The sequence below is a fragment of the Trachypithecus francoisi genome, unplaced genomic scaffold (genome assembly GCF_009764315.1).
Source record: "Trachypithecus francoisi isolate TF-2019V2 unplaced genomic scaffold, Tfra_2.0 Lachesis_group13, whole genome shotgun sequence".
NCBI lineage: Eukaryota > Metazoa > Chordata > Mammalia > Primates > Cercopithecidae > Trachypithecus > Trachypithecus francoisi.
In genome coordinates, this window is record NW_022681458.1 from 70,655,575 (window position 1) to 70,721,847 (window position 66,273).

Genomic DNA, 66,273 nt, shown 5'->3' on the forward strand with positions numbered 1-66,273 from the left:
AAAGCCCCATGTTTTCTAAAAGGCCTAGAGAACATGTATCGGGTGCCTCTCCTCTTTTCCTCCATGTTAGTCATTTTGGAGAATTACTGGAAGATGGCAGTTTCAGCCAAAAGGCAATAGCAGAGCTTTCTATCTGGTGTGTTCTGAGTGGGCTTCAGAGATTTTAAACACTCAGCCCTGAAGAGGCCAAGGCAGATGGGTGAGAAGTGGACATGGGGCTGCAGGAGGCCCCGGCCAATTGCCTCTAGTCATAAGCATTCTGATGTCTCTTTTTTGTTGTTTTTGAGAATGGTCTCACTCTGTCACCCAGGCTAGAGTACAGTGGTGCGAACATGGCTTACTGCAGCCTCAACCTTCCGTGCTCAAGCGATCCTCCCACCTTGGCCTCCCAAAGTGCTGGGATTACTGGCATGCATCACCATGCCCAACCCTATTTCCATGTCGTTACCCTACTGTGCCATTGAAGTATTTTGCCATTGAGGCACTGGAGAGACAAAATAACCTCCAGTTAAGAATCGCTACTCTAGGGCCTGAAGTCCAGCCTTTAAACTTCTGCTTGACGCCCAGAGTCCTGGTATCTGCTGACAAAACTTCCTAATACCAAACACAAGGCAATTTCTCCAAATATAGCTTCTTCCTGACATTCCCATTGTCATGCCCCGCTGTCCTGGGCAGATGCTGCTGTAATTCTCACAGCCTCTTTCTCATGCCAACAGCTTGGCCGGACTGTCGATTGTTCTTTAGGGAGGTATCATTTTCTCTGACTTGAGAAAGTGACCCTTCATCTCCCATAACAAGATTTCCCATGGGGATGTGTGGGGCTGGTTTTGGTCTTTGGATCTGGCCTGTTGAGATCCAGTGTGTTCTTCCAAGAGCGGCTGTGTCATGAGATATGACACTGAGAATGTGTTTGTTTTCCTTGAGAAAGTAATCTTCCCAGTGGTTTTATGTGAGAGAGCCTGTCCTTTTCCTATGTAAGAGGACATGGAGTTTTCCAAAGGGGATAAATTGCCCCATTTGACTGTGCAACAAGTCAGTTGGGAATGAGCAGCAGAACCACAGAATTGCAGCATTAATAGATGCCAGCAGTACAAAGGTGATGAGCTTAATAACAGAGCCTTAGAGAGGGGGAGAGAGTGACTGATTGACTGAAAGCTTAGAGCAGAGAACAGAAGGAGGGAAAAAACATTGTGTAATGCTTTTCACAGAGAATGTGTCTAAGAACCACAGGGTGGGGAGCAAGAGGGAAAGTATAGAACAAATTGTACCTTGCACTATCCTAAACCTGGCCGAGTTAATTACAGTTCGATAGGGGGTGCCAAGAGGGCCCAGAACCTGAGACAGATATGACATTGGGTGGAAATCCATTCAAGCATGTAAGAAATCATATCCAATGGCTTTAACATGTGAGAAGATTATTCCTCTCTCACGGGAAAACATGGTGGCTTTCTTTTGCTAGGTAGTCAAGGGTTTAGGTCTTAGTCTTAGTCTTCTCTCTTGTTCTGTGATGTGTTGGGTGTTGCCTTTATCTTCATGAACAAGATGACCCACTCCCATCCCCATATTCCTGCTAGCAGAAAAAGAGAAAGAAGAGAATCATATCCCTTCATCTTAATGTCATAACCCAGAAGTTATACACATTATTTTGACTCACATTCCATTGGCCAAAACCTAGTCATCTGGCTAATATGGTCACACCTAGCTGCAAAGGAATCTAGAGATTCTGGGAAGCTGTGTGCCCAGATAAAAGCAGGGGTTTCCTCTGATGAATTTCTCTACCACCACTAACCTGAGTGCTTCTTGTCCTCAATCTTCTTCCTTTTCCTCCAAATTCAATTTCCTAAAAGCCCAGAGAACATATCTGGCAGACCCATCCTCAGAAGAAAGAAGATGAAAAAGAGGAGGCAAAGATGGGATCCTCTTTAACAACAAGGGGTTGCTAAATAGTTAGATTTTGTTACCACTAAAAGAAAGGGGACATTAAGTGTCATCAGGAAAGCCAAGTGATACTTGGGGTCCTCTCCTGGGGTCCCCACTTCTACCAGAAGAGTGACCAGCTAGTCATTGTGATGAAACTCTACAGAAAATTCAGAGGCAATGCTGTGGGCTCTTGGCCAGTGAGGGGCACAGGCTTGTTGAGTTGGGACCTGAAGTACATCCAGTGTTCTAAGACAATCATCCCTAGGAACACTCATCTTCCAAAAGGGGTGAAATTTTATTTATGGAAGTCAGCACTTCTCTGGGGCTGAAAGAGTTAGAGACCCAGTGGGGAAATGTCTTTGGCCGCATTGGAAGAGATGCTTCATTATACCCAGAGACTCTCGATTCTGCGGGCTATGGTCTGTCAGCTGGAAGATCACAGCAGTCTAGCGTTTACCTGGGGGTCTGTGTTTGCCAAACATCACAAGATTTTTTTCTTTTTTTAAGAGATGGGGTTCTTGCTTGTTGCCCAGGCTGACCTTGAACTCTGGGGCTCAAGTGATCCTCCCGCCTCAACCTTGAGAGTAGCTAGGACTACAGGCACATGCCACTACTCCTCGCTAATCACAAGATTTTAAAAGCAGTAAAGACAGAAATGGACTTAGGAAGGAACTATTTAAATAAAAAACATTTTAACACAGTGTATATAATTTTGTAAGATTATATATCTTATTTTACATGTAAATAAACTTTTATTTTAGTTTTACATTTTTAGAAAAATTGAAAAGATAGTGCACATAGTTCCAATATGTATCTTCTATTTTTAAATGAAGGCATTTCAATTCTGAACATTTTAATAGGAAATAAAGTTTAGGAACAAAAACTAATCAGTAATAGAAAATTTTAATAGGTACCATTTTCTGTTCCACTTCCTGAACATGAGATTTTTAGAAAATCACTTAATGTATTTGAATCTCAGTTTTCTCACTTATAAAACAGAGATAAAACTAGTGTTTCACAGAGTTGCTATGGTGACAATGTAATAAAGTACATGTGAAATGTCTGTATATGGACACAATGTAAATTCTGAAACACTGATCAAATCTTAGTTCTGGTAATGATTCTGCAGTACCCTCTAGTATTTTAGCTGATTGGGCACAGTATGTGAGTTGACAAACCGGGTTTAATGTGCTTAATTAGTTTGTTGTAGGGTGGGCTGCCATCTTACTAATGAGGGGTTGCTAAACTGATGCTGGGGAAAAAAAAAGCTTGAAACTACCAAACAATTAAATTTCCACTTGTAAAACAAGTGGAGTGATTTTGCTATGAAAATAAATATAAAATTTTAGATGATTTAATAGCTTTCCCCAAGGAAAACATATTTTATATGATTCAGAAAGGATATAAAGAAGAAATCATTCTTGGCTGGGGATAGTGGCTCATGCCTGTAATCCCAGCACTTTGGAAGGGTGAGACGGGCAGATTGTCTGAGCACAGGAGTCTGAGGCAAGCCTGGGAGACATGGCAAAACCCCATCTCTACCAAAAATAGAAAAACTAGCTCGGCATGGTGATGCATGCATGTAGTCCCAGCTACTCAGGAGGCTTAGGCAGGAGGATCATTTGAACCTGGAAGGTGGAGGTTGCAGTGAGCTGAGATGCACTATGGCCTGAGTGACAAATCAAGATTCTGTCTGAAAAAGGAAAGGAGAGGAGAGGGGAGAGGAGAGGAGAGGAGGAAAAAGAAAAGAAAAGAAGTAGTTATTAAGAGTGTCTCAGATTGACTAGGCCTACTTCCTAGGATAAGGGGCAGTAAAATTGGACAAGATTTGTGTCTGGAAATGAGGTATAGAATTTTACAAGACAGAAGAAATGAGAATTTCCCTAATTTGCTGAGGCATCTGGAGGTGTATGTCATAGATTTTTAATAATGATTGTATCTGGATAATGAGATACAGGAGTAATCTTTATTTTCTACTTTTCAATGTGTCCAAATTTTCTACAATGTACATGCATTTTTCTTTCTTTTCTTTTTTCTTTTTTCTTTTTCTTTTTTTAGACTTAGTCTTGCTCTGTCACCGAGGCTGGAGTGCAATGGCCTAATCTTGGCTCACTGTAACCTCCACCTTCCAGGTTCAAGCAATTCTCCTGCCTCAGCCTCCTGACCAGCTGAGACTACAGGCACCTGCCACCATGCCTGGCTAATTTTTTGTATTTTTGCTAGAGACGGGGTTTCACCATGTTGGCCAGGTTGGTCTTGAACTCCTGACCTCAGGTGATCCACCCACCTGGGCCTCCCAAAGTGCTGGGATTACAGGCGTGAGCCACCGCGCCTGAAACAGTTTTCTTTGGTAATATTTATACTATTCAGCCTTAAAAAAAAAGAAAAGAAAAGAAAAGAAATCTGTTTATTTTTGACATTGATGATCCTGGAGGACATTATGTTAAGTGAAATAACTAGGCACAGAAAGGCAAGTACTGCATAATCTCACTCCTAAGTGGACTCTTAAAAAGTCAAAGTCATAGAAGCAGAGAGTAGTTGGTGGTTACCAGAGGCTGGGAAGGAGTGGGAATTTGGGGAGATGTTGGTCAAAGGATACAAAATATCGGTTAGATAGGAGGAATAAGTTCAAGAGATCTATTGTGCAACATGGTGACCATAGTTGTTTTTTGTTTGTTTGTTTGTTTGTTTTTTGAGACGGAGTCTCGCTCTGTGGCCCAGGCTGGACTGCAGTGGCCGGATCTCAGCTCACTGCAAGCTCCGCCTCCTGGGTTTTTTACGCCATTCTCCTGCCTCAGCCTCCCGAGTAGCTGGGACTACAGGCGCCCACCACCTCGCCCAGCTAGTTTTTTGTATCTTTTAGTAGAGACGGGGTTTCACCATGTTAGCCAGGATGGTCTCGATCTCCTGACCTTGTGATCCGCCCGTCTCGGCCTCCCAAAGTGCTGGGATTACAGGGTTGAGCCACCGCGCCCGGCCGGTGACCATAGTTAATAACAATTTTTGTTTGTTTGTTGTTTGTTTGTTTTTTGAGACGGAGTCTCGCTCTGTGGCCCAGGCTGGACTGCAGTGGCCGGATCTCAGCTCACTGCAAGCTCCGCCTCCTGGGTTTTTTACGCCATTCTCCTGCCTCAGCCTCCCGAGTAGCTGGGACTACAGGCGCCCACCACCTCGCCCAGCTAGTTTTTTGTATCTTTTAGTAGAGACGGGGTTTCACCATGTTAGCCAGGATGGTCTCGATCTCCTGACCTTGTGATCCGCCCGTCTCGGCCTCCCAAAGTGCTGGGATTACAGGGTTGAGCCACCGCGCCCGGCCGGTGACCATAGTTAATAACAATTTTTGTTTGTTTGTTTGTTTGTTTTTGAGACAGAGTCTCACTCTGTCACCAGGCTAGGGTACAGTGGCACGATCTCGGCTTACTGCAACCTCTGCCTCCCGGGCTTAAGCAATTCTCCTGCCTCAGTCTCCTGAGTAGCTGGGATTACAGGCGTGTGCCACCATGCCTGGCTAATTTTTGTATTTTTAGTAGAGATGGGGTTTCACCATGTTGGCCAGGCTGGTCTCGAACTCCTGACCTCAGGTAATCTGCCCACCTCTGCCTCCCAATGTACTGGGATTACAGGCATGAGCCACTCCGCCCGGCCAATGTGTTGTATTCTTAAACATTGCTAAGACAGTAGGTTTTGAGTGTTCTTACCACCAAAAAATATGTGAAGTAATACATATGTTAATTTGCTTGATTTAGCGATTCTGCAATGTATACATATTTCAAAAATAACAGGTTACACATAATAAATATACACAATTTTTATCAATTTAAATTTTTAAGAATTTAAAAGTTTCACTTTTTACACCATATACAAAAGTCAAGTCGAGATGGATTAAAGCAGACATGTGCAGTGGCTCATGCCTCTAATCCCAACACTTTGGGAGGCTGAGGCGGGTGGATCACTTGAGGCCAGGAGTTCAAGACCAGCCTGACCAACATGGGGAAACCCTGTCTCTACTAAAAATGCCAAAAATTAGCTGGGCATGGTGGTGCAAACCTGTAATCTCAGCTACTTAGGAGGCTGAGGCATGAGAATCGCTTGAACCCAGGAAGTGGAGGTTGCAGTGAGCCATTGCACTCCAGCCTCAGTGACAGAGCAAGACTCTGCCTCAAAACAAAACAAACAGGCCGGGCGTGGTGGCTCACGCTTGTAATCCCAGCACTTTGGGAGGCCGAGGTGGGCGGATCATGAGGTCAGGAGATTGAGAGCATCCTGGCTAACACGGTGAAACTCCATCTCTACTAAAAATACAAAAAATTAGCCAGGCATGGTGGCAGGCGCCTGTAGTCCCAGCTACTCGGGAGGCTGAGGCAGGAGAATGGTGTCAACCCAGGAGGCGGAACTTGCAGTGAGCCGAGATTGTGCCACTGCACTCTAGCCTGGGCGACAGAGCGAGACTCCGCCTCAAAAAAAAACCAACCAAACAAACAAAAACACACACACAAAAAGAGATGTATTAAAGACTTAAATGTAAAACCCAAAACTATAAAAACCTTGGAAGACAACCTAAGCAATACCATTCTAGACACAGGAACTGGCAAAGATTTCATCATGAAGATGCCAAAAGCCATTGCAACAAAAGCAAAAATTGACAAATGGGGTCTAATTAAACTTAAGAGCTTCTGCACAGCAAAGAGTAAACGAAGTAAACAGACAACCTACAGAATGGGAGAACATTTTTGCAATCTATGAATCTGACAACAGTCTACTTTGAATCTAGCCTAATAGAACAGTCTAATAGCATCCAGCATCTATAAGAAACTTAAATTTACAAGAAAAAAACAACCCCATAAAAAAGTGGGCAAAAGACATGAACAGATACTTCTCAAAATAAGACATACATGTGGCCAACAAGCATAAGAAAAAAAACTCAACGTCACTGATTATTAAAGAAATGCAGATCAAAACCACAATGAAATACCATCTCACACCAGTCAGAAAGGCTGTTATTAAAAAGCCAAAAAAATAACAGATGCTAGTGAGGTTGCAGAGAAAAGGAACACTGACATACAGTTGGTGTTAGTTCGGCCATTGTGGAAAGCAATGTGGCAATTCCTGAAGAGCTAAAAACAGAACTGCCATTCAACCCAGCAATCCCATTACTGGGTATATTCCCAGAGGAATATAAATTATTCTACCATAAAGACACAGCACACGAATATTCATTGCAGCACCCTTCACAATAGCAAAGACATGGAATAAAAAGAAAAAGACATGGAATCAACCTAAATGCTCATCAATGACAGATTGGATAAAGAAAATGTGGTACATATACACCATGGAATACTAGGCAGCCATAAAAAGGAACGAGATCATGTCTTTTGTAGAAACATGGATGGAACTGGAAGCCATTATCCTTAGCAAATTAACGCAGGAACAGAAAACCAAATACCACATGTTCTCACTTATAAGTGGGAGCTAAATGATGAGAACTCATGGACACAAAGAGGGGAATAGCAGACCTTGGGCCTACTTGAAAATGGGAGGAGGGAGAGGAGCAGAAAAAATAACTATGGGGTACTAGGCCTAGCAGCTGGGTGATGAAATAATCTGTACAACAGACCTTGTGACATGAGCTTACCTAGATAACAAAGCTACTCATGCCCCAAATCTAAAATGAAAGTTAAAAAAAGAACCCAAGTTATTTAAATGCCAAGTGTCAATATTCCAAATATTAAAAACTGAGCAGTATTTATCTTAATCTGGCCAAAAAAAAAAAAAGTCGTGTTTCCCAAAACATTCCACCAATTACGGGCATGTTCATTATACTTCAGATAAGCCACCCATGAAAGAGAAACAATTCCTATAATGAATGGATGAAAGAATATTTCTGCTTTGATGTTCACTTCTGAAATCTTTGATATATCAATTTCAGCTATAAAATCTTAGAATTTCTCTTTTGTATAATTACTAATGTTAAAAGAAAAGCTGCCTGTAGTCACCTGGAAATTAGAGAGGACTAAAAATAAAGGAAAATTTTTTTCTTTCAAAAACAAGGTTCAAATGAACTGACTTGAATAAACACATATTAAACATAGATATTCGATTCGATCCTGCCCCTTTATTTGTGGAAGTCATTTCGTTTATACAGTTGGGAAGCTCGAAGATGAAACACAGGTGTACTCAGCCAAATGTGATAGAACCGTGGCCCGTGCTCCTCAGGTGTGGTCCACTGACCAGCGTCTCAGCGTGCCCTGGGAGCTGGTTAAACAGTGCAGAATCTCAGGCCCCACTCCGGAGAGGCGGGGGCTGAATCTGCATTTTTGACCAGATCCACCAGTGATTTGTATGCACATCAAAATTTGAGAACCCCTGTTTAGTGAATGTTTGGCTAATTTTGAACCACCCTGCATGATAGTATTGGCTAGGACAGCCAGCTGTTCTGGAGGCACTGCTGAAATGAGGAGGTAGTTCATTGATGAGCACCTTCAAGAAGCTCAGCTTCCTGTCGCTGACTCATCTAGAATTCTGCCCAAACTGGTCAGGAGTAAATACTAAAAGTGAGGTAATGGCTGGCTGTGGTGGCTCATGCCTGTAATCCTAGCACTTTTGGCGGCTGAGGCAGGTGCATCACTTGAGCCCAGGAGTTCAGAACAGCCTGGGCAACATGGCAAAACCCTGTCTCTACTAAAAATACAAAAAAAAAAAAAAATTAGCATGGTAGCAAGGGCCTGTAGTCCCAGCTACTTGGGAGCCTGAGGTGGGAGCATCACCTGAGCTTGGGAAGTCGTGGCTGCAGTGAGCTGAGATTATGTCACTGCACTCCAGCCTGGGCTACGAGAGGGAGAACCTGTCTCAAAAAAAGAAAAAAAGAAAAAAGAAAAAAAAGTAATTGTTCAAAGAAATTATCAGGACTGCATGCAAAGAGTGTATTGAAGGAACTTCTAATGTTTTTATCACAGAATAATTGAAAACAACTTAATATTAAATAAGAGATTAAAGAAATTGTGTATCCAATAGCTGCAAAATATCTATTAAAAACTGTGTCATAAGGCTGGCGTGGTGGTTCACTCCTGTAATTCCAGCACTTTGGGAGGCTGAGGTGGGCAGATCACTTGAGGTCAGGAGTTTGAGACCAGCCTGGCCAACATGGTGAAACCCTATCTCTACTGAAAATACAAAAATTAGCCAGCCATGATGGCAGGTACCTGTAATCCCAGCACCTCAGGAGACGGAAGCAGGAGAATCATTTGAGCCCAGGAGGCAGAAGTTGCAGTGAGCCGAGATAGCACCACTGCACTCCAGCCTGGGCAACAGAGTGAGACTGTCTGTAAATAAATTAAAAAACTGTGTCATAGGAAAAAGTATTGGCATGGGGAAATGTCCACATTGTGTTCCTGAGTGAACAATGCCGGCCATAAGACATGCAGGGTTCCATTTTCATTGTAGAAATACATATTTATGCACAAGGAAAAAAAACCTGCAAGGACACACGCCAAAGTGTTAACAGCAGCTACAGATTTGGAGTGCTTTTGTCTGAAGTGTTTGAACCAAAGAGGCTCCGTCTTGAATAGGGGCTGAGTAAAGTGAGGCTGAGACCTACTGGGCTGCATTCCTAGGAGGTTAAGGCATTCTTAGTCACAGGATGAGATAGGAAGTCACCACAAGATTCAAAAAGACCCTGCTGATAAACAGGTTGTGGCAAAGAAGCTGGCTAAAACCCACCAAAACCAAGAGGGTGATGAAAGTGACCTCTGGTCATCCTCACTGCTCATTATATGCTAATTATGATGCATTAGCATGCTAAGAGACACTCCTACCAGCCCCATGACAGTTTATAAATGCCATGGCAATGTCAGGAAGTTACCCTATATGGTCTAAAACGGGGAGGAACCCTCACTGCAGCGAATTGCCCATCCCTTTCCTGAAAAACTCATTAATAATCTACCCCTTGTTTAGCATATAATCAAGAAGTAACTATTAATGTAAGTATACTTAGCTGAGCAGCCCACACCACTGCTCTGCTATGGAGTAGTCATTCTTCTGTTTCATTTTTTGTTTTTCTTTTCTTTTTCATTTTCATTTTTAGGGATTAGGGTCTCACTATGTTGCCCAGGCTGGTTTTGAACTCCTGGGCTCAAGCCATCTTCCTGCCTCGGCCTCCCAGCAGGTGTGAGCCACTGCATCCAGCCCTTTTGTTTCCTTACTTTCTTAATAAACTTGCTCTCACTCTACTCTATGAACTCACCCCAAATTATTTCTTGCACAAGGTCCGACAACCCTCTCTTGAGGTCTGGATTGGGACCCCTTTCAGGTAACACTTTTGTTTTGATTGTGCTTTTCACACTTTCTGCATTAAGTGTGTATTTCTTTTGTATAAAGTCAGTCATAAAAAGAAAAGTAATCAAGACACAGCCCTGTATTTCTAGCCACGTAGTTTTTTTCCAATTAGTAACTCATTTCTACTGACTGATGACAGCCAATTCAACAATGACACTAACTTCCCTGTCAATGCTGACTGCATGTTACCATTGCCGGGGAACCTTCAACCCACCAACCAAACACCACTGAAACGATGGATGCTTCTCTTCTGCCGGCCAGCAAAAAAAAAAAAAAACCTGTGAGCACTGGGACATTTAAAAACCTTCCCAGTGTTGACAACCGCTGTTCAGTAATGTTTGGAAGGATATTCATAGTTCATTCATTTTTGAAAATCATTCCTGCCGGGCACGGTGGCTCAAGCCTGTAATCCCAGCACTTTGGGAGGCTGAGGCAGGCAGATCACCTGAAGTCAGGAGTTCGAGACCAGCCTGACCAACGTGTAGAAACCCCGTCTCTACTAAAAATACAAAATTAGCCGGGCGTGGTGGGGCACGCCTGTAATCCCAGCTACTCGAGAGGCTGAGGCAGGAGACTCGCTTGAAACCCGGGAGGCGGAGGTTGCAGTGAACTGAGATCGTGCCATTGCACTCCAGCCTGGGCAACAAGAGCAAAACTCCGTCAGAAAAAAAGGAAGGAAGGAAGGAAGGAAGGAAGGAAGGAAGGAGGAAGGAAGGAAGAAGGAAGGAAGGAAGGAAGGAAGGAAGGAAGGAAGAAGGAAGGAAGGGAGGGAGGGAGGGAGGGAATCATTCCTACAATATGTGTCTTAATTACTAAAGGAAAAAAAATGTTTCTCATGATACTCCTGACACCAAATGCATGGGGTTTTTTTCCCCTCATACTGACAAATTTTCCAACTCTCTAACAACTTTGTATCTTATCATTGAATTCAATTCTGACACTAACTACTGGGAGTTCACACAGACCCCACAGGTGGAGTACCCAGTTCCACAAAACTGCCCACTTACAACTTCAGATGCCAATTGCAAGTCATGGGTCCCTGGGTGACTCATGCTTCTCTCTGACTTGGCTACAAACCAGACTTCCATGTCCCACTTAGGTTCCATCTTTTACTCTAGCCCCTCAGAGCGAGGGAAGTGAAATCAGCTGGTGACCATTGAGCAAGCACTGGAGACAACAACTCCTTATCTGAGGAACTTAGAAGGGAGCAAAGACACCTGGTGACCATCAAACAGGCAAAACTCCTTATCTGGGGGAATTTAGAAGTAATTAAACTTCCCTAGTATCTAAAGTCAGCTTCTGGTTCCAGGCCTTTTTCCAACTTAAAATGTATAAGTAACTAGAATTTCTATACATCTCCAGAATGCCATGCCGAAACTCAGTGTGCAACCCTTGTTGACATTAAGGCACCAAAATGTCTACAAATGTAATCATTTATCATGACCTACAAGGCTAATATGGCCCAAATTACCCTTCAGCTCCTGCCTTAAGGTCCATAAATACCCCTAAGGAAAAAAAAAAAACAGTGTGTGGTGCGCGCAGTCCTCTTGCTGAGCTTCCCCACTGCACTCTTCTGCAGTGTTCTTTCTTTCTTTCTTCTTTTTTGAGACGGAGTTTCGCTCTTGTTGCCCAGGCTGGAGTGTAATGGCGCGATCTTAGCTCACCGCAACCTCCACCTCCTGGGTTCAAGTGATTCTCCTACCTCAGCCTCGCAAGTAGCCGGGATTACAGGCATGCACCACCATGCCCAGCTAATTTTTTTGTTATTTTTTGTAGAGATGGTGTTTCTCCATTTGTCGGGCTGGTCTCGAACTCCTGACCTCAGGTGATCTGCCCGCTTCAGCCTCCCAAAGTTCTGGGATTACAGGTGTGAGCCACCGCACCCGGTCTTCTTTCTTTTTTCAAACCTATCTCTTGTCAGTAAAGTCTTCCAACCAAACGGGAGTCAACCACTTTCTGATGCTGGGGCTCTGACACCTCGCCGGCACACGGAACATAGGGAAACACTTAGCTATTGCCAGATTATTATAAAGGATATAGTGAAGAAAACCAATGAACAGTCAGATGAAGAGGTACCTAGGGCGTGGTCGGGAAGAACCCTGAACACAGGAGCTTCTGTCCCTGTAGAGTCTGGGGTGCAGCACCCCTCCTGGCACATGGATATATTCAGCCCCGAAGCTCTCCAAACCCCATCATTTAGAGTGGTTATGGAGGCTCCACTACATAGGCATGATTGATTAAATCATTGGCCATCTGTGACTGAACTCAATGGCCACCTCCTCTCTTTCCTTCCCAGAGGTCTGGGAGTGGGACTGAAAGTTCCAACCCTCTAATCACATGGTGGGTTCCTCTGGCAACCAGCCCCATCTTCTAAAGTGGACTCAGGTGTGGTGGACTCAGGTATGGTTGAAATGCTTATTATAAAAAACAAAAGACACTCCTCTCACCCCATCACTTGGAAAATTCCAAGAGTTTTAGAAGCTCTGTGCCAGGAACTGGAGATAGAACAAAGACATATTTCTCATATCACAGTTACGAAACTCTATGACTATGTATTTTTGGTAGTCTATAAAAGTCCTCTCATCATCATTTATTCAACATTTATTGAGAATCTAGATTATTCCATTTGAGTCTCACAGCAACCCGTAGGTCGGTAAGAGTGATATAATTAAGTTCGTTATACAGAAGAGACATCCTAGATTCCACAAAATGAGGCAGAAAATTAGGCAGCATCTGCTGAGAAAATTCTGAAGGCCACCATCTAATCATCCTTCAGAAGTCAGGCTGTCAAGGGTTCAGAGCTTCCAAATCTGGCACAGAAAGACACAGCCTTGATGTGCCATTTCTAAGCTGATTCTGAATTTTAGCAATAATGCCCTACAAGAAGAGATGGATGGATCCAGTTGTAATTTACCTGCTGTCAAATGATTCTGTCCTTTATAAAATGCTAATTATTTGGAAGACTTTCTCTTTGAATATTGTAGATATAGATTTTCAGTGTACCTTTCCTATATAATTGTCATTATTTTGTAAATGTTGACATACCTAGCACACTTTTGGAAACAGGCATTTTTTATAAGATTTTATTTTTTTATTTTATTTTTTTTTTTTTTTTTTTTTGAGGCGGAGTCTCGCTCTGTCGCCCAGGCTGGAGTGCAGTGACCGGATCTTGGCTCACTACAAGCTCCGCCTCCCGGGTTTACGCCATTCTCCTGCCTCAGCCTCCGGAGTAGCTGGGACTACAGGCGTCCGCCACCTCGCCCGGCTAGGTTTTTTTTGCATTTTTTTAGTAGAGACGGGGTTTCACCGTGTTAGCCAGGATGGTCTCGATCTCCTGACCTCGTGATCCGCCCGTCTCGGCCTCCCAAAGTGCTGGGATTACAGGCTTGAGCCACCGCGCCCGGCCAAGATTTTATTTTTTAGAGCAGTTTTATGTTTACAGCAAAATTGAGTAGAAGGTACAGAGATTTCCCATATCCCCACCCCTGCCCTGCGTATGCACTGCGTCCCCCGTTATCAACATTCCCCAGAGGGTACATTTGTTACCTTATCACCCAAAGTCCACAATTTACCTTAGTCCCAAGTGCTGGGATTATAGGTGTTCACTCTTTATGGTGTACATTCTATGCTTTTGGACAAATGTATAACTACATAGAACTCATGCTATAATACAGAGTATTTTCACTGCCTTAAAAATCCTCCGTGCTCCACCTATTCATCTCCCTCCTCCCCAACCCCTGGCAAACCGCTGATCTTTTTAGAGTCCTCATGGTTTGGCCTGGGCATGTTTTTAAAGTAATGAAGCATTTCACCACCGAGTGTCCAAAAAAGAAAGAAAAAAAAAGGAAAGAGAAGGCTGCTTATACTAGATATCGAATTATGGTTGTATGATTGGCATGAATAATTTTTAATTGAAAATAATCACAATGTTTGTCTAAATCCCACCGCTCAAGGAAACAACCAGATCTGGTTTTAAAACCAAGACCGCCCTGTTGGTGATGAGGAAGTCAACTGCGCAGCCTCAGTCGCCCGTGGAGGCCCCGGGCGGGCGGCCGTGACGTTGCTGCCACCTCGTGTATATTGTAGGTAGTGCAGCCAGCGAGGAGGCCTCAGCCATGCCGAGGTAACAAGCGCTGGACAGTCCACTCTGATGGTCTTCAGCTTAGCTCATGTACTACCTAGGTAGACCAGGGGCCCGTGCAGTTTATTATGGGTTTGTGGTGTTTATTAATCCACAGAAGTATTGTTTTTGATAGACAACCTAAGATTAAAGCCAATAAAAGACTCTGAGGATATGGACTCGATAATTTTGTTGGCTTGAGAATAAAGAAAAAGTCAGTAAATGGTACCTGGATCCTCCAGTAATTACTCCATCTTATAAACTACTGTTTTCTCTTATTCCAGCCCACAGTCTGTCACTCTAGAAAGTGTGATATATTAATTTTTAGCTAAGCAATTTCCACAGGGAGTAATCAGAGTTGGCACTGTACAGGTGTTTTTGCAATGAAAAGGTTACTTTTGGAATTATTTATAAGCAACATCAGAACACTGAATATTAACAAAGTGAATTTCACCCGGTTATTAAGTATCAGGAGATACATATGCACCAGATCATCCCGCTTTGACCTTGAATGGTTGTATGTTTATCCAAGAAAGAAGCTCCCCCACCTTCAAGGTGCTATTAACCTTCCTTTTTATCCTTTCTCATTTCTTCCCTTTTAAATTTTATTATAATGAAATAGTTAAGTCCTACACAAAGGTGTAAACCTGTGATACTGATCCTACTTGACTCTGCCGCTCAGCTTGGGAAACACATTATTATCCAAACAGGTGAGGTCTTTGTGCCCCCTCGGCTGTATTCTCTTCCTTCTCTTTACAGTTTCCACTTCTCTAAATTTGGTGTTCATCATTCCCATTTGTTTCATTATGCTTTTGTCAATACATATGTATTCCTAAATGGTACAACGTATGGGTTTCACATTTCTGAAATGCTATTGAGATGGCATCCTTGTTTTCTGTAACTTGGACTTTTTTCATTCAGTATTAGGATTGTGAGACCCATGCATCATATTAATTTCCCAGAGTTGTCATAGCAAACAACCACAAACTGGGTGACTTAATAAAATGAAAATATATTCTCTCAGAGTTCTGGAGGCCAGAACTCAAATCAAGGGGTGGACTGGGCTGGGCTCCCTCTGGGGCTCTAAGGGAGAATGTGTTCCTTCCTTCTTCCAGCTTCTGGTGGCCCCAGGCATTCCTTGGCTTGTGAATCTCTGTTTCTGTCTTCACATAGCTCCTGCTCTCTGTTGTGTCTTCCTGTCTTAGAAGGACACTTGTCATTGGATTTAGGGCCTACCTGATCCAGAATGATCTCATCTTCAGGTCATTAATTACATCTGCCAAGCCCCCAGGAAATACACGGTGGAGTTAGGTGTCCAACCCATGCATTTTGACCAACTCCTCCAACCATTGGGTGACATTGCCTCTAAGCTCAGAGAGTTGCAATTTCTGCGTACACAAATAATGGGCATTTAATGTGGCACTGGATCCAATACTCAGTTTATCTAGGTGAGGACTAACTAGTATTGGGGGGTTACAGGGCAAGGAATTGGGCATCAGTTGGGAAAGCAGGCAATCTGAGTCCTAGAGTTAATTCTCTGTTGATCCCTAAGCTCCAAAAAGTAGGATGCTGCTTCATCCCTGCCCCTCTTCCAAGCCACTTTACCTGATTTGACAGGAAGGAAGGTCAGCGAAAAGAACTAACCTGGTTTGGACTGGGAATGCACAATAAAAATTTAAAAATATATGCATCTATTTGGATTGCTAGAGTAAAAATATTACAGAAAATTAGGGCAATGGAAGAAAAGATCATTCCCCCACCACCACTCCTCTAATCCCTCTATCTTCTCTTCTGTGCACACTTAGAGTTGTAATCATTTGATTCTAGCGTTATAACTGTGGAGTCAAATGTGGCTCCCACTTGGACGCTAACCTGTCAGGTTGACTTCTGGTTAGCCCCAGTCCCGTGAATGCCTCCTGATTCCTACTTTATTTGCTGTCCTTAGCGTAAGAACATGTCAACTTTGCTGTTATCACACGAATTATAGGATATGACACACAGCCTTCTTGCCTGTTCTAGAGAGTTGCCTTTCATTGTCTTGCTGGAGCACATATACCTTTTCCCCATGGTACATCAACCCTAGGTCTGGGGAGTAACAGTGCAGAGATATACCTGTCTTGCTGCTGCCCAAGACCACACTTCTGTCTGTAAGTTCCACAATAAAATGTGCTTTACCGACACACTGGATTTGTCGGCTACCTTCTTTGGTTTCTCGGCTCTTCAGCATTTGGGAGCAGCTTTGCCTATCTGACCATTTCGCAGAACAACAGCCTATAATATATTACCATTTTTCTTCTTGCTACATAGCTTTCATGATTGATTTTCTACAATAAGACAAGTACTGATATACAACATGGTGACTAGGACAGCCAAGGAGTGCCCACCGGGGTGGAGTCTCCGGAATTTCACTCCTTTCTCGGGCGGGGAGGAGCCTGGCCTCTCCTGTTCCAGGGTGGAACCTGGAATTCAATCTGTGATTCTGGAAAACTAGCTAGCAGGACTCTCACTCTGCTGGGAGTCCCTGTTCCCCACCCCCGCCCCCACTTTTTGCCTAATAAATTCCATTTTCCTCATCCTGCAAATTGTCTGTGAGCCTAATCTCTCATGGCCATGTGAGAAGAACCCAGCTTTCAGCTGAACTAAGGAGAAAGTCCTACAACTCCAGTTAATGATATGGTATTGTGTACTTAAAACTTGCTAAGGGAGTAGATCTTAAGCGTTCCCACTAAACACACACACAAATGGTAGGCTTTGTAGGTGATGAATGTGTTAACTAACTTGATCGTGGTAATCATTTCACAATGTACAGTATATTGGTCATCATATTGTACACTTTAAATATATATAATTTTGGCCAGGCATGGTGGCACAAACCTGTAACCCCAACACTTTGGGAGGCTGAGGCAGGAGGATTGTTTGCATCCAGGAGGTCAAGGCTGTAGCGAGCTATGATTGTGCCACTGCACTCTCCCCTGGGCAACAGATCAAGACCCTGTTTCAAAAAAAAAAAAAAAAAAGAAAGAAAGAAAGAGAGAAAGAGAGAGAGAGAAACAGAAAGAAAGAAAAAAAGAAAGAAGAAAGAAAGAAAGAAGGAAGGAAGGAAGGAAGGAAGGAAGGAGAGAGAGAAAGAAAGAAGAAAGAAAAGAAAGAAAGAGTTTTATATGTCAATTATGCCTCAATAAAGCTGGAAAAATAAAATGACAGGTATTCTAATCTTCACTTTATAGCTACAGAAACTACAGCTCAGGAGCCTGGCTTGCTGAAGGTCCCACAGTTAGTAAGTGATAAGCTGGGGACCGTGAAGCTATTGTAATTCAGAATATATAAAATGTTGCAACAGCTGCAAGATTTTATTTCAATATGTGGATTTTTTCTTTCTTTCTTTCTTTGGAGACAGGATCTTGCTGTTACCTAGGCTGAAGTGCAGTAGCATGATCATGGCTGACTGCAACCTCAACCACCTCGGCTCAGCGATCCTCCCACCTCAACCTCCCAAGTGGCTGGAACCACAGGTATGTGCCACTGCACCCTGCTAATTTTTTAATTTTTACAGAGATGGGATCTCACTGTGTTGCTGAGGCTGTTTTTGAACTCTTGGTCTCAAAACGATCCCATCTCAGTTTCCTGAAGTGCTGGGATTATAAGTATGAGCCACTGTACCTTACTGATATGTGGATATTCTAAGTAGGCATTTGCATATCAATATCTGGTTACCTGTTGCTGCATAACAAATCACTTTAAACTTTGTTCCTTAACACAACGACTGCATTTATTTTGCTCGTGAATTTGTAATTTGGGCAGGTCTTGAGAAGGACAGTTTGTCTTTGCTTCTCTTGGCATCAGCAGGGGTGACTTGAGGCTGCTGGCTGGACTCATCCAATATCTCACTCACCCACAGGTCAGCCAGTTGGTGCTGGGAGCTCAGCAGGGCCTATGGCCACAGCACCTCCACACGACCTTTCCATGGGGCTCCTTGGCATTTTCACACAGTGGTGGCTGGGTTCCAAAGGTGAACATCCCCAGAGAGAAGAGAAGAAGGCAAAAGCTGTGTCCCCTTTGGCGACCTCCTCGGAGAAATCTTACAGATTCACTTCTGCCATGTTCTATTGGGTAAAAGTAAGCCGCTGAGGCCAGCCACGATTCAAGGGAAGGGGAATTAGGTTCTACTTTTTGCTGAGAAGAGTATCATAGAATTTGTGGACATATTTTAAAACCATCACAATTTGCCCGTTGGACATACATTACCTACATTTTCCCCTACTTGCAAAATAGACTCAATCCCCCGCCCTAAACCCCTTAAACATTGTATCTCCTGTAGCATGAGGCTGGGGCTCAAGGTCCATGATCTTAACATGTAAATCAGGTGCAGGAGTGGCTGAGGCTCCTTGGGCGCTGTTCCTGGAGTACAGCTCCTGCAGTGCAGTTCCTCTCCACCTGAAGACTTGTGAATCAAAAGACAAGCTGCCTCTCTGCCTGCTGCACCCAATATATTGTACAATAGTGGGGCAAGCACAGGATAATCGCTGTAGAGGCTTCTGTTCAAAAAGGAGGGAAAGGGGAGGCATACAACAGCCACTGGCGCACAGCGATTCTGAAATCCAGCTGAGCGTATGTTGCCAGTTCCCTACTGGGGCTTGGTCCTACACCTGGAAATTGTCCACCTTGCTTTTGGCTCCACCCACGGCGCTCACAGTCCCACCTTCTGAGCCATTCTTTCTTTTCCATTAAAAGTGGTCCATGTTGGGCCAGGCACAATGGCTCACATCTGTAATACCAGCACTTTGGGAGGCTGAGGCGGGTAGATCACCTGAGGTCTGGAGTTTGAGACCAGCCTAACCAACATGGAGAAACCCCATCTTTACTAAAAATACAAAATTAGCCAGGCATGGTGGTGCGCACCTGTAGTCCCAGCTACTCGGGAGGCTAGGCAGGAGAATCTCTCATGACCTTGGGAGGTGGAGGTTGCAGTGAGCCAAGATCATGCCATTCCACTCCAGCCTGGGCGACAAGAGCAAAACTCCATCTCAAAAAAAAAAAAAAGTAGCCCATGTTTGCAGCTGAGTGACAGTCTTTTTAGACTGCTTCCTGCTCTTGGAAGCCTGGAATCCAAAGGCCTGAATGTCCCTTTCAGTCCAAGCTAATTCTAATTCTTTTTTTAAAAAAATTATATTCTTCTTGTTAATCAATTTATAACTAACTCCATTAGGCAAAATCCATAGCAATAAATCTCCTTTAGTCCTTCTCTCCCTTCTCTTAAAGCTGCAGTCCGATAACTCCCTTGAGATCTGTAGGCCTTTCAAGCCAACAATGGTGTGTTGAAAACAAATAAAGAAGGAAAAAACAAACAAAAAAGCTGCTAGGCCTTTTGTCTGCTTGAAAGGGCCTATGAAACAACACCTTATAGACTTTCTGAGGTCTCAGCAAAGAGTTTTATAGTCACACCCAAAAATAAACTCACTTTATTTTTGGACCATGTTTTTCTTTTTCTTTTTCTTTTTTTTTTTTTCTGAGACGGAGTCTCCCTCTGTCGCATAGGCTGGAGTGCGGTGGTGCAACCTCGCCTCACTGCAAACTCCGCCTCCCGGGTTCAAGCGATTCTCCTGCCTCGGCCACCCTGGTAGCTGGGACTACAGGCGCATGCCAACATGCCCAGCTAATTTTTGTTAGTAGAAACAGGGTTTCTCCATGTTGGCCAGGCTGGTCTCCTGACCTCAGGTAATCCACCTGCCTCAGCCTCCCAAAGTGCTGGGATTACAGGCATGAGCCACCCCACCAGGCCCTCAAATTGTAGATTCATGAAGAAATAGATGTTGTTACTGTTTTAAGTTATTAAATTTTGGGGTGGTTTGTTATGCAGCAATAGATAACTGGAACAGAGTTTGGTAGCACAGCAAAAACTGTTAACATGTGGCAATGGCTTCAGGACTGGGTGGCAGGCAGAATTTGGAAAGGTCTTCAAGAGACTGTTAGTGGAAACCTCATGGTTCTTGTAGAAGTTATTGGTTAGGGCTTATGGGAAAGTGAGGAAAATGTTACTGGGAGCTGTCATACAGCAGCAAAAAGTTTAGCAACACTGTCACCTGTGGTAACATGGAGAATAGAAAATATACCAAGTTAACTTAACCATCTATCTAAGGAGATTTTTGGGAAAAGTGTTGAAGAAGCTGCCTGGTCTTTCTCACTGAGTATAGTAAAATTCAAGAGAAAGAGAGAAGTGAAAGAGAACTGTGAAACATAGAGGAGCCAGGAATTGCTGGGTTTGAAAATAAAAGTTTCTCCTTTCTAGCTTCTTCATATGGCAAAATGAAATGGCTTCCCGGTGAAGATTGAACCCAGGAGGCAGTGGTTGCAGTGAGGTGAGATTGCGCCACTGCATTCCAGCTTGGGTGACAGAGCAAGACTCTGTCTCAAAAAAAAAAAAAAATTTGGGAAGAACTTGAAGGGGACAGTTTATCTCTGCTTTACTCAGTGTCAGCTGGGGTGGTTCAAAGATTGGGGGCTAGAATAAACTCAAAACTCACTCACTCACTCACTGTCTGGAGGCTGATGTTGGCTGTTAGCTGGGAGCTCATGCAGAACTGTTGTCCAAATATCGACTTGTGACTTTTCCATGTTGATATGGTTTGGCTGTGTGTCCCCACCCAAATCTCATGTCAAATTGTAATCCCTATGTGTGGAGGGAGAGACCTGTCATCCCCACATGTTGAGAGAGGGAGGTGATTGGATTATAGTGTTAGTTTCCCCCATGCTGCTCTCGTGATAGTGAGTGAGTTCTCATGAGATCTGATGGTTTTATAAGGGGCTTTTCTCCCCTTTGCTTGGCACTGCTCTCTCCTGCTGCCATGTGAGGAAGGACACATTTGCTTCCTCTTCCACCATGATTGCAAGTTTCCTGAGGCCTCCCCAGCCATGTGAACTGTGAGTCTATTAAAATTCTTTCCTTTATAAATTACCCACTCTCAAATATTTCTTTATAGCATGTGAAAATGGGTTAATACACATGTAGTGTTTGGTTTCCCCATCAAATGACAAGGTGGTTGGGTTCCCGGATTAAACCTTGCAAGAGAGAGAGAGAAAGAGAGCTAGGAAACCTTGTCCCTGAAGTCACATAGTATTGTCTGCTGCTGCCTTCTTGCTTTTTGTTTGTTTGTTTGTTTGGTTTAGAGATAGGGTCTTGCTCTGTTTGCTCTGTTGCGTAGGCTAGAGTGCAGTGGCAGATCATAACTCAGGGCAGTCTTGAATTCCTGGGCTCAAGCGATCCTCCCACCTAAGCCTCCTGAGTAGCTGGGACTACAGGTGTGTACCACCATGCCTGGTTAATCTTTATTTTATTTGTAGAGATGGGGTCTTGCTATGTTGTCCAATCTGGTCTTGAACTCCTGGCTTCAACTTTGGCCTCCCAAAGTTCTGGGATTACAGACATGAGCAACTGCACTAGTCTTGCCTTTGATTCTTTATAAGTGAGTCACTAAGCCTGGCCCGTGTTTAAGGAGAGGAGAATAAGGTTCCATCTTTTGATGCGAAAGAGTGTCAGACAATTTGAGGACCTATTTTAAAACCAGCAATGTTAGTATATCTTTAGCTCCATTTTATAGATGCATAAGCTATAATTCAGAGAACTTGCTGAAGTTCTCGCAATTAGTAAGGGATAAGGCTTGGGACCGTAAAGTGACTGTACTTTACATATTTAATTACATCATATATAATGTACAATCTGTAAGGCATTGTAATGCTATGACATGTTATTTACTGTCTCAATTGAGCTTTCATAGCTTCTTGACACAAAGAAGAGAGCCCATCAGGCATATGGGTTATGAATCAATACACTTTATTATTTTTTGTATAATAAAACATGAGTTTGTTTTGTTCATAAGTGTTCATTTATCAGATCAATCTATCATAATGGCTGGAAACATCTTCTGTCCTGATTTCAGAGCATCTAACTAGGTTCTATATTCCTATTAACCCTCTATCTAACTTAACATACAACGTACCTTTACCTTGCTAGCCCTGTCTTTGGCTAAGACAGCTGAGCTGAGGGGAGCTCTTTGACATTGCATGACATTGAGCTCTCACAAAGAGAGAATGTCCTCACCAACTTTTGCTCAAAGGTATTTTTGGTTTTATAGTTACATTTCTGGTTAGTGATCAGTTTTGCTAATTGAATACATCATATTTCTTTTTGTTAGATGGCATTTATCGGTATCTGTGTGTGTATGTGTTCAAATGTGAGTGCATATCCTCATGGGAGCATGTTTCCAACTAGTTTGTTTTCTAGTTGTTTGTTACTAACAGACCTTTAAATTTTCTTAATGAGCACTTTCTTGTACAATGAGGAAAAACAATTAACTGCACAAAATTTTTGTGTGATGGCAAAAGACAATCAAATTATAATATATCAAAAACAAAATAGAGCAAACCATTGCACCTAGCAATGTATGGAAATACCTTCTGAGAGGCATACAAATAACTTTTCCGGACACCATGGTCTTTTTTATGGTTATGTTTAGTTTGCATCATTTTTTTCATGGAAACAAAACCAGTCTCTATCGATTTTGGCTCATAGTCCCCATATTTCTTAAAACCTGTGACCTTAACCATTATGTACAGTATTAGATCTTCAAAGGTGTTTTGCTCGACCTCTCCTTCTCTTGCAATAGTAGCGAACACATAAACACTATTTGGTACAAATTATTGTTGCCAGAAAAGAATAATGAATTGTACATTGTGGTGAATAAGGTATTTAAATCACCATGTTTGGGAATTTACCACCATGATCTGTAATTTCTTTCATTGCTTTTTGCTCAGGGTTTCATTCCTCCTCCCTGCCCTCCAAGCTAATCTGGACCAAGCGGATTCTGTTCTGACCCACGTCTAACTCTACTCAGTCTATTCCTCACCCCATTTTGCCTCTTTTTTTTTTTTTTTTTTTGACATAGAGTTTCACACTGTCGCCCAGGCTTAAGAGCAGTGGCACCATATCAGCTCACAGCAACCTTCGCTTCCCACCTCCAGGGTTTAAGCGATTCTCCTGCCTCAGCTTCCCGAGTAGGTGAAATTACAGGTGTGTGCCACCACGCCCAGCTATTTTTTTTGTATTTTTAATAGAGACTGGGTTTTGTTATGTTGGCCAGGCTGGTCTCGAACTCCTGGCCTCAAGTGATCCACCCACCTCAGCCTCCCAAAGTGCTGGGATTATATTCATGAACCACTGCGTCCAGTCCCATTTTTGCCTCTTTTGTCACTTTCACAAAGCCTACTGTCTCTCTTTTTTGGAACCCTCGTTACCTAGATTACAAAGGTTTATTCCACTTGTAAGCCATGACAATTGTAGGTAATTCTGTGCTGAAGGATGGAAATGGTGTATGAATTAAACTGGCTGCAATAGTCTATAAAATAACAGACTCATAGCATTCAGCACGAGCCCCAGGCAGTGCCTATGAGCAGTGCACACAGGAAAGCCTCAATCACTAACTGGTGAGTGAATATAAAAGGACCTGTTTTTTTGTAGCAGATGGAGAGATGAAGCGACTTGCCCGAGATTACACCCCTGGACCATGATAGAGTTCCTACAAGAATCCAGATCTTTCTGCTTTGTCCGATTCTCATAAGTATATACTGCCCAGCTTCCAGTGATTGCATTACCTTTGGAAGACTTGTAAATGTTTATGTCTCTGCAATCTGGAGACTAACGATGCTACAAAGCAAATAGTCCCTCAGGTCATTCCGGTATCTGACCAAGTTAGGCTCTTGGCAAACGCTTTAGTTCCTCTTTCCTGGTGTTAGGAAAGCATTTATTTTACTTACAAATATGTTATCTTCAATTTCTTGATAAATTAGACTAAGCAAACATTTGGATGATGTCAATGAGGCAGACGGGGTTCTGATAATACATGTTTTTCTTAGTATAAAAGTAGCAGTCAATTATAGAAAATACAGAGGAAACATAAAGAAGAAAATGAAAAATGCCCATTATCCTACCATGTCTCAATGATAACCATTTTTTAAAATGATTTTATTTTATTTTACTTTATTTTTTGAGACAGTCTCGCTCTGTCACCCAGGCTGGAGTGCAGTGGCACAACCTTGGCTCACTGCAACCACCACCTCCCAAGTTCAAGCGATTCTCCTGCCTCAGCCTCCCGAGTAGCTGAGATTACAGGCCCATGCCACCACATCTGTCTTTTTTCTTCTTTGTATTTTTAGTAGAGACAGCGTTTCACCATGTTGGCCAGGCTGGTCTCTAACCTTAGGTGATCCACCCACCTTGGCCTCCCAAAGTGCTGGGATTACAGGCATGAGCCACTACACCAGGCCAAAGATAACCATTATTAACTAATTAACTATTTGGTATATTATGCTTCCAGTTATTTGAGAGTGTACGCACATTCACATTTACAAACCCTTTTATATTCCATTTATTTCACTTAATATTTTATGAACATATTTTCATATTGCTAATTATTCACTTGAACAATATAATTTTTGATGACTTAGTTTTTGTATAGTATAATTTTGTATTTGGCCATTCTTTATTAGACATTGTTTCCAAATACAAGAAATCTTTAAGATGATTTGCCATACACATACAATCACTACAGTGGTGATTCTCAGTCTCTACTTGCACTCCATTCGCAATCCAGTGCTCTGATAAATGAGACAGAGAGAGAGAGACAGGTTGAGAGAGAGAGAATAATGGAGGAAGGCTAGGTAAGGAGAGGCCTGAATCCTAATCATCTCTCCACACTCTTCCACGTCCTTGAGTTTTATTTGCACTTTTGCTTGTTCTTGGGGTGAATTAGCTCACAATTAAGGCTGTCACTGCTCCTCTTGCCTCGCACTCTTTCACTTCCTTCATGTGCATGTTCCAGGTGAGTTCACTGGGCCAGAACCTCCTACAATCTGCTCAAGACCTAGAGGTTTGAAGGGGAATGTGAGTGCTGATACAGACAGGAAGCCAGGTTGTGGGTTGGGGAGGACAAAGATGCTTCCCACCCTCCTCCTTCATCACAGGTGGCTACTCTAGGGAAGGGAGACCTGCCTGCCTGTGTGTGCCAGGGCTGAGCTAGGGCCTGGCCCCCTGGAGTTCTACAGTCCCTCTGGCCCCTGAGCCACAAGAGAGGGACTTGTTCAGGAAATCTCATCAAAATCTAAACTTTAAGAGGAATCTCAGAACTTATCCATTTCAACATTCACCCAATGCTTATATTTCTCTTTTTCACCTTCATTCCACAAGAGAGAAATTTGTGACATGTCTCAGTCTAGCCTTAATGTGATAAGATTCATATATATAGATATGAGAATATAGAAAACATTTATTTGGACTAGACTTCAGACTAAATTTCTACCGTAACATTAACCAAACTGAGGGATTGCTTATGTACAGTTCTGACCCTGAGTCTGACAACCAGATGTTCTTCCAGTTGAAACAGAAAAACTCATACTATTCCACTCAGCCTAGAAATTTCCTAGTTATGTACCAATAGATAAACCAACCAGATTGCCAACTGTGTTTGAAAGTCAATCAGAAAGCTCCTCCTTCCAAAATTCTCACCCTAATAGAACACTCACCAGCCAAATCCTTCATAAGCCTTCTTCCTTTCACTCTAAACCTCACTCGCCTACCATGTCCCTCGAGCTGCTACCAGAAGGAAAGTGATGGTAGCTAACTCACTCTAGTCAGATCTGAAAAAACAGGTTTCAGATAATTCTACAGACATTGTGTTTCTGACAAAACAAAAATGTATTCTTACGGATTGGTGATATAAATGAGCACTGCCCTGTGGGCTACGTCTGACATGAACAAAGGTCGGCAGACATGTGCTCCGGGACTGCTCCCGTGTCCAGCATCCTCACCCACCCAAATTGGCCTGTCCTTAGAATGGCTGGCCTTATGGGTTGTGCCTCTGTGGTGAGTGAGGGGAACCCTTTTCAGTTTATGCTCCGCACTCCTCTATTCTAGCTCCCTGAAGCCTAGTATCCTATGAAGATGTATTCTCTTGGCTCCAAGACACTTCTTCATGCAGCCGATAATCATGGAAGAAAGTCCACATTCCTTTAAGAAGAGATGTGGACCCAGGGGAATAAATGGTAAGGAGTTGTTTGAAATGCTTGTTCCGAGGTGCTGTAAAGAAATAGCACTTGTACATAAATTTAATTTATTTAGTAAGGCCATTTTTACTTCCTGCAGAAAGGGTACACTCGCCAGAAGTTTTGCCACGAGAGTACACTGAACAAATGAGACAGGGTCATTTATAACCTGACGCATTCACCCTAGTGCTGTGTCCGGTTTCCACTGGCTGGAACAGGACCTCACATTCTGTATTTTTCCCGACTGGCTAGCAACTTAGAACTTTTTAAAAGAGGCAAAGGTAGAGGAGAACAAAGGAAGGAAGAAGTAACTTGTGGAATGCTGAGAAAGGTAAAAACACTTTTAAAGAGGAAGAGGAACAGGCTATGACTTCATGCTTGCTTGGACCAGTATAAACATACCAGGGCAAATACTTAGGCTAACCTGTGGAAGCTAAGAACATAAAGTGCATTGACTTCTTTATGACGGCTAGCAGATATTTAAGAATGTTAGCACAGGTCTTTGAATGCATTTTGCTTTTAAGAGAAGTTACTATTTATTCCTAATTAGATGGGGAGGAAAGTCTTTGAAAAGGAACCTCTATTTTACTTTTTACAGAGTCGTCCTAGATCTTGTCTAAGAAGGCTACCTACAAGGGCAAACACTGTCTTAAAGCAGAAAAGCCGTAGGTATCACCAGATGTCTAGGCGCTGGCTAAGGACAGAGGAAGTGAGCCCCTTGGAGAAACGTGCCTTCTGCCCAACAGGCCCAGGCCTAGGGCAGCAGTGGCCTCTCCTTTGCTCCGTTATTGGATTGGCAACCAGCCTGTCTCCCTAGCCTTTACATTTTCAACGTAGAGGCAGACACTTGTTCATGACGCTCCCCAAGTTCCTAGGGCACATGTCAAGCTCCCCAAACAATCCCAGGAAGCTTCCCTGAGATCAAGGTGCCCTCCCCGCCCCCATTTTGCCATACCATACACCTTAACATGAATGACTTTCCATGAGGGAAAAATAGTAGGCTTAGGGCACTGAGAAACTAAGGAGGGAAGAGACTAAGAAAAAATGTCAGTGATCTAGGAAGGGAGATTAAATTCAGCCCAGAGCGAATCCCGCAGTTCTTACCATCCAGCCACAGCGCTCTCACTGGTTCCACCGTCCAAAGCTACTCTCTCTTTTCCCCCTACTTCCAATTCTCTTGCTATGACAGTCTGCTTATCTTTTTGATTAACCTTCCATAAACATTCAACAAATACCTGTCTGGCCCTATCACAAATCCCAACTCGCCAGTACTTGTAGAAATCAATGGAGAAGAAGCAATGAGCCATAAATACCATGTGATAAGATGGGCTAGAAGCAGGAACCAAGTTCTTTAAATGCTCTGAGGAGAAACACTCCACCCATACAGTGGAGTGGTGGGAGCAGGGGCAAAGGAGATGAAGCAGGAGCCGAGAAGCTCTAAAATCTGAGTTTTAGAGGAGATGCTGAATTTCGCAAGGTGGAGAAAGTTGGGTAGGATATTTGAGTATGTTTTACCAGATCCTGACCATATTGTAGCTATGACAAGGCAGAAATCTTCAGCCTAGCAGAGAACCACCACTTAGAATAATTTGCTATTCCCATAGACTATATTAATAGTATACTAGAATACTATATAGTATCCTGTACAATAGTGCTTCACGTACCATATGTACTTTATGAACTAATGACCATTATTAACTCACATAATCTTTTCCTTCTTTTGTCCCCTCGGCTTTCCTCTTCTATTTCACCCTTCTTTTCTGAAAGGGAACATAATTTCTGTACTAAAGAGGACATCATCTGGGACAAGATCTATGTGCTTTCCTTAAGTGGATACTAGATGATATAATGCAATTAATTTATTCCTAGAAGATATCTTATCATGTCTGCAACTTACCTTAAAAACTGTGTGGGAGGGAAGAGATGGAAAGAAAGAGAAATCAAATGTAGCAAATGCAAAATGTAAATAATTGTTAAATATATTAGACAGTATGTGTCTTTATTATACTATTTTTCAATTGTTCTACAGTTTCAAATTTAAAAATAGAAAGTTGGGAAAAAATGAATAGCTTGCTCACTTGGGACAAAAGACTGAACTGGTCAGTAGTAGATGCAAAAAATGCCTTTGCCTTTACATGATGCTTTTGGCTTCATGTATCTATTTTTTGCATGAATTTGTTTTGTCCGTATTTCCATCTCAAAGTGTCAAGCTGCCAGAAGACAATCTTACATGCAGAATTTTTCTCTCATCCAATAACCCAAACCTCGATGCTTAACATTTTTAAGTGGAAATCACAAGTACTTAATATACTCTCACCATACTTACCTTACAATGAGGGTCAAACTCTTGCCTTTAATTGCAAGGTATTTAAAGCAGCTATGATTTCCACAGCACTTAATTAGGCAAACATTAAATTTAAGTGGATAAAAAGCAAAGTCTGTAACTTGGCAAACAGTTGGAAGGGCATCTTGAGTAAAGCTGTTCTTTGACCAACTTTTCCCAAAGCAGAGCAAAGTAGTAATTCTGTAGCTGTTCCATTAAAGACAAAAATAAAAACTCCTTGATCAAGTAAGGAAAATATCATAACTATAAATACTGTATATTATATTCCCTATCTTGGAAAATCACGTTACATATTAGCAATTAAAAGTGTCACAAAGTTCTGGCCTCCAGTAATGGAGGCATTAGCTTCTATTGGTACAAGCTTCCCACAGATAACAACTAAAAATTCTGGGCAAAACATTTTTTTAAAAAACTACCTGAAGAGGCTGGGCTTAGTGGCTCATGCCTGTAATTCCAGCATTTTGGGAGGCCAAGGCAGGTGAATCAGTTCAGCTCAGGAGTTCAAGACCAGCCTGGCCAACATTGTGAAACCCATCTCTACTAAAAATACAAAGATTAGCCCGGCGTGGTGGCATGTGCCTGTAATCCCAGTTACCTGGGAGGCTGAGGTGGGAGAATGGCTTGAACCCAGGAGGCAGAGGTTGCAGTGAGCTGAGATCGTGCCACAGCACTCTAGCCTAGGTGACAGAGTGAGATTCTGTCTCAAAAAACAAATAAATAAATAAACTAATTTTATACAATTTAACACCCATTCATGATTAAAAATTTTAAACTCAGCAAATTAAAAGTCCCCAACCCGATGAAGGCCATAATGACATATTTAGTGATAAAATATTGAATGTTTTCCTTCTATGATAGTAAACAAACCAAGAATGGCCAGCCACACCAGTTTACTGATGTTGCAATATTTTGAAATGTGTCAGAAATTTAAGATGATAAGGAAGAGAATCTAAAAAAAAAATTTTAAGAGGAAATATTTGAATAAAGAGATGGATAGATAACTAGATATGGGAATAAACAAAAATAACAAATTATTAAGAATAGACTATAGGGTAGTAGTTATGTAGTGCAACTGTAAATTAAATTGAATGAACTTATATATGTAAAATTGTATGGTAATCTGCTTGAGCCATAGAGTCGTAAGTGTTGAAAGTACTTGCCAATTAAGATATCTGAAATGAAATACAATTCTTCTGAAATTAATATAAGTTAGTGACAAAATATGACGTAACTTATAAAAATTCAATGCATACATAATATTATAGCTGTATGGGATAATAGGACATATAGTATTATGGTGTTACTACAGCAACATGACATAAAATACCATGGAAACAAAAAGTAAGTGAAAAAGAGCTAAATGAGTGACCATATTAAGAGTGGATGAGTTTTGGCACTACTTGAATGCTAATGAAACTTCTTTCTTATTTGGGAAAAAAAAAACAGTTCACCTATTATAAATTATGTACCATTATAATTTATGTACTATAAACACAGAGTTCTGTAATAACTGACAGTTTTAATAGACCCTTCTTTCATGATTTTCCAACTGAAACTGCATCTGTGTGGGCTGCCTACATCTCTGGCACCTTTTCTACACTACAGAATGTGGCTCCAGTTCAGATCTTGTATGGAAGAGAACACCATGATGATTTTCAAACAATCCTCTGATACTTGTAGCAATGTAAAAGGCATGGTACCAATATACATTTTAATGAAAAATCGGACAGCATTTTCTATTGTAAACTAAAAATAAAGTCTTAACCCCACCCCTCACCCCCCACTGACTACACTCCCCTTTGGCCAAAAGGACCCCAAAAAAGTCTTAAAAACTGCATTCCCAGCTACAATCAGAAGGGAGGTCAGACACCCTTCATGATAGCCCCTCCCTTTTGGAGTTTAGGTACAATAGACCGGCATTAATGTTAAAATAGAGATCATACGACTAACAAGATGGACTCTTTATGCCAATAAAATACCAAATTATATACAGGACTTAAGGTCATGTCAGATAAGGGTTAAGTCACACACCCTTACAGTTCACTCCGATTCTGTGTATTGGTTAATGGAGCTCCTTATCTTAAAATATTCCTTTCTGTTGACTCCTTTTTTTTTTTTTTTTTTTTTTTTTGAGACAGGGTCTTGCTCTGCCACTTAGGCTAGAGTGCAGTGGCATGATCATGGCTCACTGCAGCCTTGACTTCCTGGGCTTAAGTGATCCTCCCATCCCAGCCTCCAGCCTCCTGAGTAGCTGGAACAACAGGCACATGCCACCACACCTAGATAACTTAATTTTTTTTTTTTTTTCCAGAGATGGGGTCTTACTTTGTTTCCCAAGCTGGTCTTAAACTCCTGGGCTCAAGTGATCTTCACACCTCGGCCTCCCAAAGTACTAGGATTACAGGCATGAGACATTGCACCCAGCCAACTCCAAATTTTTAGACAGAGCTCTATTCCTTTAACCAATTGCAAATTAAAGAGTCTGTGAATCCACCTATAAACTAAGCTTCTGTTTCAAGTTATCCCACCTTTATGGGGCAAACCAATGCATACCTTCCATGCATTGATTTATGCCTTTCCCTGTAACTTCTGCCTCCCTAAAATACATAAAACCAAACTGTAATTCCAACTGCTGGGGCACACTTTCTCAGGACCTCTTGAGACTGTGTTCCCCAGGTCCTTGTCACTTGTGTTGGCTCAGAATAAACCTCTTTAAAATATTTTACAGGCTACTCTCTGCCTAGGGGGCAGCACTGCTCTACAAGGATCAGTCTTGGTGCTGTAACACTGCCTCTTCAGTAAAGCTGTTTTCTTCCACCTCTGGCTTGCCCTTGAATCCTTTCCTGGGCAAAGCCAGAAACCTACACTGGCTAAGCTCCACGTTGGGGCTCCCCTGCCCTGCATCAGTTTCTCTAATCTCTTACTGCTCAGGAATCAGGTGGCCAGAGGTCACAAAATTTGTGACTTCCCCAGTTGCTCCTATAGATAACATCACCATTGTAGAACCTAAGATTGGTCAGGTAGTGAAGAGCTGACCCCACCCGGACTTGTGACTCATGACTTAATTGGTCCTGTGGCCTCCCTCCAGCGGGGGACTCTGCATGAGGATCATTTTCTACACACCTATGATTGAATCCCCAACCAATCAGCAGCATCCATTCCCTTGTTCTCTGCCCACCAAACTATCATTGGAAAACCCTAACCTCTGAGCCTTCAGGAAGAGTGATTTGAGTGATAACTGCCGTCCTTCTGCTTGGCTGCTTTGCATTAATTAAATTCTTTACTGTGAAAAATTTTATCTATATAAAATATGAATATTATATATAATTATATAATATTAATATTAAATAATATTATAAAATATGTATTATATATTACAGAGTCTGGTTTTTCAGTTAACATAATCAAGAAACTGAAAAAAGACTACCTCTGCTGAAAAACAAACAAACAGACCAAAAACCATGGCAAAGAAACTTTCACAACAATGCCTACCCCTGCTACCCCGGACAAATAGATCGCACACAAAGAGCTTCCAAAATAACTTTTATTACTATATAAAAAGAAGTCAAGAAAAAATAGATGCATATTTTTCCTACAAAATTATAAAATATTCAGGATAGTTAATATTTTTCCATAAATGCACTAAGATAAAAAGATAGAAATCTTTTCCACTTAAGGTTTTCAAGTACCTCGTAGGAATTAAAGAATAATAATTTTCTTTCTTCTACATTTTCCTGAAGACATAGCAGTTACAGTTTTCTGCTGGAGTTATCTAAAAAAGGACATACCAAGATAAATTTTCTATCATATTGAATAAAATTAGCATAAAGCTTTACTTCTGTCTTTGTGCTTTTAGATTGGCAACTGTGGTCAATCAGTGCTGCACTGGAATTTCCAACTCAGCAGGGGAAAGAATCTAATTAAAAATGACACACATTCTGTATTTTGTCCTTTAGAACCCAGAAATCGCTTGTGAGTATCCCTTTAAAAGTGCAATTGCCTTCTTTGTCATTTATTTGTAGAGTCTGAGATGTTGTTTCTAAACAGCACAGCTTACATGAAACCATGCAAGTAAAGGAAAGAAAGTGCTTTAGAGGGCAGGTTCCATCTGACACAAGCAGCACAGGAAGCCGTACACTTTTGATGACATTAATTCAAAAAGTATATTCATTTGAGTTTCTCAATAAGCGCTTTGAGAGAAAAGGCTTTAATGTTGATTCAGATGAGTGTTAAAATAAAGCTTTCCTTTCTGAAATTAGATTATGGGGTAAACCAAGCCAGACTATCTCTGGAGATGACAGAAGTCATAATTATTTTGAGAAATTTCCATCACTGTTTTGGAATTGATACCTAAGGCTTTCTTCTCCCCTATTATTTGTGGGATTTTTAATGAGATATTTTTCTGGGGAGATGCTTAGGTAGGAAATATCAGCTTTTGAAAGATAAAGGTACAATCATCATTAGAATCAAAAGCCCATTAAAGAAGAGTCTCAAACAGAAAGGTTTTCTAGATATATTTCATATGCATTGTTTTCATAAAGATAGAAAGAAAAGAAATTCCTATAACATCTGTAAGATTATCCTCACATTAGCGCACATGAAAGATAAAGGGTTGAGATGAGGGGTGCTTAAATACTTTGCAACAGAGCTATTCTAGTGTCAAAGCCATAATTAACTTTTCACTGATAACCTGTTTCTTAGCCTATGTAAAAAGGAATGGCTGCCTCAATTCTGGCAGCTTAGTCACTATCTAATCCCTTCCTCCTAAAACCCTGGAATTTTGGTACCTCTATGTAATGGAACATCCAACTTATCAAATGATGTGTGACTATGCAACTACTCCTTCTGTGGCACCAAGACTGTATCATGCTCTACCCATACTGAATTTAATTGTGCTACCACTTGATGCCAAGCAGATGGCTGGGTACTGGGGATCCTTCTGGCTCTATTACCAATTTTGGAAATAGAATTTAGTAGAGAAGCAGAGAACAGTGTTGCAGCAAGGGGATCTTGAATGGTTTTTCATGAAGTTTAAGGGACGTGATGGAGTGTGGCTTGTATTCAGTCTTTGGAAGTAATTACCAGTTACCTAAAAAGAAATCCACTAAGCACCAAAATGTTTAGTGTATTTGGTGTAAAGTTTCTACCCACATTAAAATGCTTCAGTTTAAAATTGAAGGGAAGGCAAAAAAATCAACCAAAAAATGAAAAGTATCATTTCAGCATAAGCACTACTCTAGGCTTTAATTTGTCAGCCCAGAGCCCACACAGAGATGATACTCCATGAATGAAAAATCACCTCCAAGTCTCAATTCACTACTGAGGACCCAAAGCTCAAAATATCCCCTAAAATTCCATAAAAATCAGGAAAGACCCTAGCTATTGCCCCAGGGAAGGGCAGACCATGAGACAGGTCTCTTTTAGCTCCAAACTGAAAGTTGTTCAGCAGCTAAAATCCTGAAGAAAAAAAAAATTGCAATTAATTAACTTGAAAGCCACAGATGTGCTTGTCCAAATCTTTGTGTTACCAAGACACAATTTTAAGATCAAACAGGTATCAAGGTAGGCCATGGCTTGTTGGCAGCGGCAGGGGCCCTATGGCCTATTTCCAGGTATGGGTGGCCCCTTTTCCTTGGTTATCTGGGGAATCTGCCTCAGCAGACAGCAAAAGGTAAAAAGCATCCCCTTAACTCCACCCTACTCCAGCAATTGAGGTTTATTCAGGGGTAGGTCAAAGTAGTACAAGACAAAAATAGCATAGTGAAATGGTTAGAATCCAGACTGAGGTGCCAGACTGCCTGCATTTGAGTCTCAGTCCCACCATGTATGAGCCGTGTGACCTTGGGGTGAGTTACTAGCCTCCCCAGACTTCAAATCTCTCACCTGTAAAATGGGAATGGTAACAATACCTACTTCATCCTGTCTGTCTAGGGACTGAATGAGTTAATATTTGTAAAGTGCTTAGAGGAGTGTTTGGAGCATAGTAAGTGCCGTGTGAGTACTTTCAAAAATAAAAATAAGAACTTGGGAAAAAGTGCTCTCTGAGGTTTGTAGGGCAGTGTATGCTACTTAAGTGCTGAAGCATATTTTCATTCTAAGAGGTTTAGCATCTGGATCATAAAGTACACCAACCCTAGGGAAGTCTTGGGGCTAAGCTCAGTTTTGGAAATTCTTCCAAGTCTGACCAGAGAAGATCTCTTCAACCACCTGCTCTAATCTATCAATACCCTAACATAAGCCCTAGTCTCCAGGAACAATTTGAGCCCAAACCAGCTGGGGAGGGAGCAGAAGGCAGGCATGGGGAGAAAGGAACCAGGTGCTTTCCTAAATTTTTTTTATATACTCCCATCATGGTATCTGTGTAGCGTCATGATCTAAACCCTGTCCCAGATATTCATGATCTGATTTTAAACCTTGAGGACTGCTTTCCTTGAGTTGTGAAATCATTGGCTCCCAGAATTAACAGGAAATGACTGCATGACAACAGGCCAGGGATGCTGCCAGTTTATCCAGTTACCCACTAGTGGACACATATTGAGCATCTATTCTGCACAAGGCACGGTGCTAATGCTGTGGTCCTCAACAAGATAAAGGTAATGTAACCACAATTTGTATCTGCTATTACTTATATTAATCACATCCTTTCCAGTTCAGGTCAGTTCACAGGCCTCAATCAATACAAATTATTTCAAGAAATCATCCTTTGTGATTAAAGTAAATATTGATACTACATAGCCCAATAATCATATGGCTAATAAGAGAAGCTAAAGTGTAGAGCTAGTTTTGAAACGTGAAATTATATGGCTCTATCTCTACAGCATTTTACATGGTAGATCTCTGCCCAGCCTCATCCAGGGCTAAGTTTCTTTTCCTTGCTGCTACTTCATTGTTTAACTCTGAATCTGATTTGTCCATGTTGTTGCCAGAGTAGGCTGGCATGGAACCTCTTGCTCCCTGTTCAGTGCCTCCATCTGGCTGAAGAATGGTAGAATTTGGCTCCTTAGGACGTTTCCATTGCGGTCTGGTGACTATCCAAAAAATGAGGGCCCCGAACACCAGGATCAGAAGGCCAAGCGTATTTACGAAAACACCTTCTGGTGGGAAGGTACTGTATGCAGGATTTCTCCTACGAAATAAGAGATGTATCCAATTACAAACAGGATGATACAGCAACATGCAAAACAGTCTTGAATTTATCTGCTCAAATGCACACTAGTACAGTTTCAATGTAAACTCTCAAAGCTTGCTATTAAAGAGAAATATAAATTATGCTACAATTCACTCAGGAATATATAATGAAATTGTTTTAAAAATAATAAATACGAGGCCGGGCGCAGTGGCTCAAGCCTGTAATCCCAGCACTTTGGGAGGCCGAGACGGGTGGATCACGAGGTCAGGAGATCGAGACCATCCTGGCTAACACCATGAAACCCCGTCTCTACTAAAAAAAAAATACAAAAAACTAGCCGGGCAAGGTGGTGGGCGCCTGTAGTCTCAGCTACTCGGGAGGCTGAGGCAGGAGAATGGCGTAAACCTGGGAGGCGGAGCTTGCAGTGAGCCGAGATCCGGCCACTGCACTCCAGCCTGGGCGACAGAGCGAGACTCCATCTCAAAAAAAAAAAATTAATAATAATAATAATAAATACGAAAATAACATAGCATCTGTAACACTTGTTTTGAGGCAGGTAGGGTCTGGAGGTGGCAACCTCGAGTCAATTCACACGGACTTCCTAGAACTAAACCAAAAGGAAAACCCCAACTTTCCACATCTAAGCAGCAAAACGACTGGATGCTACTCCCTTTGCAAACCGCGCTTTTCTGCATGGCAGATGGAAAATTGAAAGTATCTCTGATTGGTTGCTTTCTACAAACAATCAGACGTTTGCCTAGGAATGTAACTTTGTAATTTCACTTCAGCCTCTAACTGGTTGCTTTCTGCAACCAATGAAACTCACTGCGGGCTACCACTTCATTTACATGGGGTGAACACCAGGTGGCCAATGGGAAACCTCTAGGGGCTATTTGGACCCAAGAAGATTCTGTATCAGGGCCCTTCAGTGGCTGCTCAGGCCACTCACACCCTGTGGAGTGTATTTTCATTTTCAGTAACTCTCTGCTTTTGTTGCTTCATTCTTTACTTGCTTTGTTTGTGTGTTTTGTCCTCTTCTTTGTTCAAAACGCCAAAAACCTGGACACCCTCCACCAGTATCACTTAAAATTTTAAAAAAGGATAAAACAAAAATGTATGTACACTATAATTACAATTAATATAAAAACATGCATATCAACAAGATTGAAAGGGAATGTATAATTTCAATAGTTGTTTTGTAAGAGTAGTACAATTTGTCAGACTTTTTGGTCCTTCTAAACTTTTAGTAATATGATATTACCTATATGATATAACAGATTCTTTAAAATATTTTTTAATTTTAATATCTAAAAAATTTTGTTATATTTACATTACATTTTCCCAGTGAACAAGTCTTTAACATTTTATGGCCTAAGTATTACAATTAAGAAGACTATGCAACTTACAGGGAAAAAATTAGTTTCTCTGTCACTCCCATAAGTGCTGTTGCAATCACTGTTCCAAAGATGACAAGTCCGGAATAAACATGTATGGGCATGAGAAATGCTCGGAGAGAAAGCGGAGCCCATGGAAGCAGAAAGACTAAAAAACCTGAAAGAAGCTAAATACCAAAAAGTGCAAAGGTTATCATTTAATTTTAAGTTTTAAACTAATTTTAAATTATTATTTAAAAAGCAACATGTGTAATATGAGAAAACCGTTCATATAGAACCAAAGGGTAGAAAGTGAAGTTTCCTCACTCCAGTTCCACTACTCAATGTAACCCCTTTTATCACCTTCTCATGGATCCTTCCAGAAAATTTACTATCCCTATACATATTGTTCCGCATCTTGCTTTTTTCCCTTAACAGAATGTCTTGGAAATCTTTTTCATATCTATGCATTTATCTAATTTATTCCTTTTAATGGCTAATATCCTAAGGCTATAACAATTTATTTATACAGTTCTCTGTATGGATGTTTCTGTTTGGTTTTTGCTATGTTTAATCCGACTATAGTGACCTTTCTGGTACTTACTGGTTTGTTTTTACTAATCTCCTAAGGTTGCTAAATAGGAAGGGAAGGAACAGATTTTTTAAATCACTAAAACCAAGTACATTAGGACACAGAATTTAGTGAGTTCAACCTAAAAAGCTATGTGGAAAGAAGTTGACCTTTGTTTTATGAGAAAGAAATGAATTCTGCAGAAAAGTTTTCTTCATTTCCTTGATAATTAAATCGCTAGTGGGATACATCTTTGCAGAGAAGACAGCAAGTTTCCTATATAAACTGAAGTCTGTTATGTTTTCATGGTTTTGTCACCCCACACCTTTGCCCATCAAGTATCCTCTCTTCAACAAGATAAAGATGACTTAGTGGCTACTGAATTACTGAGTTTAAAGGAACTTTTTTTTTTCAGATGCCTATTTAGGATCTACTATCCTAGTAAAACAATTATGAAAAGACAGGAGAGTGGGGAGAAAGCACTAACATCACTGTTCAGTCAACTTTCTTGATTGAGATACAAGGACTAATGGGGAGATACTAGAAGAAGAGGGGCAGGGGGAGGAGTCCAACGCACTAATTCACACTGAGAATCAGCTCATGTGTAATACAAAATAGTAATACATGGAAACTAATAACAAAACAATTTGTATGATTTGTCACTTTAACAGACTGCAGAGGAAAAATCATATAATCATCAGAACAGATGGTGAAAAACATTGGTAGGGTTCAACAGTCATGTATGAGATGAGATGTTTTAACAAACTAGGAATAGAAGATAATTATTTTAATCTGATTATATTAGGACAGAACATGGTATAGGAACTAACAGGCTCAATTTTCAAGAGCTTAACATATAAAAGTATATATCTTGCTCACACACAGTCTGCTTATGCTCTATAGGCATTTCAGATTAGCTCTCTTCCAAGACATGACTCGGATGTAGAAGGGATTTGTCTTATATCCCTTATTACCTATTCCTATTCAGCATTTTTCTGAAAGTCTCAGCTACTAAATTAGGCAAGAAAAAGAAATATGATGATAGAAAAAGAAACAAAACTTATTAATCACATAAGATTATAAAACAATCCCAAAGAATCTTGAGATTAATTACTAACATAAGTCTATCAAGTTTGCTAGGTATAAATTTATACTTGAGATCAGTTGCACTTTTTGTAAAGAGGCAACAAGTGAATTAATTTTTAATGATACCATTTTTAATAGCAAGGAGCTAGCAATAAGTTGGAGACAACAACTCTACAAAGAAAATATAAAGCTTTGCAATATTTTGGAGAAGGCTAAAAAAAAACAGGCTCATGATAATTAGTTGGATGACTTGTATTATACAGATGTCAGTTCTCAAATTCATCTACAGATTAAGTAAAATCCTAATAGATTTTTTGGTGGAATTTGATGCATTGATTCTAAAATTTACATAGATCAAAGGGCCAAGAATAGCCAAGATTAACTTTTGTTTTCTGAAGTATATCCTAATACAATAGATTCTGTAATTTACATTAAAAAAAGTAATAAATGCATTTGATAGGTTGGTTTGCATATTTTATTATTTAGTTAATACCCAAAATGCCTAAATATATTAGAAATGGTTCAGAGGGTTCCCTGTTGGTGGTTCAGAATATTCCTAAATCTTCAGTGAACTTCAGTGATTCTATTAGTATCAAAGAGCAAGCTTCCTGATGTCCATGTTGTGCTTTCTATATGAAAATGGGGTCCGAGTGCGGTGCCTCATGCCCGTGATCCCAGCACTTTGGGAGACCAAGGTGGGAAGATCATTTGAGTCCAGGAGTTCAAGACTAGCCCAAGTAACATGGCAAAACCCCGTCTCTACAAAAAATTAGCTGGGCATGGTGGTGCATGCCTGTGGTCCCAGCTACTGTGGAGGCTAAGGCAGGAGGATTGCTTGAGTCTTGGAGATGGAGGTTGCAGTGAGCCGAGATTGTGCCACTGCACTCCAGCCTGGGTGACAGAGATAGACCCTGTCTAAGAAAGAAAAAAGAAAAGAAAGGAAAAGAAAATGAGGCTCAGGGATTTACACAAACGTATCTCCATAAATCATCATATCTTTTCTGTGGCTTACCCACAGAAACATATTTCGCATTCCTGCTCTCCTATTTTCATTCCTAAGATTCTTTCTGTTTTCTCTCTTTTCCTGGTGTATTTTGCTGTTCCCTTATAGTTAACTATATTCCCTTATAGTATAAGTGAATAGCTTATGTATTTTAAGTTTTCTTTCCAAAAAATGTAATAAAAGCATTTAAGCCTATATTCCTCTGGGAACCATTTTAATTAACTCCAGAGATTTTTATTTATTTATTTTTTTGAGATCAGGGTCTGGCTCTGTTGCCCAGGCAGGAGTGGCATAATCTCAGCTTACTGTAACCTCTGCCTCCTGGTCTCAAGGGATCTGTGCACCTCATCATCCCAAGTAGCCAGGACAACAGGCGTGCACCACCCTGCCCAGCTAATTTTTGTGTTTTTGTTTTAGAGATGGGGTTCCAGGCCGGGCGCGGTGGCTCAAGCCTGTAATCCCAGCACTTTGGGAGGCCGAGACGGGCGGATCACGAGGTCAGGAGATCGAGACCATCCTGGCTAACACGGTGAAACCCCGTCTCTACTAAAATATACAAAAAATTAGCCGGGCGAGGTGGCGGGCGCCTGTAGTCCCAGCTACTCCGGAGGCTGAGGCGAGAGAATGGCGTAAACCCGGGAGGCGGAGCTTGCAGTGAGCTGAGAGCCGGCCACTGCACTCCAGCCTGGGCGACAGAGCGAGACTCCGTCTCAAAAAAAAAAAAAAAAAAAAAAAAAAGAGATGGGGTTCCGCCATGTTGCCCAAGCTGATCTCAAACTCCTGGGCTCAAGTGATCCACTAGTCTCAGCTTTTCAAAGTGCTAGGATCACAGGAGTGAGCAGTGCACTATGCCCAGCCAAGACCCAGATTTTTAAATAGGTATTCTCTTTATTGCTAATTGTTAGATCGAGCTCTCTCTCTCTCTCTCCTCTCTCTCTCTCTTTCTTTTATTTGTGGAGACAGAGTCTCCCTATGTTGCCAAGTCTGGTCTTGAACTTCTGAGCTCAAATGATCTTCCCACCTCGGCCTTCGAAAATGCTCGAATTATAGGCATGAGCCAGTGTGCCCAGCCTGATAGTTCTTGATTTTACATATTAAGATATAGAGCAGAGTATAAGTTGGTTTTTAGAGAATCCAGATTAAAAGTCATATCCAGTATAGGAAATCTTGATTTCTTATTATTTTATTCTGCAAATTCTGCAATTCTGGTGCCTCCTTAGGGGAAAACAGTTATAATAGAAACAAATGTAAAGAATGTTTAGAGAACATTTGCAGTCGCCAGGCGTGGTGGCTCACACCCATAATCCTAGCATTTTGGGAGGCCGAGGCTTGTGGATCAACTGAGGTCAGGAGTTCAAGACTAGCCTGGCCAACATGGTGAAACCCTGTCTCTACTAAAATACAAAAATTAGCCAGGCATGATGGTGGGTGCCTGTAATCCCAGCTACTCGGGAGGCTGAAACAGGAGAATCACTTGAACCCTGGAGACACTGACTGCAGTGAGCCGAGATCGCGGCATTGCTCTCTAGCCTGGGCGGCTAAGCGAGACTCTGTCTCAAAAAAAAAAAAAAAAATGTACAGTCTCTGAATTGTTTTTATAACTTGCTTATAAATACACTGAAATACTGACCTGTAACAAATACCATATGACAGCTATCAGTCCAACCCAGCTGTGCAGACTGTACATATTGGGTATATTGTTAACATTGTGGTTCTCAAACACGGCCACCAGAGCGATAATTACAAGAATGGCAGCAACTGCATTTAACCCTGCATGGATGGATTTCATCAGGAACTTGCTGCATTTCCAGGTCCATGGCAGTCTGTAGACGATGATTGCTAGGGAGAGACGAAAGGACACAGAATGTGTTTTGTTTTGTTTTTTAATCAACACAAAACGAACAGTTTGATACACTGGACACTCCCTTTTTGAAACCTTTTTCCCTTGGCTTCTGCTTCTCCCCTCTTCCCCATGTTACCACTGCCTCTCAGTAGCTCCTTCTAGGGGATGGTGGAGGGGCTCCTTTTCTGGCATTTTCTTTACCCGCAACTTGTGAATGAACCTTGGTGCCTCTCAGGCTCGGTCCTAGGGCTTTTTCTCCCTCTGCACTCCCTCTGTCGGTGATCTCATTCACTCTTTCACTGAAATGCTGTCTCCATGGCAGGGACTCCAAAATTTATATCTCCAGCCCAGAACTGTCTTCTAAGCTCCAGACCTGCATAATCCAGTGTCTTCTTGGTATTTCCATATGGTGTTTGCTTCCCAGACATCGCAAACTTATCACATCCAAAACCAAATTCCTAATATTAACAATCTGATTTATGCCTGTTGTCTCCTTTCTTCTTAAAAATGTCTTAGTTTGGCTGGGCCTAGTGGCTCATGCCTGTAATCCCAGCACTTTGAGAGGCTGAGGCAGGGGTATCACTTGAGGTCAGGAGTTCAAGACCAGTCTGGCTAACATGGTGAAACCCTGTCTCTACTAAAAACACAAAAATTAGCCAGGCATGGGGTGGCGTGCACCTGTAATCCCAGCTATTCTGGAGGCTGAGGTATGAGAATCACTTGAATTCGGGTGGCGGAGATTGCAGTGAGCCGAGATTGCACCACTGCACTCCAGCCTGGGCAACAGAGCGAGACAAAAAAAAAAAAAGTCTTAGTTTGATAAGAAAAAGAAAGGAACAGAAAAACATGCAAATTTAAACCATGCAGTAGAGAAATACAAATTTAAACCAAATGAGAATACCTCTACCACATATCTGAATGGCTAAACCTCGAAAACACTGAATATCTAAATGAATATACAGCCGTCAGAACTCTAATGCTCTGCCGGTGAGAGCTTTAATGAGAACAAACTTTGGAAAACTGGCAGTATCTACTTAAGGTAAAGTTATGCATACCTTATTGTCCAGCAATTTCACTCTCAGGTTTATGCCAAAAATAAATATGTATATATGTTCATCAAAAGATACTAGAATATTATTAGCAATACTATTTATAGTAACCAAAACCTGGAAACTCCCCCAAATACCCATCATCAATAGAAGGAATAAATAAATTTACACCATGGAAAGAAATTATCTACAACTAGAACTATACCCAGTAATATGGATCAACCTATAATGTCAATCTCAAGAAGTCAGATATTTTTTTTTTTTTTTTTTTTTGAGACGGAGTCTTGCTCTGCCGCCCAGGCTGGAGTGCAGTGGCCGGCTCTCAGCTCACTGCAAGCTCCGCCTCCCGGGTTCACGCCATTCTCCTGTCTCAGCCTCCCGAGTAGCTGGGACTACAGGCGCCCGCCTCGTCGCCCGGCTAGTTTTTTGTATTTTTTAGTAGAAACGGGGTTTCACCGTATTAGCCAGGATGGTCTCGATCTCCTGACCTCGTGATCCGCCCGTCTCGGCCTCCCAAAGTGCTGGGATTACAGGCTTGAGCCACCGCGCCCGGCCCCAAGAAGTCAGATATTAACAAGTATACAGTGTAATTCAATTTATATGAAGTATAGAAACCAGCAAACCTCATCTCTGCATTGGAAAAGTCAGAATAGTAGTTGCCTTAAGCGTATAGCAACTACAATGGAACACCCAAGGGGTTTTGAAGACTCTACTAACATTCTGTTTCTCAGTCTAGGTGCTGGTTTCACAGGTGTCATAGAAGATTCATCATTCTGCATGTAGAACAAACTCCAATTAAGTTTTTTATGGCCGGGTGCAGTGGCTCACGCCTGTAATCCCAACACTTTGGGAGGCCGAGGTGGGCAGATCATTTGAGGTCAGGAGCTCAAGACCAGCCTGACCAACATGATGAAACCCTGTCTCTACTAAAAATACAAAAAAATTAGCCAGGTGCGGTGGTGCATACCTATAATCTCAGCTACTTGGGAGGCTGAGGCAGGAGAATCACTTGAACCCAGGAGGCAGAGGTTGCAGTGAGCTGAGATCATGCCACTGCATTCCAGCCTGGGTGACAGAGCAAGACTCTATCTCAAAAAAAAAATTTTTTTTTTTTACAAAGTGCTTTCTTAAGCATCCTGGTTTAAACAGTAAATTATACGGCCACCTTAACCAACATGCAGTTAATTTTTGTTCTGAAGATAAAATCCTGCCCCTATCCATCCCTCCAGTCTGTGTCAGGGAAAATTTAGATATCTGGAAATGTGTGGCAGATTGAAAAAGTTTATAGAATACTCCCTCAGAAGATGGATTCCACTATATCAGCAGGGTATCATGTATATTTCTTTTCTTTTCTTTCTCTGTCACCCAGGCTGGAATGTAGTGGTGCGATCACAGCTCGCTGCAGCCTTGACCTCCTGGGCCCAGGTGATCCTCCCACCTCAGTCTCCTGAGTAGCTGGGACTGCAGGCACACACCACCACACCCAGCTATTTTTTCTATTTTTAGTAGAGATGGGATTCCATCATGCTGCCCAGGCTGGTATTGAACTCCTGGGCTCAAGTGAACCACCCGCCTCAGCATCCCAAAGTGCTGGGATTACAGGCATGAGTTACAGTGCCTGGCCTCATGAACATTTCTTAATTCTAGAAAATAAAAAGGAGCCTCACTTCACCAAAGGCTTTTATAATTTTTATAATTTTAATATATAAAACTTCAGGCCAGGCGCTGTGGCTCACGCCTGTAATTTCAGCACTTTGGGAGGCCAAGACGGGTGGATCGCCTGAGGTCAGGAGTTCGAGACCAGCCTGGCCAACATAGCGAAACCCGGTCTGTACTAAAAATACAGAAATTAGCCGGGCATGGTGGTGGGCACCTGTAATCCCAGCTACTTGGGAGGCTGAGGCAGGAGAATCGCTTGAACCTGGGAGGCGGAGGTTGCAGTGAGCCAAGACCGTGCCACTGCACTCCAGCCTGGGCAACAGAATGAGACTCTGTCTCAAAAAACAAACAAACAAATAAACAAAAACCCAGGAACTTCATAGGATTATAAAAATACAAGGGATTATCTATTCCTTTTTCAGGCAGAAACACATCTAAACCTACAAACACAGATGTGAATTCAGCCCCTTTAAAGCTTCCAGCACAAGATGTCATTTTTCCTATTCTTTGGTTCCATTCTAACACTTAACAGTTCTCACCATTAGGACAATATTTATTTTACTTAATCCCAACCCTGAAGGATTGCTACTTACTCAATTTAGTGTGTATATGGGTATCCTGTAAACGTTGATTGGTTATTCTTCCTTGAGAATGTGGAGACTTTTTGGATAATCATTTCTATATTCAAGGAATCTTTTCAAATGATTTAATGCAATACCTTAAAAAGTACACTTTTAAAGCAAGCTCAAGGCCCCTCTCACCCCTACTTCATCTTCTCTGAGGGCATTAATGTGTCTTGCTGTTTCTCTACTGTATCCCCAGAGCCTAAGGCAGCCCTGGACTCAAAGCATGTAGCTCCTCCATAAGTATTTTTTAAATCTCTGTATTTTTTCTTTTTGAGATGGAGTTTCGCTCTTGGTTGCCCAGGATGGAGTGCAATGGTGCAATCTCAGCTCGCTGCAACCTCCACCTCCCGGGTTCAAGAGATTCTCCTGCCTCAGCCTCCCAAGCAGCCGGGATTACATGCCCAGCTAATTTTAGTAGAGACGGGGTTTTGCCACGTTGACCACACTGATCTTGAACTCCTGACCTCAGATGACCCGCCCACCTTGGCCTCCCAAAGTGCTGGGATTACAGATGTGAGCCACTGCACCCGGCCTAAAATTTTAACTTGACATATAATTGTACATATTTATGGGGTACATAGTAATGTTTCAAAACATACAATGTATAGTGATCAGATCAAGGTAATTAGCATATTTATCACCTCAAACTCATTTCTTTTTGTTGAAAACATTCAATATCCTCTCTTCTAGCTGCTTGAAAGTATATAGCATATTATTGTTTAGTCATCCCACAGTGTTATATAGAACACCAGAACTTATTTTTTAAACTATTTTGAGATTATCATAGATTCACAAGCAGTTGTAAGAAACAGTACAGAGAAATCTCATATACTCTTCACGCAGTTTTCTCTAACATCTTATATAACTATGGTACCATAGCACAGCCAGGAAATTGACATTGATATAATCCTCTGACCTTATTCAGGTTTTTTTTTGATTTACTTATTTTTTGTTTTTTTCTCTCCCTCCTCCTGCATCCCTTATTCAGATTTCACTAGGTTACTTGTGTGTATGTGTGACCCATAACTTTTGTTTAAATAAACAAGCGCAAAGCACACTCTATGGACTCACCAAATCTAGAAACTAAACTGATGTCAATGTAAACACTGTGGCTTCCCCTCCTCATGCTTTTTCTCCTCTAAGCACACCGTACATAATTCTCTAGTTTTCTGGGAAAGCAAATGCCTCTTTACCCAATGACCTAGTGACCTTTCACCTACAAAGTGGAGCCTTCTGCAATCTGTGTGTGATCAGACAATAGTAAAATAAAAATGTGCGACATATGAAGACCTAATAACACATCTCCCCTTTGCCTGGGTTGGGCTCATTTATTACACACACACACACACACACACACACACACACAAATTGAGTCCTTGCCAGGTAGTAGGTACCATCTAAGTGCTTCCCAGTTTCATTATAATTCTCACCTCAACTCTGTGACGATAGAATTATTACTGTTGTACAGAGGAAGCTGAGGCAGGGAGGGTAAGCAGTTTATCCCTCCTCAATTCATGGTTTAAAATTAATGTTGTTTTTTTATTATCATCATCACCATCGTATTATACAAACACCACCCTGGGTAAGGAGCCTTAGATGAATGAATTTGAATATCTACATACAGAAAAAAAAAATACTCAGGGTTTCAACACTCGAAAAGCAAATTATGAACAATGAACCATAGTAGCATTTTCTCCCCAATCTGGATCATATTATATCAGAAATTCCCAAAACAAAAACTAATCTCTGATATTAAAAGTCAAGAGTAGGCTGGGCGCAGTAGCTCACACTTGTAATCCCAGCACTTTAGGAGGCTGAGGCAGGCAGATCATTTGAGGTCAGAAGTTCAAGACCAGCCTGGCCAACATAGTGAAACTCTGTCTCTGCTAAAAATACAGGCTGGGCGCAGTGGCTCATGCCTGTAATCTTAGCACTTTGGAAGGCCAATGTGCGTGGGTCACTTGAAGTCAGGAGTTTGAGACCAGCCTGGCCAATGTGGTGAAACCCCATCTCCACTAAAAACACAAAAATCAGCTGGGCATGGTGGTGCACGTCTGTAATCCCAGCTACTTGGGAGGCTGAGGCAGGAGGATCGCTTGAACCAGGGAGGCGGAGGTTGCAGTGAGCAGAGATCATGCCACTGCACTCCAGCCTGGGTGACAGAACCAGGCTCTGTCTCAAAAAAACAAAAAATTAGCAGGGCATGGTAGCATGTGCCTGTAATCCCAGCTACTTGGGAGGCTGAGGCAGGAGAATCGCTTGAACCGGGAGCCAGAAGTTGAGGTGAGCTGAGATCGCACCATTGTACTCCACCCTGCCTGGCGACACAGCAAGACTCTGTCTCAAAAAAAAAAAAAGAGGAACTATCATGATATCATGACTCAAAGGAGTTACAAGGGTTGCTGGGGGGTTTCTGATGTGCCTAGAATATTGCTTCTTGGTCTGGGTACCCAGAGGTGTTCATGTGATAAAAACACATCCCTTCTGATTTAGGTACTTTTGTGCGTGTATGTTGTTCTTCAGTAAAAAAAGTTTACTTTTTAAAAATGTTGGGGCCAGGCACAGTGGCTCACGCTTGTAATCCCAGCACTTTGGGAGGTCAAAGTGGGTAGACTGCTTGAGCCCAGGAGTTCAAGACCAGCTTGGGCAACATGGTGAAACCCCATCTCTACAAAAAAATACAAAAATAAGCCAAACCCGGTGGTGTGCGCCTATAGTCCCAGCTACTCAGCAGGCTGAGCCAGGAGGGTTGCTTGAGCCCAGGAGGGGGAGGTTGTAGTGAGCTGAGATCAAGCCACTGCACTCCAGCCTGGGCAACAGAGCAAGCCTCTGTCTCAAAAATAAATAAATAAATAAAGCCAAAACTTCAAAGACAACTGTGTTCCCAGTAAAGACGTCTTACTCTTTCTAATACTATGAAGCATCACAGAGAAATGTGTCAAATTTGCTGTAAAACTGAACTTCACCCCCTTTGAGTGTCAAAACTTGATTTTTAAAAACCTTTTACATTTACGCAAATTGGCTGCACACTGGCTTTCCCTGTCCAGCAGTAGAATGAATAGAATACATTCAATCTTTTATTGATCATTTGGGTTCATCAAACACCAATTATTATCCTGTTACTCTAAGGGGAAGCCCTTAGGGGTTTCTGAAGCAGGAGAGGTGCTCACCTCTGATCCAAATGAGCCCAGACAATCATGGCTTGAGAGTCTCCCTGGGTCTCTTTAAGAGTTTTTCTATCTCGTTTTGTTTCTAGCTTGGGTTAGGGCACCTACTTACAACCTCTCTCCTCCATCACTTTGTCTCATCCTTGATTCCCACCAGCTCTAAGTTTAGCTTATAAAATGTCTTATTTTTATTTATTCATTCATTTATTTTTAGACAGGGTCTCACTCTGTCGCCCAGGCTGGAGTGTAGTGGCGCGATCTTGGCTCACTGCAACTTCTGCCTCCCAGGCTCAAGTCATCCTCCCGCCTCAGCCTCCAGAGTAACTGGGACTACAGGTGTGTGTCACTATACCCAGCTAACAGCTTATAAAATTTTATGTTGCTGAAAAGCTTAACATCTGTTAAGTCTGGGTCGTGGGTACTTAGGGATCTATTATGTTTTTTCTTACGGTTGAAACAGCTCATTCCAGTTTTAAAGTTAAAACAATATTTTCATAAGCCTGAAAACCCACTAGCCAATTAGTCTTACCTACTCAATAGATGTCTTGCGAAGATTTGAGGAGCTCTCCCACAAGTGAGGCATGTGACCTCTAGCACATGGAGTTTTCACAGCATCTATCCTGGCTACATAGAGGCTCTGCTGCAAAGCTCAACATGCTTCAAAATGCTCTCTGGAGCATGAAGGATAAATGCAAAATGTTGCATTTGCATAAGCTGTTTACATTCTTTTTAAAATGTATAAGCAACTGAAATATGGTGGACTTTGGGAGAAAAGGGCAATCTTAACAAATCAAGCCATATTTCCTAAACAAGAATCTATTCTCGACAGTTATAAAAACTGCCTGGAGAGTGGAATTTAAATATTTCTTGCTTCTTTGACTTGGCACTTACCTAGACACCATTCCTGAGGTTCAATGAGAAGGAAGAAAAAGGTCCCCTAAGCGCACAAGAAGGGGAAATGGTATAAAACAGCTACTTGTGACCAAAACAAGGGTTTGCTGTTAGAGGCTCTAGTTGGCATTCCATTTCTCCCGGAAAGGAGGGGAAATACAAACATATATATATGAGAAATACATATTAAATCCTTTAAAAGAAAAGATATTGATGGTGGACCATGCTAACATGATAAACTTAAAAAGAAAGGGAGGGAGGGAGGAAGAAATTAATACCTGTGTATAATTATCTTAGGACAATGAAGAGAAAAATACAGTAACTTGAATTTGGGTTTAATTATTAGAAAATGTCAGCTGGGTGCGGTGGCTCACACCTGTAATCCCAGAACTTTGGGAGGCCAAGATGGGTGGATCACTTAAGGTGAGAATTTCAAGACCAGCCTGACTAAAGTGGTGAAACCCTGTCTCTACCAAAAAATACAAAAATTAGCCAGGCATGGTGGCGTATGCCTGTAGTCCCAGCTACTAGGGAGGCTGAGGTGGGAGAATTGCTTGAACCTGGGAGACAGAGGTTGCAGTGACCCACTACACTCCAGTCTGGGTAACAGAGCTGGAGTCTCTGTCAAAAAAATAAAAAATAAAAAAAGAAAGAAAGAAAAGAAAAGAAAATGTCTCAGCTCCTTGTTGCATAACCAAAACTCAGGAATATGTGAAAATATATACTCTCTAAAATGTATACATTTTAGATATTTAAAATGTCTGTGGTTTGACACCAGATTTCCATCCATATACCATTACAAAACTATTTATATATATGACTTTGTCTTATAGCAGGCAATGCAAATTTAGAATCTGTCAAAGTGTGTGTGGTAGGGGAAGAGTGCTTAGAGGGAGAGAAATGTCCTCAAACATGGAAAACATTTTGACTCTAGTTCTTCTGTGTTAAAATCTTGTGACTCATGAGGGTGGGAACATGCCTATCTTGTTCACTGTCACTTCCCAGTATTTAGCATAGAGTTTGGCATATAGTAGGAATTCAGTAAGTATGTTTTTGTTTTTGTTTTCTGAGACAGAGTCTCTCTCTTTGTCACCCAGGCTGGAGTGCAGTGGCGGGATCTCGGCTCACTGCAACCTCTGATTCCCGGGTTCAAGCAATTCTCATGCCTCAGCCTCCAGGGTAGCTGGGATTACAGGCAAGCACTACCACGCCCGGCTAATTTTTGTATTTTTAGTAGAGATGGAGTATCACCATGTTGGCCAGGTTCGTCTCGAACTCCTGACCTCAAGTGATCTGCCCACCTCAGATCCCACCTCCCAAAGTGCTGGGATTACAGGCGTGAGCCACCATGCCCAGACCAAATAATTCTAAATAAAGCACAGGAGTAATTGCTAATAAAGCACCGTAGTTCATTCAGTATGCCCAGCAAATGAGCAAATCCTCTTTTACTTTTTTTAAAATTTATTTTTAATTAAGAGAGTTGACAAATAAAAATTGTATATATTTGTGCTATACAACATAATGTTTCCATATATATATATATACACACACACACACAGACATCATGAAATGGTTAAATCAAGCTAATTAACATATCCATCACCTCACATATCTATTTTTTAGTCTTTTTTTTTTTTTGAGACAAGAGTCTCACTACGTCGCCCAAGCTGGAGTGAAGTGGCGTGATCTTGGCTCACTACAACCTCTGCTTCCTGGGCTCAAGATATTCTCCTGCCTCAGCCTCCCGAGTAGCTGGGATTACAGGGGCACACCACCATGCCCGGCTAATTTTTGTATTTTTTTGTAGAGACGGGGTTTGGCCGGCTACCATGCCAGGCCCATAAAATGCACAAATGAAAAGACTCAGAAAAATTGTACTGCTGATCCAAGTATTAGCTAATAGAAGACCAAATAGCCCTTTCAAACAAGTAAAAAGCATTCTGCACTTGGACCCACTTAACAACTTGAAGTGAATTCAAAAATAAAATAAGAGTAAGTTATTGAGTTTGAAGTACACTGGAATTTTACAACACTTACGAATTCTACTTTAAACATGGTGTGCCCATTACACTTCCCTTCCCTCTTTGAATAAAGTATTATTTCTCTCTCCTTAGCAGAATGCTCAGAACAGGATTATCAGTCTCTATAACTCATTTCCCTCTGCACGCAAGAGCTTACCAGATTCTATCCTAAGGACCTTAAGTTTAAATGAAAAAGCAGAGAATCTGCTTTAAATAAACTTGAAAAGATTCCTGCAGTGGCTGTCAAAGAAAATCAGAGCTTTGAAAGATGTCTGTGCATTCAAACTGTCTCACAGCATGAAAGTCATGAAACTGAAAATCTCTGGAAAGTCAAAATGAAGGAAGTGACTCAGATGATTTGGAAGATATTTTTAGGCCTAGAAACATCTCTGAGTGAGGCCGGGTGCAGTGGCTCAAGCCTGTAATACCAGCACTTTGGGAGACCGAGACGGGCGGATCACTAGGTCAGGAGATCGAGACCATCCTGGCTAACACGGTGAAACCCCGTCTCTACTAAAAAAAATACAAAAAACTAGCTGGGCGTGGTGGTGGGCGCCTGTAGTCCCAGCTACTCGGGAGGCTGAGGCAGGAGAATGGCATAAACCCGGGAGGCGGAGCTTGCAGTGAGCTGAGATCCGGCCACTGCACTCCAGCCTGGGCGACAGAGCGAGACTCCATCTCAAAAAAAAAAGAAAAAAAAAGAAACATCTCTGAGTGATTAAAATCCTCGCAAAGGCAGCTACATCGTACCAAATACATGTATAAAAAGAAAAAAATTCAATTAATTGAATACACATTTAAAAATATTCAGAAATTGTGTGTTTTCAGAAAGATCAGCTATATTTTCTTGTGCCTCATATCAATATTATGATGGATTAGAAAGAGTACTGGCTCTGATACTACCTGGTTGTCTGAGCCTGGCCAGACATTGGGTCTCTAAAATGAAGGGTAGAACGTAAGGTCCCAGTCAGCTCTAAATATTTAAGGATCAGTATAACCTATATCTCTAAACAAAACAACAAAAATCCTCATCATAATTTGAGCTGGGACGGCGAGGTGGTTCACAATTGTAATCCCAGCACTTTGGGAGGAGTGGAAGACTCACTTGAGCCCGGGAGGTCAAGGCTGCAGTGAGTCATGATTTCGCCACTACACTCCAGCCTGGCTGACAGAGCAAGACCCTGTATGAAAACAAACAAGCAAAAAGAAAGAAACCATAACTCGTGTCCAACCAAATCAAATGGGAACAGCTTGCAGACTGAGTTGTATCTTACTTGTTTTACAGCGTCTGGCACACAGTAAGTATTTAATAAATATGTTAATTAAATGGATAGGATAATATATGAAGAAATTGAACAATAACAACAACAAAAACTTAGAAAAGTACAGCTGAAGTCTGTACAGACATTTCAAAGCTTGTTTTGACCTTTTAAGGAAGTTTCTATATAAAGAAAAAAGTTATAACAAAGATTTCTAGTCTAACCTTCTTTTGTTCTTTTTTTTCTTTTTCTTTTTCTATTTTTTTTTGAGACAGGGTCTCGCTCTGTTTCCCAGGCTGGAGTGCAGTGGCATGGTCACAGCTCACTGCAGCCTCAACCTCCCAGGCTCAAGTGATCTTCCAGCCTCAGCCTCCCGAGTAGCTGGGACTTACCAATACACACCACCACGCCTGGCTAATTTTTGTATTTTTTTTGTAGAGATGGAGTTTCACCATGTTCCCCAGACTTGTCTGCCTACTTGGCTTCCCAAAGTCCTGGGATTACAGGCACGAGCCACCGTGCCTGGCCCTCTATCTTTCTTAGGAAGAATGTTCTACCTTTTAAGAGAAAAATTTAAAACCTCGCAAAGTCAAGACGGGTGGATCACCTTAAGTAGGGAGTTCAAGACCAGCCTAACCAACATGGAGAAACCCTGTCTCTACTAAAAATACAAAATTAGCTGGGCACGGTGGCGCATGCCTGTAATCCCAGCTACTCAGGAGGCTGAGGCAGGAGAATCACTTGAACCCAGGAGGCAGAGCGTGTGGTGAGCCCAAATCGTACCATTGTACTCCAGCCTGGGCAACAAGAGTGAAACTCCGTCTCAAAAGAAAAAAAGAAAGTGTCCCAAGGAGTGAGGGGTCAATTATGTCAAACGCTGCCTTCCACTCAAACATTATGAGGACTAAGAATTGACCAATGCAATTAGCAACATGGAGGTCATTAGCTACCATGTTAAGCACAATTTTGGTGGAGCAGGAGGTGAAAACCTAATCAGAGAGGGCTCAAGAAAGAATAGGAAGAAAGGAAGTAGAAACTGCAGATATGGACAAAAATTTCAAGAAGTTCTGTGGTAAGGGAAGCAGAGAATTGAGGCAGTAGCTGAGGGACATACGGGGTCAAGAGTGATTTTGTTTTGTTTTCGAAGATGATAGAAATTATAACATGTTGGAAATAAGCCAGTTGGGGGGAAACTTGATGCAGAAAAAGGAGAGAAAACTGGGATGAAGGGAAAAGGAGGCACAGATTGTACTTAAGCAGCAATATTCTCATCAGCTAGAGGCCTTAGAATAAAGATGCATTTGCAGTGCAATAGATGTCCATTCTTCCTGGATAAGACAGTGCTTTTAAACTGGCTGAACAGGAGAATCACTAGGGAAAGGCGAGGGTGTATTTACTTTAGACACTATTATTATAGTCACAAATAAGTAGCTGTAAATTGCATTTTGTTACTAACAATTCAATGATGATACAGAAATAATCATTCATTCAGCAACCACTTACTTATCTACCATGTGCCAGTTCTCAGTGTTATTCTAGGTGCTGGGGATATAGAACTGAGCACCACAGTCGTACCTAAAACATTTTTATTGGTTGCATTATTTTAAAATCTATGTGTATTTGTTTACAACAAAAAATATGTTGGAGATATTTTTTGTGGTTTTGGTCACAAAATTTCTTTAAATCATCTCTTTATGCTTTGTAAAAACCCTTGTATCGCTAAGATTGACAGGTTTTATTATCAATGGTGTCCCTGAAGCTTATTTTAGAGTAGGTATTTGGGGCACTTTCTGCATTTTCTTATTTGCTGGATTTTACCCCAAGAGCTTTTCAAGTCTATTTAAGTAATCATGGAATTTGGTCACTTTTAGATAAATTAATAGGATATCCCAACTGCTTTTTAAGAACTGCTCTTAATTTCTGTTAGTCTTTTAAATGTTACTTAAAGGTAGTTATATTCTCTCACAAAATCAACTTGAGATCATTAAACTATTTAATTTCTCTCCCTTCAGTTTATACAATAAAAGGAGTTCTACACAGGAAAGGAAGGAGTATAGAATTGCCAAGACTTCTTTTCACTAAACTTAGACACCTGAATTTTCTACCTTTCACTAAAGAACACATTCCACCTTGCTGAACCTTTAAAAGGTCAACAGCCACTTTGAGAGTGTTTATTTGTTTCAGTCTTTTCTGTGGCCTCCTTTTCAAGGTTCATTTCTCTGATTTCCTAGTAGTATACTTATTTCATGGGAAACATTTCTTTCAGAGAAGCACAAAGCCTCTTCTAAACTCTTCCTCATTCATGTCAGAGTCTGTTAGCTAGATTTCCCACTAGTTTAAAATTTTATTTTAGTTTTAGATTTCCCATGATCTGCTATACTTTAATTTAGAATATATACATTTTCCAAAATATACTTGGAGTGTGGGAGGTGGGGAGAGAGAAGGGGAAAGGAAGGGAGAGCGAGAGAGGGACACAGAGGAGAAAATGGGACAAGGAGAGAGAGGGTTAGCGAGAAAGGGAAAGAGGAATAAAGGAGGAGAGGGATATTTGTTTTGTAACTTCTATGTTAACTTTGCTTCTTTGGAGCTTTTTTTTTTTTTTTTTTTTTGAGGCAGAGTCTTACTCTATTGCCCAGGCTTGAGTGCAGTGGCACAATCTTGGCTCACTGCAACCTCCGCCTCCCAGGTTCAAGCAATTCTCCTGCCTCAGACTCCCGAGTAGCTGGGATTACAGGCGCGTGCCGCCACACCCAGCTAATTTTTGTATTTTTAGTAGAGACAGGGTTTCACTATGTTGGCCAGGCTGGTCTCAAACTCCTGACCTCAGGTGATCCACTCACCTCGGCCTCCCAAAGTGCTGGCATTACAGGCGTGAGCCACCATGCCCGGCCAGAGTTTTTTTTTTTTTTTGAGATGGGAGTTTCGCTCTTGTTGCCCAGGCTGGAGTGCAATGGTAAGATCTCCGCTCATCGCAACCTCCGCCTCCCGAGTTCAAGCGATTCTCCTGCCTCAGCCTCACAAGTAGCTGGACTGCGCCGGCCCAGAGCTTACTTCTTAAAGGTGTTTCAGGCCGGGTGCGGTGGCTCAAGCCTGTAATCCCAGCACTTTGGGAGGCCGAGACGGGCGGATCACGAGGTCAGGAGATCGAGACCATCCTGGCTAACACGGTGAAACCCTGTCTCTACTAAAAATACAAAAAACTAGCCGGGCGAGGTGGCGGGCGCCTGTAGTCCCAGCTACTCGGGAGGCTGAGGCAGGAGAATGGCATAAACCCGGGAGGCGGAGCTTGCAGTGAGGTGAGATCTGGCCACTGCACTCCAGCCTGGGCGACAGAGCTAGACTCCGTCTCAACAAAAAATAATAATAAAAAAAAATAAAGGTGTTTCAAAGGACTCATACTTGTTCTTAATTTCAAATATTGTTTACTATTTGTATATTGCATTTCTAAAGCATTTTATACTTAGAGTAATAACTGTACTTTAGCTTTCCTTTCCTCATCTCCAAATATTTGTGTATTACAGAAGAGAAGAACTCCATTATATCATGTTCTTTGTTAGAGATCTGAAATCTCATAACCTAAAATTTTCCTCCTTGCAGCAATTACACACAGTAAAAAAGTCTGCTGTAACATGGCAAGTCTGTAATGTGTGGGTCCCTCACAGCCTATAAAGTTTATTTATTACTCCCACTCCTTCCCCTGGAGCCTTCCTAATACTTAGGGTGAGGAATGTGGGTGGGTGGGCCAAGATATGGAAGAACTGGGAAGAACTATGCATGTGCCTATATTTATGAAAACATTTATGCTCATGTCAATTAAATGCATTATATGATTAAAGTGATTTGCACATCCAGGATCCAAACAGGAAACAGGATGAGTAATGACGGGACAAACTCTGGACCACTGATACAAATACAGTAATTGAACCCAAAGAAAACAAGATCGGCCAGGTGCGATGGCTCACGTCTGTAATCTCAGCAGTTTGGGGGGCCAAGACAGGTGGCTCACTTGAGGTCAGGAATTCGAGACCAGCCTGGCCAACATGGTGAAACGCTGTCTCTACTAAAAATATAAAAATTAGCTGGGCGTGGTGGTACACACCTGTAATCCCAGCTACTCGGGAGACTGGGGCAGGAGAATTCCTTGAACCTGGGAGGCGGAGGTTGCAGTGAGCCAAGATCACACCACTGCACTCCAGCCTGGGCGACAGAGCAAGACTCCGTCTCAAAAGAAAAAAAGAAACAAGATTTTCATAAGAGCAGCAGATGAAAATTGCCAAAATTTACACATTTTTGTCCAAGAGTAAATATGAACAGATTAAGAGAAGCACAAAGTTTAGAGAAATTAAAAAACCTTTTAGGAAAACTGTATATTGGACTCTAACATGAATGAAGAGTTTCAAAACATATTTTAGATGAAGGTTTTCACTGTCTAAAAAGATTTGGCAGAAAATAAGCATACTGCCATAAAAGCAGAGAATCAAACTTTGATGATAAGGTCACTGAAAAGACTTAAAACAACGTTCATGGATAAGTTACATAACTCTTCTCTGTCTCAGTTTACTCTTACATACATGTGACATAATGCACTTAGTGGACATACAGCATGCAATACACTGTTAGCCATTCTGACGTCTTCTCCTCTATGGCAAGTCAGGCAATGAATAATAACACTTGTTCCCTTACCCTCAATTATGAGAAGATATTCCAAGACCTCCAGAAAGTTTTTTGGTATTAGAAGCTGCTCTGAAGAGTTGGGTAGAAGAGGAGACTGGTTCTACTCTTTGAGCAAACAAGGTGTAGACAGCTCTGGGCCAAACTTAAGGGTTCCAACCATGAAGGAAAAAGTGCTTCTGACAGTTACTTTGGAACTTGAGTATGTTTTTCTCTTATAAGCGTAGTGGCAAAATAACTGAGAGTTGGCCGGGCGCGGTGGCTCAAGCCTGTAATCCCAGCACTTTGGGAGGCCGAGACGGGCGGATCACGAGGTCAGGAGATCGAGACCATCCTGGCTAACACGGTGAAACCCCGTCTCTACTAAAAAAAAAAATACAAAAAATTAGCCGGGCGAGATGGCGGGCGCCTGTAGTCCCAGCTACTCGGGAGGCTGAGGCGAGAGAATGGCGTAAACCCGGGAGGCGGAGCTTGCAGTGAGCTGAGATCCGGCCACTGCACTCCAGCCTGGGCGACAGAGCGAGACTCCGTCTCAAAAAAAAAAAAAAAAAAAAATAACTGAGAGTTACGCAACGAAATGCCTTAGGTGCCCAGTGGTGCTCACACCCTGATGCCGATCTCACACCAGGGAAGCCTTTGAATGCTGAGGGTTAGTAACACCTTCCACTACATTCCAGAGTGGGAGAACGCTGGCCACACTTGCGAAAGCTGCAGTACAAGTTTAAAACAATCAACAAAAACAAAAACCAAAATCACTTTTCTTTAGGAATGAGGGCAGCACTATTTTGCACACTCGTTTGTGGGGAGTTAAATATTTGGTGAAGAAAAGGCAGCCTGCCCGGAGGCAAAGCTAGAGATTTCGGCCAGTGGGCGTATCTTTCCAAACCCTTGCTACTCCTCTCGATTATTTTCTGCGACATAACTCCAGTCCACCCCTTGCTGCCTTTCTCTAACTACTTTCTCAGGGCCATGCCTTTTGGGAAGTGGTTACAAATAAACTATGTTTGCGCCACAGGCTAGAGGTTCCTCCAGCTACACGGCAAACCGAAGGAAGCTGTCAGGACATTGTGAGAGGCACTACACAAATGACAACAAACACTGCCAGCGACTGCTGAGCCCCACCCCCACGCCAGCCTCAGCCCAGAGAATGCAGGCCCGGGGCTGGCTCGCCGCGGGCCAAACACGGACGCAGCTCGCGCCGCGGGCAGCCGGAGCAGAGGCATCCCTCGGTGCAAGGCAACCGCGGGCCTCTCCGGTCATCTCCCACCCAGAGTGCTGGGCTAGTGCCCAATAGGAAGCCCCGCGGGGGAACTTTCGCCCTCGGCTGCCACATAAACAAGTCGGGCTCAAGACTGTCCAATGACTGGGCAGGGCGGCGAAACATTCTTTGGAGTCCTGGCAGCTTCCCGGACTCGACTGAGCTTAACGCTCTAGAGGAGAGGAACCTAGGGCGGATGCTTCACTCGTTCCCTTGGCCAGCCCCTTCACCCAGAGCCGAGGATGTTACAAATAGGGGCAAATTCTCGCCCCGGCAATCTTTCCCCGGGGCCTTGCCCTCCTCATCTGCAGGCTGGAAGCAAGTTCAGCAACAGGCTGGGGCGAAAGTGTTTCCGCGCCCCCGACTGCGCAGGCTCGGTCCACAGGGGCGACTTTCCGGAGCGAGCGGGCTGCAGCGGCCCAACTGCGCGGCGCTCCGGCATCGCGCCCGGGCTCAAGTTTCTGGGTCTTGGAGGCGCCTCCAATGCGTCCCAGCCACTCGCCGCAAAGAGTTAACCAACTGGGGCTGGCCCCGCTCCGCCGCCCCCAGCAGCGCGTCTCCACCGCGTACTCCCGGCCCCGTGCTCGCTGCTATCCGCCCGAACCGCAGCTGCGTCTCGCCCCCAGAGCCGGCCAGCCTCCCTCCCGCGCCGCCCTCCCACCCTGCCAGCTTGGCTTCCCGCGCGCTCCTCACCGCACTTCTCTGGGCCCCGCGATACTCCAATATTTCCTCAGCTGGGAGGCGCTTCACGGAGGACCCTCTGCCCCCAGTCGCTTTCCCCGCTTTCCTCCCCGCACCCCCCAGGAGGTGCCAGTACCGATGCCCTGGATGAAGACGAAGCCGGTGACCACGAGCACCGGGTGCCAGTTAAACTCGAGTGCGCTGCCGTCCCAGCCAAGCCCCTCTCGGTAGTGGAGGACCCAGACGAGGGTGAAGATCACCGACAGGAAGCCGACGAGCAGTGCCGACCCCAGCAGCGCCAGGAAGCGCCAGTAGCCCTCCATGGCCATCAGCGCCCCATACTCCGTACCGCGGGGGCCACAGTAACTTGGAGAGGCGGCGGCAGCCTCTGGGTAGTGGCCGAGCGGCGGGACCGGGGCGTCGACTTGTTGGGGCTGTCTCCGCCTGCGGGGAGGGACCTTCTGGGCTGCTGGCCCGGAATGTGGGGCGCCTTGGGGGTGGGGAGCTAGCCCCAACTCAGAAACGGGCCCCACCCCCGGAATCACGCGGTCGCCGAGGGCGCTCACTGCCTGGTGGCCTCACCCTCGCCCAGCATCCAAGCTCGCAGAGGGCTTCAGTAACAGCCCTAGTTAGTTGCTCAAAGAGAGAATTCCGAAGATTTTATACCCACCACTTGCTTTTAACCCTTCCCGTATCTCGTCCTTATTTGTGGGGAGGCTAAGTAGGGCAGTGGTACGCCCTCTTGTTTAAGAGAAGAGAGGGATCGGTTGGGTAAGGTTATGTGTATGCTTTTAACTCTAAAGAAGCCTCCTTAGCCACAGTGCTGGATAATTGCTGTCTCTGACATCAAAGGGTGTTAAGGAGGAACCCGTAGGGTGGTGTAAACAAAAAATAAAATCCTAAGCCCCTCACTGACTGAATGGACCCCCTTGGCCAAGCAGACCCCAGAAAAACCTTAAAGCTGAGTTTCTAGCTACAGCCAGAAGAGAAATCAGGAAGTCTACCTTCTCCCTTTTGGAATTTAGATTCAACAACTGACTAGCATTAATGTTTAAAAGAGAAATCATAAGGCAGACGGAACAGACTGTTTGTAGCAATAGGACATCAAATAATAAAAAGGACCTAAGTCACACACCTACACTTAAGGAATAAACTATGGTCTAACTGCCACAAAGGTTTTCTTTTTCTCTAGAGGCTAAACAAGCACTGGTTTGAGATAAGCGATGTTAAAACTATTACAACTTAATCAGCTCACAGACACTGACCAGCTGAACCCCTGTTCCACAAGCCAGAAGTACAGCTTTCATTGGACAAGAAACTGATTTCAGGAACTTTTTCCTGACAAGAAGACCACCGACCATGGACTGGTTCTGGCCAGTTTACAGGATTGTGCACTTGTATGCATTCACAGCCTAAAAAGACCTTTTGAAGTATAGGTTTGAAGTAATACATTTAAATGTTAAGTCTCCACCCCAAAGGGAACATGTTACATGCATGTTTGTTCAATATGCATGTGTAAGGACCGCCTCCATCAATATTCATAGCTCCTCCTGTAACCTGTTAAGTATGTATGTTTGGCCAAACTGTTCAGCATAAAGCTTCTACCCCAACCCCTCTGCCTTCCAAGTGCCTGTCTCTGGTCTTAGGCCAGAGGCTGTGTTTATCAGCCTATGGAATGGCCACCTTGCAGGCTATAACCTTTTAAAAGAAAGTCTCCTCCTTTTTCAAATTTATAATTTTTTGTTTTAAGTTAACAGTAAAGGCCAGGCGCAGTGGCTCACACCTGTAATCTTAGCACTTTGGGAGGCTGAGGCGGGCAGATCACTTGAATCCAGGAGTTTGAGACCAGCCTGGGCAACAGATGAAACCCTGTCTCTACTAAAAATACGAATGTGTGCACCTGTAGCTCCAGCTACTTGGGGGACTGAGGAAGGAGGATCACTTGAGCCCAGAAGGTCGAGGCTGCAGTGAACTGAGATTGCACCACTGCACTTCAGCTTGAGTGACAAAGTGAGACTCTGTTTCAAAAAACAAACAAAAACCAGTAAACCGGGGTCCCCATGAGGTGTCTCACGGCTGTAATCCCACGGCTTTGGGAGGTGGAGGCAAGAGAATCACTTGAGCTCAGGAGAGCTATGATCGCACCACTGCACTGCAGCCTGGTGACGGCTAGACTTTGTCTCGAAACAAAACAAAAACAGCACGGGCAGCAGTGGGCTTGGCCTTATCCTACAATGAAACTACTTGCAGTTTGCTGTTGAGAGAGGGAAGACAGGAACCTCCTGGACCTGGACTTGCCATTTAGTGTGATAAATGGATTTTCAAAGTGCCAGGCCACCCAAACCGATTTGAACAAAAGCCCCCGCTTGATGAAGTGAAGCTCGCTCCCTGCCCTCTTTCCAACGTTATCCTCACCCTTCTCCACTGGACAAAAATAGTGTCAGCATTATCTAATGCTATCAAAGAAAAAGGGTTCTGACCGCCAGGGCGTCCAGAATGCATTTGGGAATGTTCACTTCTAGCCCTCTTCTGTAGCTCATCTCCAAGGACTAGTTTGCTGTACTGTCTTGTTGCTGTCTTGAAAGACCTTAGAATGTGCAGGAAGTATATGGAGGTGATTTTCAGAGGAGACTAAAGAAATAGGAGTGGCAAGCCATGGACTATAGTAGGGCAGGATTAAGGGTTCAGAGTAAGAGGCTGTAGACCTCACCTGTGTCATTATTTTTCCCTTGGTGGGGAGAGTAAGCAAATGGAAGAGTAGGACACCTTTCCCCAGCACAAGGCTTTGATCTGGTCCAGCTTAGCCCTCCCCTCTAGTCTCTTACCATAACCTGACTGGCTCTGATGTCCTTGGCTGTAAACTGCTCTGGCAGCTTCTGACCACTTCCTACCCACACCCCTGCCTCTAAATTTCCCTGACCCCATCTCCACTGAGAAACCTTCCCTGAGTCTGCCCCTGCCCAGACTTTTATATCCCACTGACCTCCCCATCCAGTGCCTCCTTGTGTCACCTGTCAGGATGTAATATAATGATCTGCCTCTCTGGCTGTCTCCAGTCTCAGACTGCCCTATTGAAGGCATTGATTCTCCAATTAATCATTTTATTCCTCCTTGACATGTGGTGGTTACTCAATAAACATGTGTTGGGAGGCTAATAAGACTGAGTGTGTTAATCAGGGTCCTGGCAGAAAACACACAGCATATTGGAATTGAGTAATTTAATAATGAACAAGACTGTTTATGAAGTTGTGGGCAGTGTGTGGGAATCCTCAGGGTTAGGCAGTGCCCCAAGTCTGAAGGGTAGAGAATTACTGGAATCCAGAGAGAAAATTGTGTGAAGGGGGAAGTCCGATAGAGGCCTTGAGTACAGGGATGCAGCCAGCCTGCAGAGACCCCATAGGGAGAAAGATGGAAGCAGATAAATATTCCAGTCTTATTCTTCTCCCCTCTGATCTTCTGCCCAGGGTTTCCCAGGGGCTAACCAGAACCTAATCAGATGCAGTTCATGTAATCCATCCCAGGTCAACTTAGGGCACAGAGCAGAGGAGAGAAGAGTGAGATCCCTAGGAATAAATGGAAACTATCCCTGAATCTTCCAGTTTTATTTTTTCAGACCTTTTTTTTTTTTTGGTGGTTGTTCCTGAGTGCTGCAAACATTCCGCGTTTCATCTTACACTGATTCTTTTCCTTTGTAAACTTTAGCTTGTAATTCTATAACGACATCATTGTATCTCTATCCCTCTCCCTAAAAGTATCTAGTCTTTTTCCCCAATTAATGTTTTCACCCCTTTGAAACATTACTCCTAACACCTTCACTCCACTCTTGAGTTAATTTTGCTTCATAGCAGCAGCAGATGAGAATCTCTGGGATTCTAGACCCCATTTAACAAAACATTTCAGGAGGATGAAAACATGGCCAAATGGTACCAATGGTATTGAATCATCTTGAAGTTATATGTAAAACTGAGAGAATTTCAACTTTTAAATTATCTTTTAAGAATCTAACTTTGATATTAAATAAAACAATCGCTGAGAAGGGGAAAATTTTCAATAAATATTGTTGTGGCTTACTGTTAACCTTTTAATTAATTATTTTTCTTTTTGAGACAGGATCCCACTCTGTCACCCAGATTGGAGTGCAGTGGCATGATCTCAGCTCACTGCAACCTCCCCTCCTGGACTCATCCTCCTGCCTCAGCCTCCCAAGTAGCTGGGACCACAGGCATGTGCCACCATGCCTGGCAAATTTTTGTATGTTTGGTAGAGAGGGGGGTTTCATCATGTTGCTCAGGCTGGTCTCGAACTCCTGAGCTCAGGAGATCCACCCGCCTTGGCTGCCCAAAGTGCTGGCATTACAGGCATGAGCCACCACCCCTGCCTGTGAACTTTTTTAAAACAGAGTTGTTAAATGATAGAAGTTTCCCTCTGGAGATTGTAAGCAGTTTGTCACCAAAGTATCTAATCAGACTCAATAACCTGTCAGCAATGCTGTTGGGTGATTCCTGATGTAGCAGGTAGGGGACAGCATTGAAGAAGATGGCCTTTCTGAAAAACCTAGATGCTAGCTGGGCGCAGTGGCTCACTCCTGTAATCCCAGCACTTTGGGAGGCCGAGGTAGGTGGATCACAAGGTCAGGAGATTGAGACCATCCTGGCTAACACAGTGAAACCCTGTCTCTACTAAAAATACAAAAAATTGGCCAGGCGTAGTGGCAGGCGCCTGTAGTCCCAGCTACTTGGGAGGCAGAGGCAGGAGAATGGTGTGAACCCGGGAGGCGGAGCTTGCAGTGAGCCGAGATCTGGCCACTGCACTCCAGCCTGGGTGACAGAGCGAGACTCGGTCTCAAAAAAAAACAAAAAAAACAACAAAAAAAAAAAAAAAAACACCTAGAGGCTAGAAACATGTTGATGCAGAAATTTTTGTCCCTGACAGAGATGTAGAATGTAGAGTAAGGAGACATGTTGTGAGGGTTGTGGAAAGAAAACCGAAATCCCACCCATCAGGAGATGAGGTACCGGGTGCTCTAGATGCCATCTGTCTGTTGAACTTCCACAAAGTAAGTCGTAATAAGCCGCACACAGTGGTTTGCTTTGTGGGATAAGCCTACCACTTTTCACTTCTGATTGTTGACTGTGTGTTGGTTCCTCTCTGTTTGCCCCTCCACTCTCCACCCTTTGCCTTGGCTTGTGCTCTGGGAGGCTGACGCCTACAGACTGTGTCATCTGACCCTTCTTGTCCTCTGGCTTCCAATTGGGTTTGGCTGATGGCTGGTGCTGACTGGGGATCAGAAGGCAGGAAGCCAGGTCAGCCTATTTATCCCACTGTGACTCCTTGTTGGGACATGGTTTTGCAGTGGCTGCATTCCTCTTTGCCACGGGACTTTCAGGTGTTCCCTCCTCCACAGCTGTGGCTCTCACAGCGGTCAGGTAACACCATCACCACTTGCTTCTATGCGTCTATGAGTGGCACTGGCTTCCTGCTGTGCTTGTCCCTGGTCTTCACCACTCTTCGCCGAGTTCCCTTAAGGCTCTTGCACCTCTGTAAATAGTTCATTTATTAAATTCACTTCAATTAAATGATTTGTGCAAACCAGCTGTTTCGTGCAAGATCAGATACAAGTGGGGAAAATATTCTGACCTAATACTACTGTTCCCCTAGCCTTTTGTTCATGCCTTCTGAGGACATATGATGAATGGAGGAATGGACCCAGTATGAGAAAATCACAGGCAGAAGGGATGAGCTCACATGTTTTCCCATTTTCTCTTTTCTCCCTTCTGCTGGTTAAGAGATTTGGACCAGTGGCCAGGCACAGTGGCTCACGCCTGTAATCCTAGCACTTTGGGAGGCCAAGGTGGGCAGATCACAAGGTCAGGAGCTTGAGACCAGCCTGGCCAACATAGTGAAGCCCCATCTCTCCTAAAAATACAAAAGATTAGCCGGGTGAGTGCCTGTAATTGTAGCTACTCGGGAGGCTGAGGCAGGAGAATCGCTTGAACTCAGGAGGCGGAGGTTATCCTGAGCCAATATTGTGCCATTGCACTCCAGCCTGGACAACAAGAGGGAAACTCCGTCTCAAAAAAAAAAAAAAAAAAAAAGATTTGGACCAGAAAGCTGCCCCAGATGACCAAGACAAAGGAACTCCCTGCCGGCACCATGACTCATGAGGCAAGCCAAGCCCTGGAAGTGGTCAGAGGCTTCTTAATGAAATAAAGCAAGGATTACTGCTTTGAAGAGAACAACGTAGCCAAACTCATATTAATGGGAGGAATAGCTTTCTTCATGTGAGGCTGGACTGTGTTGTCTAAAACAAACACCTGCATTGCTGAGGGACTTTTCCTCTGAGGGAACTGGAGAGATTAACCTCTCTTCTCACTGTGGGGATAATGGCTGTGGAAGCAGCCTCTACTGGTTCTCCAATTCAGGAGGCTCTGGGTCCACCTGCCCCATGTGGGCAGGGCTGGGGCAGTGGAAGGTTTCATTTGTATTGGTCCATAGCCTCTTCGTTTGGGAAGAGGCAGGAAGAAACTCTCTTACAAAGGGAACAGAGTAAGACACTGGAGTGACAAGCAGACACAAGGATAAGAGAAAGGTGTCTCGGAGAATGGGGAGTGAGCAGAGCATCTTTGAGAGGCATTCAAGCAAAATGTCTAACTCAACAGAGCCTCTTTCATGCTATGTGGGGAGCATGGGAGAAGAACATGGGAAGAAGAGTAGGTTAGACCTAGACATGACTTCTGTTCCCTCCACACTACACTGCTTTGTAAGATCTGCCTCATCCTCCATTTAATTTTTAAATACTTCTGTGAACTCCAAGTAACTGAGACAGGTCCCAGTCAATTTAGAAAGTTTATTTTGCCAAGGTTAAGTATATGTGCCCATGTCATAGCCTCAGGAGGTCCTGACGACATGTGCCCGAGGTGGTTGGGGCACAACTTGGTTTTACACATTTTACAGAGACATGAGACATCAATTAATATATGTAAGATATACATTGGTTCAGTCTGGAAAGGCGGGACAACTCAAAGTGGGGAGGGGCTTCCAGGTTATAGAAAGTTGCAATTTTTAAAGTTTCTGATTAGCCTTTTCAAAGGAGGCAATCAGTTATGCATTTATCTCAGTGAGCAGAGGGATGACTGGATAGAATAGGAGGCAAGTTTGCCCTAAGCAGTTCCCAGCTTGAC

At 42.7% G+C, this 66,273-nt stretch overlaps 1 protein-coding gene across 2 annotated transcripts; it reads right to left on the reverse strand.

The window, feature by feature from the left end:
- Positions 1–32,331: 32,331 nt before the first annotated feature.
- LOC117094864 (cytochrome b reductase 1) lies at positions 32,332–59,721 on the reverse strand. 2 transcript variants are annotated; one of them, XM_033231147.1, is made up of 4 exons: positions 59,229–59,721; positions 41,598–41,806; positions 37,341–37,495; positions 32,332–35,931 (listed from the first exon to the last, which is right to left on the reverse strand). In XM_033231147.1, the coding sequence occupies exons 1-4, from the start codon at positions 59,419–59,421 to the stop codon at positions 35,628–35,630; spliced, it is 861 nt and encodes a 286-aa protein (XP_033087038.1). In that variant the 5' UTR covers positions 59,422–59,721; the 3' UTR covers positions 32,332–35,627. The 2 variants fall into 2 exon arrangements, with proteins under 2 accessions (XP_033087038.1, XP_033087039.1); XM_033231148.1 differs by lacking the exon at positions 41,598–41,806 and having other exon boundaries at positions 35,806–35,931.
- Positions 59,722–66,273: the final 6,552 nt, after the last annotated feature.

Excerpts from the sequence above, each read along its gene's own strand:
- LOC117094864 (XM_033231147.1), bottom strand. The coding sequence starts at position 59,421 with ATGGCCATGGAGGGCTACTGGCGCTTCCTGGCGCTGCTGGGGTCGGCA. Across the intron at positions 41,807-59,228 it reads CGTCTTCATCCAGGGCATCG|CAATCATCGTCTACAGACTG; the intron begins GTACTGGCACCT and ends GTCTCTCCCTAG. Across the intron at positions 35,932-37,340 it reads GAGAAACTAATTTTTTCCCT|GAGAAATCCTGCATACAGTA; the intron begins GTAAGTTGCATA and ends CTTATTTCGTAG.